Source organism: Felis catus, chromosome D4 (genome assembly GCF_018350175.1).
Source record: "Felis catus isolate Fca126 chromosome D4, F.catus_Fca126_mat1.0, whole genome shotgun sequence".
Classification (NCBI taxonomy): Eukaryota; Metazoa; Chordata; class Mammalia; order Carnivora; family Felidae; genus Felis; species Felis catus.
Window position 1 is genome coordinate 3,392,640 of NC_058380.1, and position 70,875 is coordinate 3,463,514.

A 70,875-nucleotide genomic window follows, 5' to 3' on the forward strand; every position below is an offset into this window, starting at 1 on the left:
GGAGAGACGGCCACGTGAGGACACGGCAAGGGTGGGGGATGGTGTCTACACCCCACGGAGAGCGGCCTGAGGGAAAGCCGGCCCTGCCCTCGCCTGCGTCTCGACCTCCAGCCTCCAGCACTGGGAGGAAATACGTTTGTGTTGTCGAAGTGCCGATCTGTGGCGTTTGCTCTGGTCGTCCGAGCAGACTAGTACGGGTGGACCGGTCCCTCCGTTGGGGGCAGGGCCGACAGGTCAGAGGAGGAGCGGGAAGTCCCGCCCAGCCCGAGCCTCCCACACGGGCCACTGGGACCCTCGGAGCTCGCTTCCTGCCGAGATTCGGGCCACGTCTTCACATCCCCTTTCCGCTGTGCACGTCTGTCTCTGGGTCCGAGTCTCGCCTTCTGGTGAGGACGCTGGTCATACTGGGTGACCAGTGACCTCATTTTACCTTAATGACCTTGGTCAGGGCCCCATGTCTAAATAAGGCCACGTTTCGAGGCACGAGGGGTCAGGACTCCAACATATCTTGTTTTGGGGAGACACAATTCCACCCGAAACAGTTCCCTTGGGTCACTTCGGAGGCTGGGCCTGGGTGCGGGACTAGCCCTGCGGGCGAGCCAGGCAGGTTCCCGCCCCCCCCCCCCCCGGGGCGCCACGGTGCGAGCCCTCCAGCCCCTGCTCCTTGGAGGATGGACACAATTGTGGCACCTGAGAGGTGTTCACACCTCCCTGAGCAGAGGCCTGGCTCTAAAAGCCCAGAGCAGGCTGTGCGTGGTGTTTGAACATTCGAGCAAGAGAGGCCAGCCCAGGGCTCAGCCGTCCAGGAGGTCAGGGTGCCAACGTTTCAGGACTCTCGGGGGGTCGGCGGGCTGAGAAGGAGGGGGCGGCGAGGCCCTGCTGAAAGCTGGGGGCCGGTGTCTCCGGGGGGTGGGGCGGACCCGAGTGGACGCGCTGTTCCCAGGCCGTGCTGGGGCCGGCTGCCTCCTGTCCCGATGCGGTAACAGCTCGAGGACCCCGGGAAGAGACTGTCCCGCCAGCAGCCTGCCCCCTGGCTTTCCCTGAGCTGGATCACGGTCACCCCCGACCCCTTCCCCAGGACAGGGCTGAGTGCCGATGACAGCTCGAAACTGACGCTGCTGGAGGGCACCTCCAAGGTCAACACGCACCTTTGGGCCGGAATCTGTGGGTTTCCGGGGCCTAAACGGAAGCCCTCGGTGATGCCGATGAGGGGGAAAGACCACGATCTTCCGGACGGGGGAGAAGGGTGGCTCGTGACGGGCTGGTTTTCCAGAGTTGGGACTGGATCCGGTGGAAGCTTCAGAACCAGTGTCCATGTTTGGAAAGGATTTTACGATCGGGTGGGAGTCACCAGATTGGCGTCTGTCTCGACGGGGGCTGTGTGCTCCTGTCCACAGACCTGTGTCTGTTTGTGCCTGTTCCGGGGGGGGGGACTTGGGCGTGATCCCACACGGCAGCTTGGGGACCCGGGACGTGACTTCTCACGTTCTTTTAATACCCTGGAATTCTGCGATTAGAAGGCATCGGTGGGAGTGGCCGCCTGAGATGGAGCAGCCACAAACCCGGCCAGAATTGGAGATGTCCAGCTGGAGGGAGCCCTTTCCCCCGAGCCGGCACCCGAACATCTACATTCGGGCTGGTGCCCGCGGGCTTGCGTTTCGGATGTGCTGCTGACACGGGGCAGGGCCGAGTGCACCTGACGGCTGACTGCTTCCTGGGGAAGCTGGCAGCCTGGCGCTGCCATCCCCGGGCGTTCGGGCCACGCGGGCCTCTTTATCGCCTCTTTATCGTGAGAGATCTCCCATGAGAGACACAGTACAGAGGGGCTGATGTCGGCTTCCGCTGACAAAAGCACTTTGCCGTGAATTCTTCTGACTGTGCGGACAGCACAGTCACCCCTGCGAGATCTCTCTTCTCTAAAGTCTACGTTGGGCTGTGAAGAATTCAGAAGCGAGGCTTCCCCACCAGAGTTTGCCTTTCAGACTTGTGTGTCTACAACTGTATTATTAGGTTGGGAGGTCAGTGGAGCGTGACCCGCGTTTTTTTACAAAGCGAGATAGGATGGAGGGGCGCCTGGGGGGCTCAGTTGGTTAAGCACTCGCATTGGGCTCAGGTCACGATCTCACGGTTCGTGGGTTCGAGCCCCGCGTCGGGCTGTGTGCCGACAGCTCAGAGCCCGGAGTCTGCTTCCGATTTTGTGTCTCCCTCTCTCTCTGCCCCTCCTCTGCTCACTCTCTCTCTGCCTCTCACATAAACGTTTAAAAAAACCCAAAAAAAGTGAAATAGGAGGGAATAGAAAATACCAGCGTGCACTAAACCCTCTTTCCCCCCACCCAACACCCCCCACTCAACATAAAACCCAAGATACCGTGATGCTCAGGTTGTGCCCACTCGCCTGCTGTGAACGAGCCCTTGGCCCCCCGCCCCCGCCCCCCCCCAGCCCTGTCCTTGCTCTGTCTCCCACGCAGGGGATTTCCTCCATGTTGCAAGTGGCCACCGCCTTCACTCACGTCGGTGCCCAGATGTCACCTCTTCTGAGAAGTCGCTCCTGACCCTGTTCCTTTCATTTTCACCCTTAACTCTCCTTCGTTTTTGAGATACTCATCACCACCTGCTGTGCTGTGACAGCCATGTGCCTCTTGCTGTGGGCTGTCTCTGTCCTCAGGCTATCAGCTGTGCCTGGGAAGGGCCATCGTCTTTTTTGCCGTCTGCTCTGCGGCTAGCACGATGTTTGGCACACGGCAGATCTCAACAAATATTTGTTATTCTGCAAGGATGAAATGCCATCCTGCTGTCACTGAGCTGTGGGGGGGGGGGGGGATCATCTACAATAATCCAAGCCCAAAGCCCAGAATAAAGCATTGAGGAAATACTGGGCATTCTACTGCTTTAACTTGTCTGAACTCAGGGTGGGCGCATTCGTTATTTAAAAAAATTACAAATATGTCTTCCTGGGAAAGAAAGATATCCTGTGGTCCCCAACGAGATGGAGATTGGGGGATGGAATTATGTACTTTTAATTTTTTTAGAGTTAAAAAAATTTTTTTATGTTTATTTATTTTTGAGAGACGGAGAGAGACAGAGGGGCAGAGAGAGAGGGAGACACAGAATCTGAAACGGGCTCCAGGCTCTGAGCTGTCAGCACAGAGCCCGACGCGGGGCTCGAACTCACGGACCGTGAGAGCATGACCTGAGCCGAAGTCGGACGCTTAACCGGCTGAGCCACTCGGGCGCCCCTAGAGCCTTGTATTTCTGAGGCAAAAGGTATTTCCAGAACGCGCTGAATATTTTCAAATCCACAAATTCCTTGGGGTCTCCGTGGCTCATTTTCAAAGTGCAGCGAAGGGGCGCCTGGGTGGCGCAGTCGGTTAAGCGTCCGACTTCAGCCAGGTCACGATCTCGCGGTCCGTGAGTTCGAGCCCCGCGTCGGGCTCTGGGCTGATGGCTCAGAGCCTGGAGCCTGCTTCCGATTCTGTGTCTCCCTCTCTCTCTGCCCCTCCCCCGTTCATGCTCTGTCTCTCTCTGTCCCAAAAATAAACGTTAAAAAAAAAAAATGTCAAAGTGCAGCGAATTCCCTATTTGGAGGGATGTGGGGGGAAGGCGTCCCTGGACCAGGAGCTGCTACACGTCCCCGCAGAAATATTCATCTGTCTTGCGTCTGCTTAATACTCACACTCACACGTTCACACCGAATTTAACTGCGTGGTCACGACCTGGTCTGGGAAGATGCGTTTGACCTGGGAAGGAGCCAGGGTAGGAAGGAAGGTACCCGGAGAACGCACCGGAAGGCGCCCCGGCACACTCCTGGCGGAACGTCTGGTCTCACTCATCGCCCGGCCAGACCGCATCTCAGATGAGCTTACGTGCGGTTCTCAGAGCTAAGGGGCAGCCAACCCCAGAGGCCCGGACGGAAGCGCGTTCTCACGTTGGTCTCTGAGGTGAGTGTGGGTAGAGTTGGCGGCCGGCAGAGAACCAGGGAACAGCAAGGGTGCGTCTGCATCCTGCTGCGGGGACGAGCTACGTGTGTGCGAGCGTCGGCCTGGGGGACAAAAGGCTGCCCTGGCTTCCACTTTGTCCTGCTCAAACATTGCGGGAAAAACATCCCTAAGCCCTTAGAAGAACACCCTTCCCTTTCCTTCCCTGAACTCTTCACTATTTTCTTGCTGTTGTTGCCCCCTGGTCCGTTCCGCAGGGCACCCGTGCTGAGCGCTTGTGTTCATTATTCCTGTTAACTCTGTCAGGCTCTCCGGGAGGCCGGTGTTACTGCGTTCGTCTCACAGGTGTGAACAGCGAGCCTTCTCCGCGGTTCCGTGGCCAGGAGGGATGTGGTCCCTGGCACTGGAGGCCTGGAGCCTCTTCTGAGAAGCCCGGAGCCTGCAGGACCTTCTAGGGAGGCAGGTGGCAGTTCCCGCGAGGACCCAGACAGCCCGGGCCACACGTGCATCCCGCTTCCAGGAAGCTGAATGTTGACAGCACCCCGGGGAACCACTTCTTCCGCCCCCTTTTGTCTCTCGGGTTGGAGAGCGTGTCCGAAGGCTCCGGGGAAGCTCGGCTGGGGAGACGTTATGTCGCGATTGCACCTTGGGGAACCGTGGGCTGCCGGGGGCTACTCGTGGGAATTGATTTACATCTGGGCGTCTGTGCCAGTGGGCAGACCCGTGGGGCGGACTTTGGTGCCGCGGTGAGGTGCCCGGGTGCCCAAGAAATGAAGGGACACCCCCGGCAGCCCTGAGCCCACCCGGGACCACTCAAACCTAACACGGCGGGGGTTCAGGGAGAGAGGAGCAGAGAATTCCAACAACAGGTCCTGTGGGCAGAAGCCCCTGAAGGTCACCAGGCACAGCTGGGGGAAGCCCTCTCCCACAGAAGGGGAGGGTCACCTGCTGTGCTCTCGCCGGGACACGAGTACCGTCAGCCCGACGCACGCCGGAGTCACCTCCGGGGCACAGGACTTCCGTTGGATCTCCCAGGGAGTCTCCTGGGGCTTGTCCTCACCACAGCTTCAGTCCACACACAGGCTCACCTGCTCACCCAGCGGGACTGATGGGCCCGACCGTGTGCCGTGCAGAGCTGTGGCTGTGAGCAGATGACCGAGGTCCTTGCCAGGGGGGGCGGACCTTCACGGTAGGGCTGGCCCACGTTTTCTATAGACATTTTAGGCTTTGGGGTCCCAGCGGTTTTGGCTACTCAGCCTCACGAAAGCACGAACTTCAAGACACGACACGAACCTGGGTGTGGCCATGTTCCGGGACGGCTTCCTCTGGGAGACGGCGGCCGGCCCGTCTGAGGATTAGGCTCAGGCCGTGGGTTGCTGATCCTGCTCCGGTGAACAAGATGGGAAGAGACTTTCCACGTTCAAGTTGCACCAACTTTATTTTTCTAACGCCTTTGCGGGACAGCTCCGTGCCTGGGGCTGATCTTAGAGCACCCGGCCCCAGTCCTTGACCCCTTGTCACCTTGCAGGAAGAGGTCGGGACAGCAGTGGGTGTCCCAAGACACCCACTTGCAAGACATGGTCTGTCGTGGGCTGAGTTGTCGCGTCCGTGTGTTGAAGGCCTAACTGGCAGCACGTCAGAACGTGACCGCGCTTGGAGACAGGGCCCTGAAGGAAGCGATTACGGTACAGGAGGTCACCGGGGTGGGTGCTAATCCCGCATGACTGGGTCCTTATGAGCAGAGATCAGGACATAGACACTCACGGAGGGATGGCCACGTGAGGACACAGGAGGACGATGGCGTCTACACGGCAGGAGGGAGGCCTTCAGGGAAGCCAGCCGTGCCCATGCCTGCATCTGGGACTCCCGGCCTCCAAGACGGGGACAGAACAGTCTCCGTGGCCTCGAGCACCCCGTCCGTGGTGTCTCCTAAGGTCACCAAGCAAGCTTATAAACCCATCATGTCCCAAGTGTAAGAGACTCCCAAAGGTCAGAGCAGAGGAAGGGGCAGCCCTCCTCCCCCGGCCGATCCTACAAGTGCCGGGAAGGCTCCCGGCTCCTTCTCTCTTCGGCAACATCCCCAGAAGGGCAGCGGCCCTGCCGGCCTCTCAGCCCCTCTGGGGAAGGTACCCATTTAGACGGACAGAGAGCGTGTGTAGAGTTGAGGCTGAGAGCCCTTCCCAGGCTGCACGAGGTGGAAAATATGCCTCGGACCAGTACACCAGTGTGTGAGCGGGAGGGCCGTCGTGGCCCCAGCCGTCCCCGACCCCAGGAAGGGCCCGGCCTCTGGCGGCAGACGGCCTGCGGCAGAAACACTCGAGCCGGGTCCTGGCGTCAGAGGAGGTGGTGGCCCAAACTCCAGAGTCATTAGGAAAGCAAACAGCCAGCCGCTGAGGTTTCTGTCGTGTGGGCGTCCAGCCCAGGCTGTTCATGAGAGCAGCCGGGCCGGTTCAAGAATAAATAATCCAATCAGTAGCTTCTAGGGTTTACGAAGGTTGAGAATCAGACTTCTAAGCTGTTGGGTTTTTTTGGTAACTAAAATTTCATTTCCAACCGTTGCGGTAACAAAATACCCGCGGTAATCCTGCAGGGAACGTGGCAACCTTTTAAGTAAACGGGGAAGAAAATTCATGTTCCAATGGTAACTTGGGCCTGGGGAGGTTTTTATAAGGGGAGGATTCCTGCAGGGGCGCCTGGGTGGCTCAGTCGGTTGAGCGTCTGACTTTGGCTCAGGTCATGATCTCGCGGTCTGTGAGTTCGAGCCCTGCGTTGGGCTCTGGGCTGATGGCTCAGAGCCCGGAGCCTCCTTCTGATTCTGTGTCTCCCTCTCTCTCTCTGCCCCTCCCGTGATCACGCTCTGTCTCTGTCTCTCTCTCAAAAATAAATAAACATTAAAAAAAATTTTAAAAAAAGAGTCTTTCTTTCTGGGGCACCTGGGGTGCCTGGCTGGCTCAGTCAGTGAAGTCTGACATGGGCTCAGGTCATGATCTCACAGTTGATGGGTTCGAGCCCCGTGTTGGGCTCTGTGCTGACAGCTGGGAGCCTGGAGCCTGCTTCTGATTCTGTGTCTCCCTCTCTCTCTGCCCCTCCCCCAATTTGTCTCTCTCAAAAGTAAATAAACATTTAAAAAATGTTTAAAAAAGGGAGAGGATTCTTACAATCAGTCCTGAAATATAAACTGTCTTATAAGCTGAGAGTCAAGGGTACTCAAGAGGTCCCGTTTCAATGCCTGGGAACCCCTCTGGGCGTCTGCTTCTGGGGCCACCACCCCGAGGGTGGGACCCTGCCAGCCATGGCTCTGCCCCTCCCGACGGCCTGACCCCTGCACAGGCCCCGGCTGAGTTGCTGGCCACGTCCCTGCAGGAAGGCGCTTCCCCTCCCGGCTGACTCTGGGATGCGGGGGGCATGTTGGCCGTCCTCGATCGCCACCCTTGCTCCACTCGAGTGCTGCCTGTGTCCGATGCCTTGAGGCTACAGGCTTCAGACTCTAAACCCGCTGCCTGCGCGCCCGGGTGTCTGGGCACCCGTGGGTCAGCGGCTCCAGGAATGGCGGGGCAGTGAACGCGGCACGCACAGCTGTCTTAGGAAGCGCCATCCGCCGTCTCTGAGGTCCGTTCCAGGCTTGGTGGTTGTGAAGGAAGGGGTAACTGGCAGACGCCTTGGCCCTTTAAAAATACTCTTAGGTATTACGCCCCTGCGGGGCCGGGGAGGGTGGGGGTCTGCAGCCGGGCTGGCCAGGAGGAGGCCGGCGTGGCCTCGGGAGGCTTGGGGGAGGCTGGGCTGTGTCCCGCCAGCTCGAGGGAGGGCCGGGGACAAGGCCGTGTGGGGATTTGAGGGCCACGGTGACCTTCGCAGAGGGCCTGAGGCTGTGGAGGGCGTGTGTGCCCGGACCCGAGGGCCCAACATTTCTGTCACGTTCTGGCTCTTGGCGAAAAGTAAACTCAGGAGTCCCCGGGCCACCGAGGCTTTGGACGGGTGTGTGGCAAAGGGAGGCTCAGGAGCTCGAGGACCAGGACGCCAGGGGCTGCCTGCGTGCGTGTCCCGCTGTCCCCCCAAGGCCCCGCTGGCCGTCAGACTCCGCCTGCCTCACGGTACCTGGCTCAGAGGCGTGCACGGGGAAACCGAGGCCACAGCACGTGTTTCTTCAGCCTTTCCCTTCAGGCTTTTGCAGAAATAGCTTTCTACACACAGGCCTGGCCAGGGACACAGGCGTGCCCTGTGTGGAAACAATGGCTGCATTTTCCCCGGGAAACAGCGTCGGGTTACCAGGGAGCTCTGCTCGGCAAGACCTCCTGTGCGCCCGGCTGCACCCCGCGGCTGCCTCTCCAGCCCCTGGTCCGTCCGGGGAGAGCGGCCCCGGCATGGGAAGCAGGCCCCTGCCCCTGCGGTCCCGGCTTGTCCGTGCCCCGGCCCCTGACACCCCCGGAGGATGTCCTCGGAGCCCAGGAGCCAGGCAGGACGCAGCGCCCCCGCTGAGCTGGGCCCTAAGTCTCAGCCTCTCCCTGCAGGTGGAAACCCCGAGGACCAACCCGAAGCAGCCCCCCGGGGAGGGGGAGAGGGAGGGGCTTGGGAACAGAGGGGATGTCGAGGCAGCCGCAGCGCCCGAGGCGCTTACCAGCTTGCGTCTGTTTGCGCTCCCCAGACTCTCTGCTAACTTCTCGCTTTTTCTGGTTCTGCCCGAGGGATGCCCGCAGCTCCGCCTGAATGCGTCTGGGAAAGCGTCTGCTGCTGTCCCCCGACAGCCCCGCCTCTACGGGACGGTCTCGGCTACCTCCCCTTGCTTCACTGTGTGTGGCACCGTCGTCCCCGTGCGATCGTGCGGAGGCTTCTCCTGGTTTCATTCCTGACCCCTGTCTCCCCTGCGAGGCCCACATCCCAGGGGCGCGAGTTCCCGTGCGCCCCGCGCCTTGATGCCTTTGTGTCCTTGTCAGTGTTGTTTTGCGTCTTGGTGCTCGTCTCCAGCCCCCGTGGAATGCGGGTGTGGACGCTTGTCCTCTCGCTTTGCAGGTGACCGGGGTCTTCCTCTGCTCCGCACGCGTGGCTGGCCGCTTCGAACCGCTTTTGAACTGTGCCTTTCTAACCCGCCCAGCGCGATGCTGCAGAGGCTTGGTCATAAAAGCCCTGGGGCGTGTCCCCACGCGGGCTCGCCGGCGACGCCTAGATCTCCCCAGAAGTGCAGTTCCGGGCTCCTCGGCGATTAGCATGCCCGGCTTTACCAACCGACGCCCGGTGGCTTCCGGCAGGCTTGTGCGAGTGCAAGCGTGGGCCTCGCCCAGGAGCGTGATGGTTGCTCGGTCCCCAGACTCTCGCGGTTTGCCAGTCTGCGGGTTTCTGGTGGCCCGACTTGTGCGAGACACAGAGCGGCCCCTCATTGCCGTTGCGGCTCGCGGGTCTCTGAACAACAGCGACTTCTATTCATCGAACCGTGAGGCCACATAGTTCTGAAGCTACGTCATTACACGCCTACGTACTCAATTCTTTTCCGTTCCATTTTTAGACGGTTGCAGAGGGACTTGTGCCGTTGTGAGAAGACGGACCCCATAGACCCTTCAGTCGGTTTCCCCTAAGAGTAACATAACGACAGTGCGGAACCACAGCGGGAGGTTTAGAATAGAAGCGTCCGTGGACTTCACTCACACGCGGTTGTTTCTTCGTGTAGCTGTGTGCGCAGGCACGTTTAGTTCCGTGCAGTTTTATCACATACCTGGATTCCCGTGACCACCGACAGTCCCGAGGCAGGACCGAACCATCCCTGCAAGGGTCTCGCGTGCTCCGTTTCACGGGGACCGCCAGGTGTCTCCCCTGCCACCTCCCACCCGGACCACACTCATCCGCCTTCCACTCTGTAATTTGTCAGCTCAAGAGCGCCGCGGAGACGGAAGTAGAGAGTGTGCAAGCTTCTCAGAGCGGCTTTCTCACTCGGCAGTTTTCTTGAGACCCACCCGGACTGCTCTTACCCATATTCCCATCTATTGCTCATCAGCATGCATTGTGCGGATGGACCTCCGCTCACCACCGACGGGCGTCGGGTTGTTTCCACCTGTGGCCGTGAAAGCCTCCATGCCTTGTGTGTGGGCGTCAGTGTCAATGTAATTTTCCATTCTTCCGGGATAAACGTCCCGGAGCATCACTGCTGGGCCGAGTGCTAAGTGCGTGTTCAGCTTTATGAGAAGTCGCCGTGGCCCCTTCCCAGAGCGGCCGACCCAATTCACCTTCCCGCCAGCCGTGATCCCGTTTCGCCACACGCTCAGCAACGTTTGGGGTGATCGCGGTTTCCAAACTTCACCAGTTCTGGTAGAGGCGGAGAGCTGGGTCCCCGCGGTTGTAACTGGCCGCTTGTCTACGACGGGCGCTCTGTCCTCACACACCAGGCCGCCACCCCCCTCTGAATCTCCAGGACTCTGTCACGGCTTCCGCTGTGTCTCCAAACACAGTGCCCTGAAAACCTGGGGTTCCAAGCTGTACTTGAAGAGCTTTGAAGAACAATGTCTCAAAAGGAAGGGCCTTCTCCGTGTGGGCTGTTTGGACCACGGCTAGCCACACTGGCCCCGGGGTCTGCGGCTGGGCCGGAGCCTTCGCTCTGCAGAACACCTCTCCAAAGGCCACCCGGAGCTGTGGTGGGGGTGCCTCGCCAGCACGAACGTGAGTACGTTCTCGAGGGGAGGTCGAGGGTGGACGGAAGAGAAGTGATGTGGTCACATCCGGACTCCCATACGTCCACTCACCTCCCTCCTTCCCGGAGTGCCTTTGAGTTTGCCTTCTCTGGAGGATCAGCACCGAGGAGCAGGGGGAAGGTGAAGCCTTTCCTCTGTTCCCCGATCTACAGCGTGCTTCACCAGCACGGGCCCCCGGCTCCGGAGAGCACGTGTGCTGTCCTTGGAGGCCCAGAGCGTGGGCTTTCCAGGGCCCGGACTCCCGCGAAGCCTGAGCACACGGTCACGGAGGCCTGATGTGTGATCACATCTTCCCCCGTCAGCGGTGGCCGGTTCGTCCCCGGCCCGCGGGGCAAGGCGGCCAGCGAACCTGTAGCTGATCTAAGTTTGGACCAGGAAACCTCAGACTGTGGCAGTGGCTTCTTCGCACACGGACGAGCATGGGTGCTAATGAGATGCACTGATGTAAAAACCGTGAGAAAGCCTTGGACCTTCTCATGTTCCCCGTTCAACCAAAATTTCATGATCTCAGGCTCTGTGTTAGACCCTGGGAAACAGAGAATGGGGTTTACTTTCCAGGGAAGGGGGGCCGGCCCGTGCCACCAAAGGCCACTAGGAAGGTGATGGTTTCAGACAGTGAGCGATACGCGCGCAGGAGGAATAAAAGTGGACCACGTGGGCGAGAAGGGTGCCCAGCTGGGGCTTGGTTACTTGTCCACGGAAGTGACCAGAAAAGCCTCTTTGAGGAAACCACGTGTGTGTTCTGAGCTTCGCAGGGCGAGGAGGGACTGGCCATAAATATTCGAGAGGGAAACATTCCCGTGGTGGAAAAAGCCAGCACCAGGTTTCTGGACTGTGATCGGCCTCGGTCTGTCTGAGGAATAGAGAGGGATCGTCGTGTTTGGAACTCGGGAAGCGAAAAAGGCGAATGAGAGACGCGATCTGGGCCGCGGGCCGCAAATCTGTGTAGGAGAGAGCCCCCCGTTTCCCCGTGCGTGACGCAAATCCCCTGGGAGGACGGGACCACGTTTTTGTGCTGCGTGGACTCAAAGGTCGCTCAGGGTTATGTGCAATACAGACTGCAAGGGATCGGTTAGGGGGTGAGCGGTCTGGCGGGCGAGAGGCGGTGTCGGCCGGGACTCTGGCAGCAGGACGGAAGGGATGGGTCCGGGGCATATCTGGGGGCCGCGGCTGACGAGACGCTCCACCAGTGAATGACCTGGGTGCCGCCAGCGTTGAGGGAGGAGCCGGCTGAACGGTGTTATTATCTCCTGAGACGGTGGAAGCCAAGGAGGTCACAGACTCGGTGGGTGGAGATCCACACTTTACTTCCGCTACAACTGGCCTGTCTCTTGGGCCCGAGCTGGAAGGGGGGGCGGATGGTCAGGGGAGAACGGCCTCAGTGAGGGAAGTGCAGGGGTTCGGGGGCCAGCATGACCACAGGGCGGGGGAGAGAGCACGCAGGGGCCCCGGACGGAGGACTGGTGTGCGGCTGGACTTGGGGTCGGCGTGGAAGTGGTGGCTGGAGGTGAGGACAAGAGAGGACAGAGCTGACGGACGTTTTAGGGTGTCAGCTTCCAGGGCGGTGTTGTGGGGGGTAAGAGGCAGGAGGCAGAGGGGGTGGAAGGAGAATCACCCGAAGGGGAAGGAACTGAAGGTGGCCATGTATGGGGGCTCGGCTTTGGACAAGGTGGGTTCAAAGTATGCCTGGGGTGCCTGGGGGTCTCAGCGTCCAACTGTCGGTTTTGGCCCAAGTCACGACCTCACGGTTCATGGGTTCAAGCCCTGCGTGGGACTCCACGCTGAGCAGGGAGCCCGCTTGGGATTCTCTCTCTCTTCCTCTCTCTCTGCCCCCCTCCCACTTGTGCCTTCTCTCTCTCTCTCTCTCTCTCTCTCTCTCTGTCTCAAGATAAATAAATAAACCTAAGAAAAAGGATGCCTCCTGGCACTCTCCAGATCGTACATTGATTGTGGGACCAAGCCCCAGCTTAGCGTGAGGTCTCATTTCCACCGAGTTTAATACGTCTTTGTCTCTCTTAGAAAACGGCAGTTTGGGGCGCCTGGGTGGCGCAGTCGGTTAAGCGCCCGACTTCAGCCAGGTCACGATCTCGCGGTCCATGAGTTCGAGCCCCGCGTCGGGCTCTGGGCTGATGACTCAGAGCCTGGAGCCTGTTTCCGATTCTGTGTCTCCCTCTCTCTCTCTGCCCCTCCCCCGTTCATGCTCTGTCTCTCTCTGTCCCAAAAATAAAATAAACGTTGAAAAAAAAAATTAAAAAAAAAAACGGCAGTTATTATTATTTTTTGATGCTAGAAGAAATACATATTTTTTTTTAAATTTGTTTTTTCAACATTTATTTATTTTTTTTGGGACAGAGAGAGACAGAGCATGAACGGGGGAGGGGCAGAGAGAGAGGGAGACACAGAATCGGAAACAGGCTCCAGGCTCTGAGCCATCAGCCCAGAGCCCGACGCGGGGCTCGAACTCCCGGACCGTGAGATCGTGACCTGGCTGAAGTCGGACGCTTAACCGACTGCGCCACCCAGGCGCCCCGAAATACATATTTTTTGTAAATATTTGAAAAATTAAAAAAATAATATCTCAAAATCTGACTACCCAGAAATGATAAATAATTAAAATACTGGATATCTTACAAACACATGCACATCGTGTGACATATTTGTTTACTTATTTATTATTTTTTTAATGTTTATTTTTGAGAGAGAGAGCGAGCGAATGAGTACAAGCGGGGGAGGGGCAGAGAGAGAGGGAGGCACAGAATCCGAAGCAGCTCCAGGCTCCGAGCCATCAGCACAGAGCCCGACGGGGGGTTGGAACCCACGAACTGCGAGATCGTGACCCGTGCCCAAGTCAGAGGCTTAACTGACTGAGCCACCCAGGAGCCCCTGCAGCGGGCCTCTCAAAAATAAATAAACATTAAAAGAAAAATTAAAAGCAGATAAAAATGAGAATTCTTATCCCTTCCGTTCTTTAGGAAGCAGAAACACAGAGCCGTGCTCCCACGTCTGCTGCTGCTCCGTGCTGCTCCTGATCCCTAACATATTTTATGAACTGTGGTGACATTTCCCACCTGGGAAGGATGTGGTTTTCCTGAAGCATCGAGGTCCCGCGGCCAAAGTCGCCATTCAAGGGAACTGACAGCCTGAGAAAATTTTCTTGGAAATCGGCAAGGATGGTGGGAGGGTCACGTTCACCAGTCTGTCTGCTCCTCTTGATGTTTCCAACTCCTACTTGAGGCTTTCACTCTTGATGTGTTCACAGCCTTGCAAACAAACGGGAGAAAGACAAGTCAGCACAGAAGAAAAACCGGTGGTGCCCAGAGAGCATCAGCCTGGTCCAGCGGTTCCTGGGCAGGATCCTTGGTAAAGCAAGGCTGACTTTTATGTTTCTCCTGCCCGCCTGGGGCCGCAGAGCTCTGGTAGGATTCCAGCGGACAAAGTGCAGGGGGGAGGAGGGCGGTCCGGAAAGGATGGCCGGAGCCCAGGAGGGCGGCTCCACCCCGCTCCCTGATGTTTTTGCACATCGGGTGGACCCTTCGACGTTCGAAGTCTGCCCGCTTCACGGCAGGCTGGCGAAGGACACGGGCGTTTCCACGGCTGTTGTGAATATGAGCGTGTCCCCCGCGCCCAGTGTGAGCGAGGTCGCACCACACGGGAGGGAGACGGGCAGAGCTTTGCGATGTAAGGTGCTGCATTTTGTCATTAGTGATATATGATTTTATTAGGTGGGTTTGGACAGGGAACCAGAACTCCTTAGCATAACACGGATTAAGATGGGTATGTGTGTGTGTGGGTGGGTGGGTGGCTGGGGGCTGGCCTGAAGTCACTGCAGGTCTGTTCTAAGAACAGCTGCACACACGATGGGCGAGGACAAGACACAGTAGAGCCCGTGAGGAGACACTTGGGGGTTCCTAAGAACAAGCTGGGACCCACGCGGAGGAAGGGGACACCCAGGCCTCTCTTTCTGCATCCGACCCGGGTCCTGCCGAGGAAGCCGAAGTGCTCTGCCCTGAGCCTGTCCGCTTGCCTAGCTCGGCACTCGGAGAAACGTTAGGGGAAATTGGCAAAAAGTGTTCCTCACTATAATTTAATTTGGGTGGTAATGGGGAGCGTTGCAGGTTTATGAGCAAAGTAGAGGCACGATGAGGGACATTTCAGGGGACAGTTTTGCCTCCTCCTGCAGGATTGATTAATCTGCAGTGTTCGGATGGACTGATATTCTGGGAATAAGGAAGAACTGAACCCTTCTGGCAGTGCGACTGGGGGACAGTCAACGCCGACGAGGTCCCGTGAGGTTCATCGCCCTGAACCTCGAGGGGGGGGGGTCCCTTGGCATCCAGACAGAAAAACAAAGTCACCTGCAAGTGGGAAAGTGAGTGATTGCAGATTTCGTGAGAAAACGCACAGAGCGGAAAGTGTAGCTCGAATCCGGCCCCCGCCGGTAGGTCACCGGGTGAGGGTGCCGTGGGGTCCTCCAACGTGCCAGCGCACATGGAAAGCGTGCGGAAGATCTGTTAGAAAGCATCATTCGAATGGAGAACCGAGTCTGGAGCTTAATCCAAGGACCCAACATGGCAGTGGTCATTTGCATGAGGGGACGGCAGTGAGGTTGGCACAGACAGTCACCGGACTGTGTGTGGGGGGTCGGCCACGCCATCAAGGCCGTGCAGGTGGGTGGGGTGCAACACCGGGCGATGCTCCAGAATCGGGAGATTAGGGATGCAGGGGAGGGGCGTGGGCTGGGACAGGAAGCGAGCGGCTCAACACTACATCTTGTGTAGACGTTACAGAGCAAGAAAGAGTTCTCAGGAGATTACTTGAAGTCGTAAATGTGGGGCGCCTGGGTGGCGCAGTCGGTTAAGCGTCCGACTTCAGCCAGGTCACGATCTCGCGGTCCGGGAGTTCGAGCCCCGCGTCAGGCTCTGGGCTGATGGCTCAGAGCCTGGAGCCTGTTTCCGATTCTGTGTCTCCCTCTCTCTCTGCCCCTCCCCCGTTCATGCTCTGTCTCTCTCTGTCCCAAAAATAAAAAATAAAAATGTTGGAAATGTTGAAGTCGTAAATGTGACCACAGGCAAGAATAAAACTACGTCTGGCACTTAAACACACGGGCACACACGCAGACGTGGGACGATGTCCGATTATGTCTCACCCAGATTTCTGGGGAAGTACCAAAATGTGGTTGAAGAAGAAATGCGTGTAGCCTTTGAATATCCGAAGACACTCGGATCTACATTTACAGTGGAGCAACTGGAAATCAAAGACACGCTATAGTGTGTGTGTGTGTGTGTGTGGTGGGGGGGGTGACTCAGGGCAACGATTTTGGAAAAGCATCCTTCGGTAGCTACCAAATGTAAGGACACGTGCCACTTGGTTCCCACAGATTCCACGAGTTTAAATAGGCTGGAGCTAGATCTGACTCGTGCAGACCTTCGCCCTCCTCAAATCACGTGATTCAGCGCGGCCGTGCTCCCCTCCATCACCGTTCGAAAAATTAAAATCCTGAGAACCATAAAAAACGTTCGCCTCTATGGGACAGATGTAACAAGCTGTTCTATCCGTAAGATGAACAGTGGACCACTTTTATTTTTTTTTTTAAATTTTTTTTTTCAACGTTTATTTATTTTTTGCGACAGAGAGAGACAGAGCATGAACGGGGGAGGGGCAGAGAGAGAGGGAGACACAGAATCGGAAATAGGCTCCAGGCTCCGAGCCATCAGCCCAGAGCCCGATGCGGGGCTTGAACTCACGGACCGCGAGATCGTGACCTGGCTGAAGTCGGACGCTTAACCGACTGCGCCACCCAGGCGCCCCTGGACCACTTTTAAAAAAGAGGAGTGTGGATCCGTTTGCACTGATATTGATGATATTCTATTAATTGTCACAGAAAGTCAAAGAGTATGGGTTGTATAGACACATAATCATTAAATTGTGTAAAGGGTGTGCAGTGCGTATGTCAGATTTTGCATGAACACGCATTTCATAAGAAGACACGAGAAAATGTTAGTGGGGAATTGTATCTCTCTTCCACCTTTTTTTTTTTTTTTCAACGTTTATTTATTTTTGGGACAGAGAGAGACAGAGCATGAACGGGGGAGGGGCAGAGAGAGAGGGAGACACAGAATCGGAAGCAGGCTCCAGGCTCTGAGCCATCAGCCCAGAGCCTGACGCGGGGCTCGAACTCCCGGACCGCGAGATCGTGACCTGGCTGAAGTCGGACACTTAACCGACTGCGCCACCCAGGCGCCCCTCTCTTCCACCTTTTGACGTTGTGACCGCTGGAATTTACTACGTTTTTTTCTGTTTGGTTTTGCTTTTTATTTAATCTTTCCCCTCCGTTTTAAAACGAACGGCAGGATACTTGACACGCGATATTACATCAGTATCAGGGGCACAACGTAGTGATTCAAGCCCCTGCGTTCCTCACGCCGTGCTCACAGGGGAGCTGCTCTCTGTCGCCGTACAACCTGATTTCGGTGCCGATGCTACACTCCCTATACTGTGCCTTTCTCCTTGTGACCTGTTCATTCCGCGACCGGGAGCCTGTGTCTCCCACGGCCCTTCACCCATCGTGCCCATCCCCCCACCTCCTGCCCTTTAGCCGTCAGTCTCTTCTCTGTATTTACAGGACTGATTCTGTTTTTCATTTGCTTATTCATTCCTTTTGGTTTTTAGACTCCACCTGTGAGTGGAATCACATAGTATGTCTTTCTCTTGACTTATTTCACTTAGCATCATACACCCTAGGTCCGTCTGTGTTATTGCAAATGGCAAGATCTTTTTCTTTTTTGGCTGTGTAATATTCCATATCTATCTATCATCTATCTATCTATCTACCTCGTATCTATCATATATCTATCATCTATCCCCAAGTGAAATACGACCGATGCTGTTCTACAGACCTCTTGTATCAAAGAACGCTAACCTTGAATATCTTTCAAGCACATCTGTCTCATCCCTTTCAACATCTGCCTGGGATTTCCAATATGTGGTAGCAAGATGCATTCTTGGAAAATAGGAAAACCTTGAAAGACTGGGGACCAGTGACTTTGGACTTGCTTCCCGGTGCAAAGACGGGCTGGGAGCTGGTGCTCTGCACTGCTGGGGTCCCGGGTGAGGGTTCCGGCGAGTGGTTCCTGGGGGTTTCTCTTCCTTGTCTCCCCAAGCACCGTGTGTGTGCGCGTGGGTTTGAAGTAACTGTTAACCAAGTGATAGGAAAGCCTTTCTCTGAGTCTGCCTGCCCCGGGGGTAATTGGACAGGAGGAGACCATCTCTGTAGCCACTGAGGTTGTTGCTTTGAGAACAAGCTTGAGCTGCTCTGTCACCTGCGTCGGCTCTTACAGCCCACGGCACGGAGCCCACAGCCCACATGCTCATTCCTCCTCGCAGCCTGTGACTGTCAGAGATCTGACCCCACCGCAGGGCCGAGACATCTGAGAGGAGCCCTACGGGTCCCACGTCCAGCAATCCTGCCCTGTTCCAGGAGGTCTCACCCAGACACCTGGGGTCCTGGCCATGGGACAGCTCTTCCCCGGGGCACAGGGTCCTGCTCCCCCTCAGTGACCGGGGGTCAGCTGTGGGCTGGGTCACTGTGCAGCAGGCCACAGCAGGTCACAGCTGCTGGTGGGGTCAGCCGGGCACTCTTACCGGTTCCTGCTTTTATTTTTTATCTTTGCCTTATCCAGCTCTGGAAATAAGGGCTCATTTCACATTCTGCCGGGAGGGAAGAGAGAGAGAGAGCCGTGGCTGGGAGGCAGGAGGACCCCAGGGCCCGGGAGACGAGGCTTCAGCTCCTCTGACTCGACGCCCTCCATGCAGATGGAGAGAAGAGAAGGGGTAAACTCGCCTGCGGGGCTCCACACCCTTGCAGGGGGCTTCCTGTGCATGCTGGGGGAGCATGACCCCCCAGCTCGTTTGCTGCCCCGAGGGGCTTGCGCACAAGGAGGGGGCTCCAGGGTAACTGTGCTGTTTGCTTGTTTCTTAATCGCTGGTGTTCATGCTGATCCTTCTGCGTTTGGTGGTGATTTTTCGTGCTCTGTCTCCTGTTTCCCCTGAAGGTTCCTGAACCTCAATCTGGTCCATCTGCCACCACACACTTTCCTTGTCTAGAGGCTGGTGGCCACCTGGTTGCCAAGGAGCCTGGGGCCACGCCTCACCCGGAGAGGCTGAGTTCGCCTTTGGATCTTTCCAGAATCCTTTCTGTGCTCACACTGGAGCCCCACCTCCGCTGGTCACGTGGCAAGTATGTATTTGGATAAAGCCAGTGGGTTCTGACAACACCAGTGAATTCCTCAAAGAAAATGCTGGGCACGGAGGGACGTGGTGTAGTCTGGGGTGACAAGGGGGGGGGGGATCGGCTACGGTCTTGATGGGTCACTGCTGAGGAACGCCCCAGGGCCAGTGGTGGCCCCGAAAGTTTATCTCTCTCCACATAACCCTATGCTCTGCCTTCGCGAACACCTGCCTCCCAGGATGTGTGAGGGGAAGGGCAGGAGGTGTCTGTGCAGCGGCTCTCGAGGGGCTAGTCCTAAAAGCATCACACTCACATTCCAGAATGCAAGGGAGCCCGGGACCACGGTCTAATTATGTGCAGGAGAAGGAATAGGCCCAATACGGATCAGGAGATGTGGGCGTAAAGTCTGGCTCAGCCCGATCTCTTCACGTCTCCAGTCCTATTTCTTGGGCTGCCGAGTGTGGAGGACGGGGCGGGAGAGCGTAGGGCCCCTCCTGGCTCCTATGGCCACAAGCACGTATTCTCGTGGGTTAGAACTGCTAATTTTCCATGCCCGGATGACACTCCCCAGTCCAGCTTGGCTCTCAGGCTGAGCCCGAATGTGCTGAGGCAGGTAAGGACCATTTCAGAAGAGCGACTTGTCCCTACTGGTGAAGCTTCTGGAAAGGGCTGTTTGTCAGATTGTCTGAGCAGCACCTGGGGACTTGCGTGGTCTCTTACAGCCCTCGGGGTGACCAGGGCGGTGTCAGCAGAGCATATGCAGGGGGGAGCCTGAGCAAAGGTGGTGAATGGGTGAGGACACCTGCCCGCCATCACCTTCAGCCCCTTACAAACTGGCTGGTGTTTGCAGGTACCAGTTGGTCATGTGACAGTGGTGTCCCCCGATGTCCTCTGCTCACCAGCACTAGAAGGACCAGCAGGCACTCTCTCCAATGTGAATACGATTCTTCGGTTCAGGTTTATACACAGACACATACTGCTTTCTTTTCCCAACATATAATATATTTTCAGTGTAGAAATGGCTTATAAGCACATGTAAGTACAAGGAAGAAAAACCAGTTATTACAATCCAACCCCCTGATTTTCTGTGTGCACGTATAGATGACTGCTTTTGTCCAGGACGTAGCTCCTTTTATAGTTTAAGTGACAAAATAATAGCATAAATGGTAGAGGTGTAGAAGGGAACATTCATGAATTTTAATCATCTCCCTCCAGCTCGGTTTTATTTAAAATTTTTTTTAACGTTTATTTATTTTTGAGAGACAGAGAGAGACAGAGCATAAGCAGGGGAGGGGGAGAGAGAGAGAGAGAGAGAGAGAGACAGAATCCAAAGCAGGCTCCAGGCTCTGAGCTGTTTGTCAGCACAGAGCCCGATGTGGGGCTCAAACTCACGAACTGTGAGACCATGACCTGAGCTGAAGTCGGACTCTCAACCGACTGAGCCACCCAGGCGCCCCTCTCCAGCTCTGTTTTAAATGGCTGAGAGTGCAAAGTCAACAGGTTGCTGGGAACCTCCCCTACGTTTTCCCTTCTTACCCCAGAGAAAGTGTTTCTACCTCTCCACACACTTTGGACGTAGACTGGGGGAGAGAGAGCCTTTTACTAGTTCACAAAAATTGAGGCATGTCATATATCTTGTTCTGAGATTTCTTTCCACCAAAAGTGCACCGTGAAACTTTCCAATTCAATGCCTCAGAGCTCTCCTTTCTCTTTCAACTGGTCAGTCATCTGTCACAACACAGATGGTCACGATTCATTCAACCATCGTCCCGTCGATGGTCGTTTGGGTGCTGACTGGATCTTCCTACTGATGGCATCAGTGTGGTGCCCAAGCCTACTCACATCTTGTAAGCAGCCGCTTGTGTTTCTAGAGAGCTGACTTAGAAGTAGGAGTACAGGGTCCGAGGAGTCTAGCACATCTCGCCCATTTCCATCCTGGGAAGTTGCAAGAACTGATCTTCCCGCTCATGGTGCACAAGCCGTTTTCCTCCCTTCCGACCAACAGAGGTGGTTACGCTCATTGAAAAGTTTTGCCAGTCTGACTGATGAAAGATGACCCCTCGTTATTTTAACGGGAGCCTCCACGAAACTGGCAAGGTTCATCATTCTGCCACCTGATGATTGATGTCGTGAAGGGATCGTTTTGCACAGCACGGGCCTGCGAATTTGCACACCTCTCTCCCTCGCCTGCTTTTTCCTACTAATTTGTCAGAGGGTGTGGGTTATACCGCCAACGTTTCTCTTTCTCTCTGAGTGAGAAGAAGTTTTCGGTCCGGCTTTTTAAAAAAACATTTTGCTTATTGCGTTTTCGGTGTCAGAATTATGAGAAGTTCAGACGATTTTAGTTATTTAAATTTACAAACATTTAAATTGAAAAGACTGTGAATTTGTTGCCCACGAGGTCGCAGGAAGGCCCTTTTACCGTTTATTTCTAAAACGTAGCTTGTCATGCCTGTTAGCTGCCCACCCCGCTGCCTGGTTTCTTGGTGACATCTGTGTGGCTGACACACGGAGAGTTGGCTCCCGAGGGGCGTGCAAGGGTGTGACCTCACTCCTTTTGAATTTTCTCTCTGCCAGATCCCATCCCCGGGTGCGGCCACGCCTTTCCCCCTCCATTCTTCTAGGCTTTGCAGAAAGAAAAGAATTCAGGGAATGAGTTCCTGTTTGGAAAATTCATGGGCTTTTTGGGGGGGGAAAGTGTTCTGCTTTTTTTTTTTTCTCGATAAGGGGAGAAAAGCCAGGATGGTTAATCCAGGTGGAATTAATTCTTCCAAATTTCTCTTTTGTTCGGCTGAAGTGTGGGCCTGGTGAGAACGAGCCTTGGCCCCTGCAGACTTCCTGCCACACGTGGCCGGGCTCCCGAGGGGTTGGCCGTGGCCTTCCCCCTGCAGTCACCATGGGGCGGAACTTGTCCCCACATCAGTGGCACCGCTCCCATCTGCGAAGGTGACTTTGTCAGGTTTTATCAGTGCTTTCCTTTTAGGGTAAAATGCACAGAGGTAGGAAACCTTCATTCGTCTCCACTACTTTCGGCTTGGGAAAGAAGGTGACATTGCTAACACATGGGCCCTTAGCGGTGACCCCACAAGGGGCAGCGTTCCCACAGACGGCCCCACGGCGGCCCCCACGCGTGGTGAGTGATAGTGCTTATGTCGGTCGCCATCGACTGCCCTGAACATCCATTATGTCACGGTTTCTTTATTTGCTCTTTTCCCCCCAAACTGTATTTCGTGTTAACCGTGGAAGAAGAAGTCAACGTAGGGTATCTAACACAGGGCGCCCGGACCCCGCACCCCGGGGAGGCTGGCCACCCCCAGCTGGCCGCACCCCCCCCTCCCCACCGTGCTGGCGTCCTCCAGTGCCTCGGTTTCTCCAAGGTGGCAGCTGCCCTGCCCGCAGGTCCTTCCCGTGGGGATGCTCCTCCCGTGTGTCTTGACGGCTGGCTTCTTCCCCGTGCATAGTGCTGCTTCTCAGAAGCCTTTCCTTTTTTTTTTTTTTTTTAAAATTTTTTTTTTCAACGTTTATTTATTTTTGGGACAGAGAGAGACAGAGCATGAACGGGGGAGGGGCAGAGAGAGAGGAAGACACAGAATCGGAAACAGGCTCCAGGCTCTGAGCCATCAGCCCAGAGCCCGACGCGGGGCTTGAACTCACCGACCGCGAGATCGTGACCTGGCTGAAGTCGGACGCTTAACCGACTGCGCCACCCAGGCGCCCCTCAGAAGCCTTTCCTGATGGACGGTCTTGCAGAAAGCTGCGGGGTCAGCTCACAACCGTGACACCCGTGTGCCGGGTCCCTCCTGCCTCGTGGGCCAGCGTGCGCCCTGATCCTGGCGCCCGGCGCGCGGCCAACACATCCTGCGGGACCGCAGGGTGGGCACGGTGCCTGCCTCCCAGGAGGGTGGGCTTCACGGGTGCCTCCGGGGAGGCGTCCACACCACCTGCATGTGGGTGGTGGGGGAGGTGGCCACGGAGGCCCCCAGTAGCTCACGTCCAGACTCTACACTGGAGTTCCACACCCAGCGTTCTGTCCCTTTGCAGACGTTTTTGTGGACCGGTCCTTCGGGACAGCTGACATGCGCAGAGGCCCCTCCCGAGAAATGCACCTGTCTTGGGGATGGTGGCGGCTTCTGGCAGCCGGGCTAACCAGGGCACGGCTGGAGAAGATTCCACCTGGGTCTTTGTAAGACGGAATTCGATTTCATTTCCAAGGCTTGGGATACGTGTGAACAGCAAGCTCAACACGTCTATGCATTAGGATAGGGTAAACAGGTTTCAAAACGGGGCGGTCAGCCACATCCCAGAGGGCGTGCACCCCACACACCCTAGTGCTCACGCTCAGAAGCGTGCAGAGGTCAACAGTACAGGTTTTCAAGGACGCCTACGTATGTGACAGAAGTCAGAAAAGCAGAGCGGAGGGCCCGATGTCAACAACGAACATTCGGGAAATAAAATGGAGAGAGAAGCGGCCAAGGGCAGGTGGCGGCGGGTTGACTGTGGGGGCCGTCCGCTGGCGGGAAACGCTCTGCTGTCTTGCGGCGCAGGACCCCTGGTGCGACCGCCTGAGATCACAGAGTCAGGAAGCAGCGGGTCTGGGGTTGGTCTGGCTCCCAAGCTCACGGTTTCCTGTGGGCACCAGGGACCAGCCGTCAGTAGAGCCACTCTTAGGGATGAGCTCAGAGGGCACAGTGGATAGTGACAGGAGAGGAGGACACGGGGGAGGGAGGGACAGCACGGGACGGGAGCTGAAGAGAGGCAGCAGGGAGACCCCAGGGGTGCAATCTCAGTGGAGTTGGTCTCATGGGATGGGGTTAATAGTGACACCCTAGGACCTCGCGACGCCTGAATCGTGGCCCCCAGAAGCTGTAACCCCCCAGTGTGAAGGGTTTCCTGATGGACAGTCCTGGAGACTGGAGAGCCCACGTGCTGAAGAACAGAGAATCCCCACGTCAGAAAGAGCAGATCCATCAGGGATCGAAAACACAGGATTAAGACAACAGCATCCACTCTGGACCCTCAGCTCTTCCCCCACTCTGACTGCCCGGAGAAGTGCAGCCAGGCCCATCCAGCCTCCCCGGGGAGGAAGCCAGTCATCCCCGGAGAGCATCACCAGGTACTGGCCTCGGGAGGTTTCTTGGCGGAGAGAAACACATTGCATCAGTCTGCAAGCCGCCCCCCGCCCCACCTGCCCCAATTCTACCCAGCACTCGAACGCCTCGGTCAGGACAGCCAGGATCACAGACGTCGGAGAGAAAGGCTCTACAGCAAAGACGGACGCAAAGGGGCAAAACCAGAAAACAGAAACCGGCGTGCGGGAGAAGAAATAACAATACCAAGAGAAACAGAAACGATAACCAAGGTGCTAAAAAGAACAGAAAAATAAGAGTTAATATCACAGAGACTGAAGAAGGCATGGCACCCATAGACAAAGATTCTGTGGACAGAGATTTACTGACTTTGGTCAAGAAGGAAGGTGGAATGTAGATAGTTTCAGACATGAAAGCAAGACCTATCTGCTTATCCATCCGTCCATCCGTCCATCCTTCCGTCCATCTGTCCATCTGTCCATCTGTCCATCCGTCCATCCTTCCGTCCATCCGTCCATCTGTCCATCCATTCATTATCTACTGATCAATCTGTTCATTCATCCATTATCTACTCATATCTATCAATTAATCTATCATCTATCTATCTATCTATCATCTACCTCTTTTCCCCTGAACTCTTTCTTTGAAGACCACTGGATAATTAATTTTAATAAAGTAAGGACAAAAATTAGATAAGATGGAAATCTGGGAAAAGAGGCCCCGCAGAGGGGAGAGAAGAGAAAGGAAGAAGAGCTTTTGGAAGGCTTGGGAAAGTTCGGAGGTATTTAACAGATGTGTTGCACCTTTCAGAAATGCTACTGAGAGGGGCCCGAGGCACTGAGCAAATAAGAACACAGGGCGGTTTGTAACTTCCGGGAGAGCCCGTCAAGGCTGTGTGAGAATGGGGACTGTCCGTCCATGCAGCGGGGAACAACGTGTACCCCATGTGGCTGAGGCACACTGCGGCTCGCTGGGAGGGTAGGAGGCAGGGGGCGGGGCGATGGGAGAGACGGACTCTCTCCTTCTTTAACAGAAGGTCGATACGATACTCTAAAAGGTTGACTGATCAAGAGATAGCAGGATGGCGTGTTCCACAAATATACAGAAATAAATGCCAGAAGGAAATCTTCCTAGAGATTGAAAACGTGTTCCTCTAGGAAGTAGGGAAGGTTTGGGCACGGAGCCCAGTGCTTTTTAAATATGAGCTACTTAGACCTCTCTGATTTCACTATGTGGACGTACTTGGCTAGAAATAGAAACCTAACGCTATAGCAGAAGGGCGCGTAGAGGAATGCATACACACAGCTCCCGGAGGCCTAAAAACCGGGAAAGGTCTGCCGATAGGGTTCGTGTTGCCTTTTTACTAGGGGGCCTGGCCAGTGGGGTTTACACTTCTGCCGTGGGAGCCGGGAGGAAGCCCTTCTTGTCCTCGGGGCCGTACAGCCTGTGACCCTGTCTCTGAAATGCTTCTGTGATGGGATGCTTACAGCGCTAAGAGTCGCCCTGCTCATCCCTGCGGTGAGGACAGACTCCTCCTGCGCGGGGCGGGCGTCTAGAAGGCCCTGGGAGCCCCGTCAGCGGAGGGAAGGGAACGTCGGTCCCCTGTTGTTTGGGTAAAGCTGCCACTGTCAACCCAGGTACTTAACTGGCCGTGCACAGTGGGCTTTTACCAGTTGACAGCCTCACACCCGCCCCCCCATGTCCCCATCTGCTGCTCCAAACCCCATCTTACACTCGCTGCTCCGGCCTGTGGGATGGCTCACCTCCAGTCCTCTCTCGGTATCCTCGGTCGTGATCTCCTCTCACCGTCCTCCCCATGGGGGGAGACGCAATGTGGGTCGTCGGGAGGGACCCCAGCCCACCAACTGCCCCCTCCCAAACTTGTCTTCAGAAGTAGGGTGACTGGTGACACACAGAGGAGTCGTTTGGGGGCAAGAGAGCACACGGAACATGAAGGTCAGTGCTGGTGGGTCAGAGACGAGACCGGAGGCGCGGGCCCAGGAGGGGGGTTCACGCAGGGCGAGGGCAGAGTTTGTGGCTGACGGGGGGAGGGGCCAGGAAGGGGTCCCGACTCCCCTGATACCAGCAATGAGTGCATTGCATGTGGTTTGTGTTCTGGCCCCTTCGGGGACCGGGACCCCTGGATCCTGGCCACTTCTCGCTCTCAGACACGACCAAAAGTCTGTCCTGTTCTTATCTGGGCGACAGCAGCATGTGACCAGGGGGAAGAGGAAGTGGTGGGGCCTTAGAATGACTTTGAATAAAGTGACATTTAGACGCTTGTGTAAACACCACGTCATATCAAATGAAGTGAAAGCCCAAACCTTTGGAACCCTCAACTTTCTTTTTTTAAATCCAAGCCTATTTTGAGGTATTAATACTGCAAAACATTTTCTATTTTTCATATTTGTAAATTTTATTTATGTATTTTGAGAGAAAGAGAGAGCACAATCAGGGCAGGCACAGAGAAAGGGAGCGAGCGAGAGAGAGAGAGAGAGAGAGAGAATCCCAAGCAGGCTCCACACTATTAGCAAACCCTGAGATCATGACCCGAGGTGAAATCGAGCTGGATGCTCAGCCGACTGAGCCACCCAGGCGTCCCCAGCAAAACATTTTTTGAAGAACGCAGGAGACCAGGGAGGCTGGCTGCCCCAGCAAGTTGAAGCAGGTGCACAGAGCATGGGGTCCCAGGAGGAGAGCTGGCAGAAGGTGCGGGCAGGACTCCAGACACACAGTCCAGGAGCTTTGGGGGTGGACAGTGTTGTGGGCAGCTCTGTGCCCACGCTCCTGCCTGGGACCTTTGTCTTGGGTGAAGTGAAGACATCTCTGGGCCAACGCTAGTCAGCAGCCTTTGAGCAGAGACTTGGCGACCTCCAAGTACGGGCCTCAGGACCTCCAGACCAAGCAGAGCCAAAGAGCAGGGAGGCACCACTGCAAAGAGCCTGAGGTCTGGGGAGCCCGCTCTCGGAGTGAGTGGAACAGAGTGAGCGTGGAAACTGTGGAGTACGGCCACCATGGAGGGCAGTTTCCAGATCATCCAAATGACCCCAGATGTCCCCTCCTGCTCCCTCCAGTGACAGGTGGGAGTCTTTATCAACAGTGTGCAATCTACAAAGCCAAGCCCCATGCATATCGTGACGAAAGGTGCTCAGAGACCTGGCGGTGACACGGGGAAGGGGGAACCGTGCAGGAAGGGTGCTCAGGGAGCTGGGGAAGATCGGGAAACGGAGAGTCAGGACATCACCAATCTGCCCTCTCACACACTGGCCTAGGTGGCCACGGCAGAGCTCACAGGAGTCATGGGCATGTCTGCGACGGGGGCTGGCAGGCAGGAGGCTCCGGCTTCCTCCATGCAGCTGCCCTGGTTGGACAGTGGCTGCCTGTGGGCGCCTGTGGTCTTCTGCACAACAGAAGAAGGGAAGGACCGTCGGCATCTGTCCACCCGAGACGCACGCTGTCTCCGGCTCCCCAGACTCAGGCCAGCGTCTGCTGGTGGCCAGCTCGATCCCCAGACTGTACGGGCAAGGGCAGTGGGGGACACCAGACTCGAGCTTGACGGAGCTGAGCGTGGAGAAATGCGGCCTCAGGGCACTCAGGACGTGGGCGGGGCCCGTACGCACCTTCCTTCACGGCCACGGTCTTCCCCCCAACGCCACCAACCCACACTGGAGTCCACGGCAGGTCCCGCTTGAATACACGGCAGAGGCTAAGTTTGAGTTCGAGCTTCTTGGCCTTTGTCCTGTCCCGTGTCACCTGTCGTTCCTGATTGTCCAGTTGGGCCGTCCCTCGAGAGAGTGACATGAAGGTGCCAGGCGCTCTTCTCCCCTGGGTGTCCTCCTCTGCCAGAGAGCACCCACTCTGTGTAGACGCTTCTGGGGAGGCTGACATTACAGTGACTGTTGCACCGCGGGGTCACCAGAGCGGGACTCAGAGGCTCTGAAAAATGTCCTCCAAAGGCAAACTCCACCAGAAGAGAAAGGTACCCCCGTGCCAGGTACTGACCGGTGGGGACGTTTCCCAACCTTATTCACTCGAGGGTAAGGGTCCCTGCAAGGCGGGGCCGGCTGCAGAACGTGGGTCTGGGAGGCTGGGGCAGGGCGGGGGTCCTTGTGGCTGGGGAGGCGGCCGGGAAGAGGAGTAGGGATTGCTGTACCCTTACGGTTAGGGCGATCCCTTACACTGGCGAGGTCCACGGACGAGCTGTGATCACCAGCAAAGCCTCCGAGATCGTGGTCTACAAACGCGAAGGTTCAAGACGTCCGGGTGACCAATGCCAGCGGGGGTCAAGCAGAGCAGGGGAGGGGAAGGCGGGAGGGTTGCTTCAGCACCGACGTCCCTGCCCAGCCTTTCCGTGGTCTGTGACTCCCGCGTGCCCCCCTCTGAGACACACACGCGATCTTGGAGCTCCGTGACGAGCTTGCAACGCTTACTTGACTCATGGCGATGTTAATTCATTTGCCAAGATCGTGAGCGGTTTTCTGTCATCCTCGGGGGAGAAAAGAGCCGGGTGGGGGCCTGGGGGCAGGTGATGCTACCTCCTGCCACAAGCCCTGGTTCCCAGAGTGGAGAAAACTTGACGCCGGAGGAAGAGGATGGGGCCAGCCATCCCCGCCTGGTCACACACGTGCAGCCGGGGAAATGCCTGCCGTTCTTCCCCCCTGCTTCCTGTCCCTGCACTCACCGCCCCGTGACTTCGCCTTCCTGCCCGTGTCTGCGACGCCGCTGAGCGCGAAGGGCGCTCGAGGATGCCGGGCGGCCGGTCACCTTTGGAAGTCACGACACAGACCTGGTGTCACGTGTCTCCAGCCAGGGTTCCTCTGCATCTTGGGAGCCAGCAGCGATTCTGAGACCGCTTCTATTTCGGTCCCTCTCTAAGGCCCTGGCTTTACGGAGGTGTGTGTTGTGTGGCCTTCCGTACACAGAGGCCCGAGGGATAGGGTCCGGTTGGGCAGGCTCTGCAGGTCCGGCCGTAGCGGGGCCCTGACCTACTGTGATGCCTTGTGGCGGTTCATTCATTCGTTCACCTACTCAGTTAAAGTTTCTTGCGTGGCTGATGTACATCAGGGGCGTTCCTGGGGGAAAAGCCCGGTCCCTGCCCTCACAGCGTCAGGGCCGCTGGCCGGTGAGCCCGGCAGGTGTAACCCCGCAGAATGAGCATGGCAGGTGTAACCCCGCAGAATGAGGCGGGTGGGGTGGAGAGCAAGCCGGGGAGGGCATGGGTGGGCTGCAGGGAACAGAAGGAAGGGGGTCTATGCCGGGCAGAGGGGTGGCCTCTCGGAGGTCCACGGTGAGGGCCGAGGAGCCCTGTGTGGCTGAGCAGCAAGTATGAAGGGGTGTCTGGGGGAGGAGGTGCCGGAAAAGACACAGAGGCCGTCACGACTGGCCACGTAAAGCCGGTGAGGCTCCGGCTAAGGGCCGAGGGAGCCACTGAGGTGTTTAATGCTCTACTCATCTGGGAAGATTCTACTCATCTGGGTGCCCGGTGGAGAGTGGACTCCGGATGTTGTGCAGCAAGGCAGCCCGTGGGCAGGGTCTCCCGGCCTCTGTGCCGGGATGGAGGCCCCAGGGGGCAGGGGAGGTGGGGAGGGGAGCGGCAGAAGGCGGGGGCAGTCAGCGGAGCGTGTTTATTGTCTGACACCAGGTTCTCCAACCTCGGGGTCTGGGGGGCCACTGGGGGGGGCTCGGCAGCTGCACAGGCCCCAAGAGTCTTCCCCGACTTGTCCGTGAGGGAACGAGAGGGTCACCCGAGGACCCGGCTCCGAGCAGCGAGGGGCTGCAGTTAGGGGTGTGGGTCGCGTCCCCAGGGCCCGGAACCCCAGACAGCAAGACCTCGCGTGTGGCCGCTCCTGGAATCGAGATGTGGTTCTCTCCACGGAGGGAGCAGCACAGATTGCATTAAGCGGTAATTCTTGGAAGCCAGACGCGAAAGAGCACAGACCGTATGATTCTGTTTGCACAAAATACCGGGTGGGCAAAGCTAATGCATGCTGTTCGACGTCAGGAGGGCTGTTATCCCGGGCTTGGGGCCTGGAAGGGCGCTCGGAAGGTTCCAGAGGCTGTGAGTGTTGTTTCTTCGTGTGGTGCTGGCTTCATGGGTCCGTTCAGTTTGCGAAGAGTCATCAGGTCGTGATTTTACGCACACACACGCACACACACACACACACACACACACACACCTTCAATGAAAATGTCTTCAAAGGATGAACCTGGGGCTCCCCAGAAATGCAGCTTGGTGTCTCTAGGTATGTAGGCCGAACTGCTGAACGTGGATCCTTAGGAACAACAGAGCTGAGCCTGCAGCTGTGGACCGGGGGACAGAGGTGACCAGGTGTGAGCTGGGGGCCGGAGGCCCCACACCGGCCTCCTTCCCCCCTGCATCCCCAGGATGCTTTTCGGAGAGGCCCTTGTTGACTCAGAAGCTACAGGCTTAAGCCTCGTGCCGAGAGGTTTAGCCGGGGCTGTTGCTGATGTCTAAACGGCAAAGGAAGTCTGTCTTTCCGAAACGACAGGATTCCGGGCTGGGTCTCCTTCTCTACAGTCTCACCCACAGAGGTTCTCGGGGAATCCAGCAATGGGAGGCTCTCCAGCTGCCAATGGTGGTGACTTCATTTAAATACAACTTAAAAACGTGTCTTCGGAGGGAAGGATGGTTGACCTTGGCCACACAAAGGTCTGACCTCCCCAGCCCAAGCCGCCCTTCCCTGGCAAAGTGTGTTCTCAGGAAACTGTTCACTGTCACCAGCTGTCCCAGCAGCGACGCCCCGTCCACTAGAGTGCCGGCCAGGTGGGGGTGCCAGGCACAGCGCTGGGGGACGGCACCCTCCCGGGACACCTGCACTTACACCCAGGAGCTGGGACTTGACTCTAGGCCCCGGCAGGTCATGTCACCGCCGCCCTCAGAGCAGACCTCAGATCCCCCACTTCTGGTCTCAGAGCTGACACTCGGGCCAGATGGGACTTCATGACTCAGTCCCCACTCCTGGGCACCCGCTGTGCCATGGGGGGGCAGACGGTGAGCCCCATCAGCATCCCAGGAGTAGAGCAGCAGTAAAGACCCCTCAGGACTCCCTCCGACTCCCCTGGTGACTAACAGGCATGTTCCGGATTGTGGCTTCTCTGTCCACTGTGACCCGGGGCACGAGGACGCACACAGACAGGACAGCAAATTACCTTGCCATCTCAGGGGACTGTCCACGCAGCCCGGGCCACCCCCACTCACACCACACCTTCCTCCGGACCTCCGACCACTGCCGGGGTTCTCCCAGCCCCTCTGGACTCCCTCCCAGCCCCCTTTTCCCCAAGACCTGCCCTGTTCCCTCTCACACGTGGAATGACATCCTCAAGCCTCCCTGACCTTCTTCCAGCCATAGACTCATTTGTGCCCGGCCCTCACACAGGAGCACCCTTCCCAGGGCTTTCTGGAAGGTTCTCCCAATGCTGTGTCCTCTGAGAGGACCTACCTGCTGTGTCTTCACTCTTTCCACCGCCTGCCCTTCAGCGATGGCGTTCTATCCTTCACCGTCTTCTGCACGAACACTTTCTGCATCCACACCAACGTGTGTGGGTACGTCGGGGTCTCCCCACACCGCCAAGCAGTTCTCTGACGCCAGCTGGGTGTCCGAGAATCCAGCTCGCGTCCGACACGGTCTCCCTGGAGACGGCGTCAGATCCCACACACCAAGGCTCAGTCCTACAAGATGACTCTCCTCACTCCAGATGCCAGCTGTTAACTTAGCTTCTGACTGGGGAAGGCGGGGAGCTACAGACCGGAGGTTCCCATGGCCACCTCTTGGGCTTCTCCAGTGGCTAGAGAGGCTCACAGAACTCGGGGAAACATGCTGCTTACTAGATCACTGATTGATTATAACATGACAGAACTCAGGAGCCGCTGGATGAAGAGACGCACGGGGGGTGGCATGGGGAAGGGGTGCTAGGCTGCCATGCCCCCTCTGGGTACTGCCACTCTCCCCGGATCTCCCCGACCGCACTATCCTGGAAGCTAAGTGAACTGGTCCTTTTGGGTTTTTACGGAGGCTCCATTATGTAGGCATAGTGATTAGATCACTGACCACTGTGAGTGATTCAGCCCCCAGCCCCCCACCCCTTCCCAGAAGTCATGAGTGGGACTGAAATTTCCAACCTTCTAATCACGTGGTTGGCTCCTTTGGTGGCCAGCCCCCCCCTCCTTGCAGGAGGGGGGTGGTGCTCAAAGCCACCTCGTTAACGTAACAGGACAGCTCCGTGGCTCTCACCATGTGGGAAAGTCCAAGGGTTTCGGGAGCTCTGTCCCACGAGTGGGGACAAAAACCAAGTAAGTATTTCTTACTGCAAATCACAGCATCACAGCGGCTGTCCTGTTTGCCGCTCTGTCCAGCGCTGCAAGCAAGGGCAGTGCACGGTCTGCCTGTCCCCAGAAGTCTGCTCAAGGGGCAGCGAGTCCCTGTGGTCCTGGGACCCGCAGGGAAAGCCCCTGGTGCACAGCGGGCCACTGCTTTGCAGAACGTGCAGCTGCGATGGGTGGTCCAGGCTGGTACCGTCATGGTGCCTGTTGTCTCAGCTGAGCTGGGAACTCCACAGAGGCGATGCGGCCCAGAGGTCACACGCATGTGGATGAGGAGAGGGACAAGGACGGCCCTTGTGTTGGTAGCCCCTCTTCCCATTCCATAGGGAAGACACGAGGGCTGGAAGGAGGTAGGATGTCCCCGGCCCCACAGATGGTGCCCTAAGGAGCTGGTGTGGGCGGTCAGCCCGCTCACCTTCGCCCGTCACCCCTGGGAGCCCCTGTGCCGGCTCCCGGGGCAGGAAAACCAAGGGTGCGTCTGGCAAGATTCGCAAACGGGCTCAGGTTTACACTCAGCCACCTTCCATCTCCAGCTGTCCCATCCAACTGAGATACCGACCTACCGCTGACAACGTCACTTAGATCCTGTCATTACTTCTTCCTCCCTCACCCCCATCACTGCCAACTCCAGTATGCACTTTCTGGCCACATTGTCCCCACGTCCTGTAGGCTTGTACCACTCTTCCCGCTAGGGCCATCTTGGGTTGACACTCACTTCCCTTCACTCGCCCTCTGTTGTGACTTCCCTGTGTGGCCCGATTAGAGTCCATGGGTTCTCTTTTCAGTAACACATTTGCTAATACCCTGAGCTCCCTTGACCTGCTTTTTATCAAACCCGATAGGCAGGACACCTCCATCCTGGGCGAACCCAAATATTGACTTGCTGTGTTTGTGCAGCCACGAAATGAAGACAGTTGCAGAAAACCAAAAACAAAGTAGGTTGATAGCACTGCAGACTGGTGATCAACAACCCCAAAGAACATCCTGATTGCACCCTGCCACATGTTTGAAAAGGGATCATATCCAGGACAAAGAACTTGAACCTTTCAACAAGCGAATGACAAAAAAAATCCAGTTGTAAAACAGACAAGACTGAGACATTCACCCAGGAAGCTATCCCCATGGACAATAAACACATGGACAGGTGCTCAACACCACTGTGCACCAGGGAGAGGCAAACGAAATCATAATGGCCGCCATTGCACGTACGAGAATGGCCGACCTACAAAAGGCTGGAGGTCCAAGTGCTGGTGAGGAGGGAAACCACCAGATCTCACATCCCGAGACAATGAAAACACTAGATCCGCTTGGGAAAACTCTTTGGAAGTTTCTAATAAAATTAAGCATGTTGCGTATCCTGTGAGCTGGGAACTGACCCCCCAGGTGTATACTTAAGAGAAAATAATGGGTACCTCCACAAAAACTTGTCCATCGATATGAGATAGACTCATGGATGATGAGATGGATGAGAAGCTGTACTCATTGTAACCCAAACCCCAAAACAACTCACATATCCATCAACAGGATAAACCGATCCACTCAGTGGACCTCAACACGAAAGTAAGAAGAAAAAAGAACACCTGATAACACACAGCTTCAGCATGGGTGAATGTCAAAAGCAGCGGTTAAGCGAAGGAGGCCAAATACAGAAAAGCGTGTGCTGTATATGATTCCATCCCGCAAACTTATCCATGCGTGGAGCGCTCAGAATGATGGCTACCGCCGGAGGGGGTGATTGAACGTTGTCTCGGGGGAGACTTAAGAGAACTTTCTGGGGAGAGGGAAATGTCCTGCAGCTCGATCGGGGTGGTGGTTACATGGGTGTATATGACTGTCGAAATTCATGAAACTGTATTCCTGAGCTTTGTGCATTTTATTCCACATAAATTACATCTCAATGAAAAATAAAGCCTGCCCAGCGATACCGTAGTCCCGTGGTTATCTTCTACCGGCAGCGAACGACAGTTGTATCGTTCAACATCTTCACACGCATTTCACTTTCAGGTGTGTTTTGTTTTGGTTTGTTCTGTTTTTAGATTTTAACCATTTTCATAGGTATCACAGCTGGCTTCTCTCCCAGAACAATCTATCCAAGGGGTCGAGGCAGAGGTTTAGACCTTTATGACCTAGATTCAGAAATCAACTTGTGCAACTTTCTGTTGGTCACATGGGTCAGCCCTGATTCTTTGTGGGAGGGACCCATGTCCATGACTGTGAAGACCAGGAGGTAAGGATCAGTGAGGGTCATCTGGAGGTTGGCTACCACGTTCACATGGGTGAGTTTTTTTTTTAGATTTGGCAAATGTGCTGTATCAGAATGAACTATGGCATTTCTCCCAATTGCGTCCGAGTTTATCGGGGGTGCGCGTTGGGCAGCTGACACGTTGACGGTCTTCCTGATGAGGTAAGAACCAAGACTTGCCTGGGACTCACTTCCTCAGGCAACCCCATGTCCAACAAAACTAAATGCGGGCTTCTGGGACATGCAGAATGGTTGCAGAAATACGGGTTATTGTTCTGGGGGCTGGTAACCGGCTTGCTAAATCTGGTGAGTGTGAGGCCAGATCCTTGATCATCCTGTGTGTCCCATAAGTCCTTCGTCTTTTCCACAAGGAGCCACGTCATGGGTTTGGCACTGGGGAATTCAAATTCTGAGGTCTGCAAGGTTCTACATCAATTCCAGTGAGAGACAGCCCCGATTTCAAGCACATGAAACCGGCCCCTAGATCCATGTACTGATAGCAAGCAGAATAGGTACTGAGGGGGACTTTAGTTTCTTTGCACTTTTCATTGACGAGGACAAGGTGATCTGGTTTTGGTCTTTACTTCCTTTGGTCTTTGGGTTTGAAATTGTCAGAGAATTGAATTTCTCCTGAAGAACATGCCGATGGGAGGAAATGTTCCCTTAAAATGGGATATTTCTAGAGTTCTTCAAATTATTTGGGGAGCATTTAAATTTTCTATTTCGTATTATTGAGGACTCTTGGTGAACTATTTGAAGGCAGACATAACCGGTACAATGGCTCCGTCTTGGGCACAGAGTGACCTTGGCGCTAACCTAGATAATGTCTTCTGAGTTGTTTCAGAGCTTTGGGGCCAAACTTTTCCTGTTTCTGCCATTTATTGAGCACTTCCTGTCCGTTCGGATGACTACAGGCCACCTCGTCTGCCTCAACTATCTTGGCGTGGGCTCCCCCTGCCAGCACATCACTGCTTCCCTAAGTCAACTGAGTCCTGGTTGAGAATCAGCCAGCCCGCCTGACTGCAGACACACACCGCGTCGTCAAGGTCGGCCTCATCAGCCACGCGTGTGCTGTTTTGGCCACAGATGCTGGTTCCTCTGACTGATTTGCCAGACGGCTCAGAACTCACGGTGAGAAATGGTGATGACGTCTATTGGGAGCCCAGGCGAGGAACCCACCAGTGTCAGTGGGTTCTCTTCTGATGTTCTCCTATCCCCCTTGGTAGAGAAAGACAGAAGCCACCAGACGGTAAATCGTTTATGCCCTCAACATCCAGCGCACCTGCCCCCAGGCAGAGTCACACGACCTGCCTCCTCCCCTTGTTATCCAGAGATGAGCCGCCCTCCTAGAAAGCCACTCAGCGCCTCCCTCCGCCCAATACCACCCAGCATTGGGGTCCCTTGTCCCCTCACATCCTCAGCTGGGTTCTTGCAGGAAAACGCAAGGCAGCCTCAAGCGTCTCTTACGAAACAGAAACAGGAGCAAAATGACAAAAACTCTACAGGCGCCATCTCTCAACTTTGCATTTCCAGGGATTTCTCACAAGACTCGTCTGCACTTTTAATTCTCCTCTTTTTACCCCCAGGCGCTGGTCACCCTCCCTAGTCTGGCATCTGCCCTCACCACTGGGACGTAGCCGTGCCTCTGCGGGGATGGCTATGGGGAACCATCTTCCTGAATCTTGATTGGAGGGCCCTGGAGGAGCGGACCTCTTCTCTTTCGGCTGCTGAACTGAGATGGGAAGGCGGCTCGATTCCGGCCATCCTGTGCCCTACGCATCCTGCACACCCGGCCGAGATGTTGAGAACGTAGAGCAGAGAGATAGAAAGATGGGCTATTTGGGTCATGGTGGGATTGCCAACCCCCTAGCCGTTCTGCCCTCCGTGTGTGAGCCAACAGTCACCTCCATTGTCCACATCGCCTCAGGTCGAGGTTTCAGCGACTTGCAGACCTTTGTGTTCTCTTGGCTTCAACTATCGTTGACTTGCAGACTGTGCGCACGTTGGCACCGTGCCGGACTAATCCTCAGAGTCTGGAACGCGCAAAGCTTCAATACCTAGTTGGGTCAAAGACTCCTTTAGCGCAGGAAGCCTGAAGACCACACTGCGATCTGTCCCCTTACACCTGTTACCCTCCCACATTCCGCACCGGACCGTGTGCTGCCCACACCCATCCTGCTATGCAAGTAGAGACCTGGACGCCCTCCCCGGTACCCCCTTCTCCCTCACCCTTCCTAGCCAAACCTCCAGCCTAGAAAGTCTCTCTCATGCTGCTTCTCCTCTTGTCCTCATCGCCTGTCCCCCAGGACACGCCATCACCCCTGTCTTCCGGCCCCGGACTCCCCGATCGCGTGTCTGCTATCAACCCTCCCCTGTCTCCCTACATGGTCATCGCATGACCCCCCGACCAGGCCTGTTTTCATTCGCCATCACGTCTCCAGAGCCCAGCACTGTGATGTCACCTAGAACGTGCCAGTAAAGACTTGGTGCTCCCGGAGCGGGTCCCTTCCAGAGCGTATGCACCCCCGGGGGCGGGGAGGCGCCTACGCACACAGTGCCGGAGGGTGGCCTAATTTCTCAGGCCTCGTTGTTCCGCAGCCGGAAAGACTGACATTGGTGCAGGCAGTGTCTTGTCTGATCACGTCCCCCTTGGGTACCGGCTAGGTAACAGGCCCTCTGGGCAGATAGAGAGGACGAGGCCCACAGGGCCTGCATCAGGGGCACAGACAGGCCGAGGGAAGCGCCCCTTCACACAGCTGGGTCTCGTAGCAGCTTCACCTAAAAGGGAGGTGGAGACAGAGCACAGAAAGTCATGGTGTCTTCTCCCTGAACAGATATGACTTAAGGAGCCGGCCAGCGGCTCTGTCATCATGACGGCCATACGGCGTCCCTCCACTGTAGGTGCCGAAGTCACCGTGTGTCATGCTGAGCGGCCCCACCGGCAGGTGCGTTTCTGAGTCAACCTGTGCGGTGAGCCTGGCCTTAGTGGGTGAGGAAGAAAGGGGGCATGGGAATCACAGCCTTGCCCAGGGGCTGGAGGTTGGTTCCCCATCTGCCAGCAACAGCAAAGCACCTGCAGAGAACCATTGGCCCCTCGGTCCAAGGTAAGGGCAGGAGGGAGACGATTCGCAGCCACGGCAAGAGGGGGGCTGGGGAGGCGGCGTCCTCGGGGAGCGGCGCACTCAGGAAAAGGAAGGAGGGAGAAAGTTCACAGGAGAGAAGTGGCTGAGTCTGTGAGGTCTTTGCGGGAGACTGGGAAAGGACCGTTTGGAAGGGGCTTGGACCCCGAGCGGTCCCAAGTGGGGGCATTTGGTTCCACTGTCACGCTTGGCAGAGCTATGACAATTTTGAGTTGAGGCCACCCCACGTTTCTAGGGAAGCGGCACCAACAGAGGCGGGGGCCTTGCCCTCTGACCCGACTGTCCCCAGCACGAGTGAGCGGACTGAGCTGACCCCCGTCACGTGCCGAGACAGAATGTTTCTGTTTTAGTCACTCCGTGGGTCATCGACCACAAATGCACGCACACGTGGGGGCTGGGAGGGATCTGCCCCCTCCCTGTTACTAGAGCACTGGGCCCACCCCCTCCTGTTTTAACTGTCCAAACATGAAAAGACGTTAGTACCTGGAGAATCTTCTCTCTGAGACTGAAGTTCGTTTCCTGACTGCCGACTGGCGTCCGAGCAAGGAGAAACACCTCCAAAGGGACGTCACGCGAGGGAGAAACGTCTTTTCCCTGTAAAGCCTGTTGTGAACGTCACCTTCTTGCCTGGCCCGGTGGGCTGACTGGCCCTGGGTTCTGCTCCCGCTGGCGGCGACCCGTTCGTAGACACACGGGGGGCGGTGATGCGTCTCCGATGTCAGGGGTCCACCTCAGGCACACAAATGTAGAATCTGTCATCCCCGGGAGACTGGTGGGGGGGAAGCCTGAGATAATCTGGGAGAATCTTCCAGGCAGCATCTGGTCGGAGGAGACGCTCTGGGTCACGAGCCACACCCTCCGGGAGCGTTCCTCTCCTGCCGACTATGCGTTAGCCGCCGAATCCTACCACCCACCCGTCTCCCCGGCTCTGGGCTGTTTTTACTCTAAACTCAGATGCCTTTGGATCTCTTGCTCTAGTGGCCGTCCGCGTCGTAGGGGAGCCCTAATTCCCTGAGCGTGCAAGAGACAGGCAGCATCTGAAGGGAGGTGGGGGAGGGAGAGACAGGGGAGGGAGAGCCACGCCAACACCAGCTTGGCCACTGAGTCACATTTCCTGAAGGAGGCGCGGGAAAGTCACCTTGCAAACCCCAGACTCAAGGTCCTGTCACCAACCCATCCTTCGGTGGGATTAGGACCCACAAACCTGCCACAAACTTGCACTCTGACTTCACCACCCTGCTCTTCAGGGAGCCGTTCGCAAGCAGGTGCACAGCCTGCCCTGGCCCCAGCTGCCCTTGGGGCCACCATGGCCCCACTGGACCCCACTAGACCCCACTGGACCCCACTGGACCCCACTGGACAGAGAGAGGCATTCGCTTTTCTTCTGTGCCGTCACACTGGCTGGAATCCAGTTGCTCGGAAATAAATACGCACCGTGCGTGATCCCACCTGGCGGGGAGCCACGTGCTTTGACCAATGGCAGCTGCCGGGCGCGGCAAACGATTCGCTGCGGAGGGCGAGGGGCCCGTGGGGTTCAAGTGAGATGTGCCTCGGCAAGGGGCCCTGGCCGGACAACGACCCACTTTCCACGTCTGCTCCCACCCCCAACGACCGGCTACAATCTGCAGGAGCAGCTGTTTAAACGGACCCTTTCTTGGATGCTGCTTCTCCTCTGGTCCTTCGCGAAGATGTTCGGGGACGCTGGAGACCGGAGCTGGTGCCGCTCGGGCGGGCCTCACCGTGTCAGGGCAGGCCCCCCGGGGACCTCGCTGAGCGCCTCTTACACGAAGTCTGTTGCTGGAAACGGAGCAGGTCAGAGCCGAGGGCCAGAGCCGGGAGGAGCGACGTGCCCGCCGCAGGGACCGGTGTGGCCTGGGCAGCCAGGAGGGACACGCACTAACAGGGCTGGACGCCGGACGCCGGCCCCGCTGGCCCGAGATCTCACGACGGCCAAGCTCCGCTCTTCCGAAGCCGGGGGGAGCTTCCGCACGGCCCGCGTTTGTGCGGCGCCTTGTCGTTTGCGAGCGCGTTCACCCAGTCACCTCACTGGACTTCAGAATCACGAGAACCGGTGAGGTATGAGTCTTGCCCCCGTCACGGCGTCTTGTGCTCGCGGCTCATCGGTCTTCCTCTTCCTCGTCGCTGGAGCGGCTGAGGTGCTGTGAGGGGTCTCCATTTCAGAGTGGGGACGGGCCCCTCAGATGTCCTGGCGGACGGGAGCGTTCTGTTTCCCTAACACTTGCCTCCCCGGGGGCCAGCGTTACAGACGGTCCTGCCGTATCAGGACACGCGATGCCTGAAGTGATGATGTGTGTCCTGGGGCCGAAGACCCGAGCTCGCCTCCGTCCCCGGGCGTGCCAAACCCCACACCGCTCGCCGTCCTCTGGGACGGTGCCCGCCGTGAGCATCGAGAGGCGCCGCCCACGGAAGGCAACCGTCCCCACCGACTGCCTGCCACCCAGCAGGAGGCGTCCTTTGTTCCTGCACCTTTGGTTGTGTGTGGCCTGTTGGCCGAGGGGCCGCGCAGGGTGGGACTGACTCCTCATCAGCCCGAGGCTGAAATGACCTCCCGCTTCACAGCTGGAGGAAGGCAGCTACTCTGACCGAAAGAAGAAATGAAAATAGAAGGTAGTGATCACAAAATAGGCAGAACCATAGAAAGATCCCTCGGGGCTCCCAGGAGAGCAGGTGGCCTGGGTCCAGAGGGGTGTAGCGGGGGGGGATGGGAGCCAGAATGCACCTGCCGGGCAGAGGGAGCACCGGCCGTTCTCCCTGCCCCTCCTGTACCTGCAGCAAAGGCCGCCCTCCAGCCCGGACCGAGTAACTCGGGCCATGAGGGGACGCGGCGGGTGGCTCTGTCCGATCTGGGGTGACCGTCTGTGGGAGGAAGCTACGTCATAGGAACCCCTGTGGGGGCCTGAACGATCCAGTATTGCACATGACTGAGGACGCTGGAGAAGGGTGTCGTCCGCGGTCGACCTCCCAGAAGGGTGGGCTTGTTGGGGCTGCGGGTGAGGGAAGGGGTCTACGCTTCTCCTGTGAACGTCTGTCAGTCACCCTGACTCGTGAGTGGGGGACGTCAGTGTGCTGCCCCACGTGGCCTCCCTGTTCTCTCTCTGCCCCTCCCCTGCTCATGCTCTGTCTCTCTCTCTGTCGCAAAAATAAATAAAAATATTTAAAAAAATAAAAAAAAAATGAAGACAGGGTGAAGCCAGCCGCTTTCCCAAGGCGCGGGCAGCACATCTCGGCGCGGTGATGGGCCTGTGAGTTACAGACGGTTCAGCAGGAGCACAGAGGGCAGGGCTGAGGGCCTCACAAAGGGGGAGAGGTCTGTCGCAGATGAAGCAGATACCACATGGGGCCCGATCATACGGGGTAAAAGAATACAACTTTTATCTTGATGTCAGTGGGTGAGCCACCGGAGATTTGGGGCCATGCTTCCCTGACTGGTGTCAACATCCATTTGCCTGTGAAACAAGCCCTTGCCGATCAACTGAGGGGAGACAGAACTGAGTTACAACTCCGGCAGCTTCTATTTAAGGCCTTGTGACTCACCCCGTGGCGGTGCAGAGATTGCTAAGGCCTGTGCCCTCCTGTAAACACCTGTCACTTCCCCGCTCTGCAGAAACGCTGGGGCGGATGAGGTCACGCGCGTGGAATGTACGGGAGCTTCTCGGAGAAAGGAACCAGATACGTTCGGGACGTTACTATCGTCACCCCAGCCGTCTGGGAGTCCGCTTTCTAGCAAACGCAAGGGCCCAGAAGCCAGAAGCTACAAAATAAGGAAAAATAAAGGAAGGTGCCCGGCCCCAGAGAAAGCAGGAAGTAGACCAGGAAATGGCTGTAAGGTCAGAGATAACACGAAGCAGGATACGCCCGGTCGTGAGGGAAGCTTCGTGGCCCCTGGAGGGGATGACGGCAGTGGCCGGCCGCCCCACTGTGCACAGACCTCCCAGAAGTGAGTGATGCGGGGGGTGGGGGGGTGGGGGTGGGGTGGAGGATGAGCAGGATATAAAGGGAAGACAGCAGACGGGCAGGAAGTGGCAGAGACCAGAGGGTCCCGGAGGGCAGCAAGAGATGGGGGTGGGCAGCTGGGCTGCCCCCGGGGGGCGTGGAAGGTGGGGAGGAGGGTTTGCACCAGTTTGGGGGCGGCGGCCAGCCTCTCCCAGGCTCGGCAGCCCCACCGTTTTGCCGACTGTCCCACGGATCGGGGGCGGGGCTTCCTCTTGGACAGCGTGGATGCAGCCGTGGAAGGAACAAAACAGAGGTTCTAGGGGAGCCGGTGGTGTGGCTGCGCGGGCGTAGCCCAGTGTGCAGGCCCGAGGGGCCCAGGGGACAGGTTGGGAGCAGTGAGAGGAGGCCGCGTGAGAGTAAAGAACGAGCGAGCGCCTGCCATCACATCATGGTCCCCGCCAGCTGCTGGAGGCACAGCGCCCTTCCCCGGGTCCTCCGGAAGCCGGCTGCCCTTCTTTACAGCACGCCCCCCACCCCCCACCGGTGCTCACCGCCTCCCTCCAGCTCACGCTGCACTGCCCACACTTGGCTGCGTGTTGAAGTCATCTGGGGGCTCCTGCCTCACCCCCTCCAGCTGTGTCGGGACCCCCGGGCGAGCGCCCTGGGCAGGGCTGCACCCCCTCCCCCTCCCCCTCCCCGGGATCTGCTCTGATACCCCTTGCCCTTTCCTGGCCGGTGGCCCGGCCGGTCCTGGCGGTGGGCCTGCCTCCCCCACCCGAGCCGAGGCTCCCCTGCAGCCCCCCCCCCCCCCCCCCGCTGTTAAAGGAGAATATACCTCCCGCTCCTAGAACTCGTCCTCTTTGTCACTTTACGTTTGTTTGTGTCAGTTCCTTGACAAGCTGACGGTTTCCCCGATGGTCCGTAAGCCACTGGGTGGGTGTTTGATCAGCCTTGCGTCCATTGGTGCCCGTCCGCGTGCCTGGCACATAAATACAGGGTGAGAGAGCAGGAGAAGGAAGAAACAAGCCTTTTCTGTGACAGCTTTGCCTCCCCCAGACATTCCCGCGCACCTTCCAGGCCTTAGCCTCATGGGCGGGCGGAGAGAGGCGGCCGCCGCTTTGTCCGCTTTCGAGAGAGTTCTGGGTCACCCTTTGGGAATATGACATTTGCAGACTCAGCAAAGCAAAGGGTTTTTAAAGTGTTTCTTTTCTAACCCTTAACCTACATTTACTGTTTGGCCTTTGACGCCAATGGGCACCCGTTTTATCTACTTTTTATCTGCGCATCAGGGTTCCACACACGGAAGGACTGAAATACCTCAAATGCACTCTTACTTGTTACGTCTTTTAACCACGTTGGACAGCATGATTCTCCTTCTGATTTTAATTCCTCTTTCTTGATAAATCATGTATGTTCAGAAATAACATGAAGGGCGCCCGGGCGGCTCAGGGGGTTAAGCGTCCGACTCCTGACTTCGGCTCAAGTCACGGTCTCACGGTTCGTGAGTTCGAGCCCCACGTCGGGCTCTGCGTTGACAGTCGGGTGAAGCCTGCACGGCTGGAGTGATTGACGGAGACGCGAGAGAGCCGGGCCCCGATCCTGGGCAGCTCGGCCTCACGGGGCCTGCCAGGAGCGCTGCCCGGCCCTGCTCCACGGCCGGTGGCTGGCCCCCTTGCCCCCTCTTTACCAGCAGCTGGTGGTGGCTGCCTCCGGCCTCTTCTGTGAGAATGAAGTGACACGACAGACAGCCACGGCCGTGGAGCACGCACAGTAGGCCTTCAGCTCCCGGGAGCCCGGCAGTCACGCGGGACACGCGGGAACTCTGGTACCCTCCTTCCTCTTCCTAACCACATGGGGCGGCGTCTCCTTGAGGAATGTCCCGCCCATTTGCTTGGACGACCACCCGAGGCCCAGAGCCTGGCCTCTACATTTGTTTGGGAAGGTAGACCGGTCCCAGGAGCAGGGACAGCAACATAGAGGACACTTCACAGAGGGTCAGCCCCGAAAACCTAAAACGCGGCGTCTGTGTCCCGAGGCCCAGAGTAAACGGGCCTCTATTTCCCGTGGAAACAAACCCGACATTAGCGAGGCCGCGCTCGTCCCGCTGCTGGAGGCTGACGTGGGCGCGAAAAGCCTCCACACAGAGGATGGTGTCCAGTGGGACACCAAGGACAGAGAGAAAGGAAATTCTTGTAAATCGCTGCACATGATGAGACTGGTTTGGGGAGGCACAGACAGAGCCGGGAGTGGCCGCCTGGCACTTGGCTTGGAACCCGGCCCTGACGCCCCTCTGAGCGGCTTTCCCGTTACTTCCGTGGGAACGTGCACACCCGCGTACCCCAGCCTGTGCTAAGACGTTGCTTTCGTTATGAGTTCCGCTGCTCCAGTCTCCTTCTGGACGGTTCCCCGGCCAGAAGCAACTGCACAGGTTGCAAAAGGGTGCTAACAGTTCCCCCAGCTGGGTTCAGATCCACCTTGCCGCCCAGAAAGCAAAGCACCGCTTCTCTCTCTCTCTCTCTCTCTCTCTCTCTTGCTCGCTCCATGAGCTCTGAATCTATTCCAACACCGCGTCAACATTCGAGCAGGAAGGAGAGGGTGTGAACTTCGGTAACCTCCATCCCTTGCTGCCGTTCCCAGACATCTGCATCACGTCCCCGGAGCGCCAGGGCAGAGGCGAGTTGCATACGCAGGGGCTGAGCTGCGTGCGCTCTGGGCCGTCTATGCTCCGCCCACGTCATAGAGCGTTTTTATGATCGTCCAAAAACACTTTTGTGTTTAATGCGAAGCAGATTTTTTGTGTAACAAAGACGGAAAGGATGTCCCTCGACAGTAGCTCTTGGCTCCATGGACGACGGCGGGATGGGACGGGGCGCGCCTGAGTCTGTTGTAACCGTGCGAGGTCGGTCCGCCGCGGGAGGCATGTGCTTACCTGGGCGCCGCTCCAGGCCCTGACAAATTCTGACTCATTACGTACAAGGACATTTCCACTCGTTGTTGGACGTGAGGTCAAATTAATCCTCAAAGAAAGTGTTCTCGAAGAAACTTCACATCGCATAAAGCTGTCATCGTTTGAAACGGGGCCTGAGGGGCAGGGACCCATCAGCCTTTGGGATTCCCTAACGGCATCTGCGGTGGCCGCCAGCCTCCCCCCTACACCGTGCAGGCCGGGCTGAATGCAGACGCTTCTCCGGGCCAGGGGCGGCAGGGGCGGGGACCGTCTGCAGGAAAGGAACAACAGCTTGCGTGTCCCCCCTAGGCCACCGTTTGTCCCCTGTGCTTGTGAGTACTTTGGATCAGGGTGTTCTAAGTTAATACGTACCTGATTCCTCTGAGCATCTTGTTACAACGCAGCGTCTCACCCCCTGGGTCCGGGGCACGGCCTGAAATCCTGCATTTCGGACAAGCTCCGGGATCTGTGGATCACGCTTAGCTCATGTGATCCTCATAACAGAACTAGGGATTCAATACTATTACCTTTTGTTTGCAAAGTGTTTTTATTTATTTTGGGGGGAGAGAGAGAGAGAGAGAGCGTGAGCAGGGGAGAGGCGGAGACGGAGGGAGACAGAATGGGAAGCAGGCTCCAGGCTCCGAGCTGTCAGCACAGAGCCCGAAGCAGGGCTTGAACCCATTAACCGTGAAGTCATGACCTGAGCCGAAGTCAGACGCTTAACCGACTGAGCCCTCCCCCAGGCGCCCCACTATTACCCTCTTTATAGGTGTGGCTCCCAGGGTTGCCTTCCAAACCAGGCGGTCTCCCAGAGGGAGCAACCCTCTCTGCCCACAGGGGCACGGGGGAGCCAGAACAAGCAGGAGGGAGGTGGGATGGGCGGGTGGCATTGTCACTCTGCTCCCTCCCATGCATACTGCTTACCCTTTACTTTCTCTGGAAGGAGGTCAGCAGGGCGGGGAGGGAGCCGGATTCTCTCCCTAACCGTGTGCAAGAAGGCTCAGAGGGTCACCGTAAATACTGCACCCCAACGGGGTCTGCCTTCCACAGAGAGAAGGCTAGCAAAGATCCAGAGTCCCTTAGGACCCCACAGGTCCAGGATGCCGCGGGAAGTCACTCGTCACCCCAAGAACAAGGAAAACCGGAACTTGAACGAGAAGCAACCACCTGCAGACATGGGCGCTGAGGTGACGTGGAGATTGGAGTCGTCTGACGAGGACCCTAAAGCAGCCGTTCTAAAACTGGTGGGACGGGCAGCTCGGAATTCTCTTGAAGCCACTTCAAGTGCCAGCAAAGAAATCAGTAATAGAAAAATGCCTCATGTGAAAATTACAGAACAATCTACAATCACAAAATTACCCCCAAAGCTGCTGCATGGGCCTGGAGGAAGGAGGGAATGAAGGTGACAGAGTCCGTGAACTTGAGTTCAGAGCCTTAACTTACCCACGCTAACGGCAGAGAGAAGACAGACGCGTGGAGGAAAATGACGGACACGCTCCAGGCACCTGTGGAACAAGGACAAGATCCTCCATGGGCGTCATCGGAGTTCGGCAAAGGGGGAGAGATTGAGCCTGGAAAAAACGTTGAAGAAGTGTAATGGCTGGAAACTTTCCAAATTTGGCAAATAGGTGAAACCCAGAGACATTCGCGCCAGGACTCCACCTCATTAAACACGTGATGTCAGGTCCCAGAGTGTGGCGCCATCGTGGGCTGAGCGTGGGGCGTCCAGGAGAGCCGTGTGACAGAGAGGAGTGCCACCGGGCACGAACCCAGCTCCTGGGGGCACCTACTGAGTCCTCGCTTTCAGGGCAGGTCCTGGGCTGCAAGAAGGGATGGGGACGTGCTTGCCCAGGGAGGTCACAGGCTAGCTGGGGAGGGGGACGCGTTGGCAATCCACCAAAGTGACTACGGGATGATTGTTCCGCTCCCCGCTGCTCCCCTGGGGCCTTCCGGTGACCTTAAGTCCTCCACCCTACACGTTTGTAAAGTGGGTGTCCAGACTCCTGTGCTCGATGTCTAGAACACCATTGTGCAAAACACGTGTGTAAAACAAAACAATGTTTTATTTATTAAAAATTTTTTAACCCAATTTATTGTCAAGGTAGCTAACAGAGTGTCTACGGTTGCTCTTTGTTTGGGGAGTAGATTCCCATGATTCCTCACTTACATACGACGCCCAGTGCTCATCCCAACAAGTGCCCTCCTCAATGCCCAGCACCCGTTTTCCCCTCCCCCGTCCCCTCCCCCCACCATCAACCCTCAGTTTGTTCTCTGTATTTAAGAGTCTCTTATGCTTAATATTTTACAGAATCGAAGGCAAGTTCTCCCTGGTTTTGTGAAGCGGGGCCCTTCTGACTGCCGACTCGGGCAAGGATGTGCTTAGCTGAGTCGTCCCGTCTCTCCTGGCAAAAGGGCTCCGTGCTGTGAATGCAAGAGGTGGTCGGAGAACATGATTCTCCTTCCTACGGCTTAATACAAGGAGGCAGGCGAGGCGCCTCGCGTGTGGGAGGAGTTTCTCACCACGTCTGGGTGAGGGATCTCGCGAAATTACCCACTGAAAGTGATTTTCTTTTCCCTATAAGTTCTCTAGAATAATGGCTTGACAAACTCAGAATTTCATGGGCTCTGTAAATCAGTTCTGCCCTTGAACACTTTCTTGTACACCCGCGGGCAACTCATGAATCCTTTCCCAAAAAAGGTAGAGTCAGTAGAAAGGTGCACTGCCGCGTTTTGACATCCCTGTATGAGCCGTATGAGGGCCACGCACTCATTCACATCTGCTCGCTGCTCATCTGATCTCACCCGTGAGAAAAAGGAGGCGGTGGGCCGGGAAGGTAGGGGTGGGGAGCCCAGCGGGTTCTTGGGGGAGGTGGGGACTGGCGGGAGCAGCCGTCAGGGGCATCGGAGTGGCCCCAGCAGAGACTGGGTGGGGACTGGGGGCCTCGCAAGGAGCCTGGGCGTGCCGCCGTGGTGCAGGACGGAAGGGGACCCGCACCTGCTCCAACGACCCTGAGGGCCACCCTGGACTGTTTTCCTGGTCCCGATTGGATTACTTAGTACCTTTCCTCCCCTCAAGCCCTTCTCCCTCCTCACCTGTGCTGGACTTGCAGCCGGTGAATTAATCTCACCCCCACCTCGTCATCACAGGGTCATCAACGCTTGATTCTTCTGCACACACCTCCTTCTCCTTTCCTGGGGCAACTCCTTTCCTTCCTCAGCGTGCGTCCTGGGTCCTGTCTCTTTTTTTTACTTTCTCTCTTGTTTCTGGTCTTCTGTCTCCATGGGATCACTCCCCACGCCCTACAAATATTTCCCACCGCTACAAATAACAATGTTCCCGGAGGGGTGGCTGCTCAGCTTCTCTACCCCAGCTCCGGCGCCCGTCACATGGGCCACTTTCTTTGGGCACTCACAGACGTGCTAGACCTGGGCACTAGGTCTCAGTGAGAGGATCTGGAGAAGAGCTTCTTCTGACGGGGACTGGTCTCTGTGTCTTGCGGGAGCCCCGCCAATGGGGCCAATCTGACCTTGGCTCTTGGAAAGCGGTAATCATCTAGACCTTTCCGATCTTCAGCAGCCCTTCTTCTACTGACCAGGCTCTTTGCAACCATAACAGAGTACAGTGGGGAGATTCCATCTGTCGAAGTCGGAGATTGAAGATTTTAGGTGCTCTGCTGGAATTATCTTTCGGGGTGCAGGCTAACTGATGAATTAGGAGGGCAAGATTGGGGTGGACCTGGTTTCCCATCTAGGCAAGTTGTCTTGGCTAACAGGGACAGATTACGTGTAAACCATTTACCAACATTGAGTTAAAGGCCACCCTGGTGGACTCAACGTCTACAGGGAGACCAGAATTTTCTTTAAAAACAATTTGCAGTCTGTGGTGGTAATCGTGAACACGTTTGGCAGACTTCTGTGTGCATGTCTGAGTTTCGTTCCAGACTCCTGGTTTATGAAAAGCCTTTGGGATGGCGGGGGGCAGCCTTGTGTGAATGGCCCGAGCCTGGTCATGTGAAGGAGTTGGTGGTTGGTTTAACTCGAGATTCTGAAGATTGTTCAGGGCTTTGATCCAGTGCTGAGCTTGACCTCCAACAAGTGTGCGGACCAACGGATAAAGACCGAGAAGCCAACTCAGTTAAGTGTAAATTACAATGTGTAATTCTTCGGCAAATCTATGAGGGTCCCCACTTCCCTAGAGGAAGCCTTTTACCACAGCTCTAAGTTCAGCGTTGGTCCATGGGTTTTGAGCGACTCGTGGTTTTGCGAGATCCTCAGAAGGCCTGATTCTAGAAGGGGGAGTTTCACGAGGCCCGGTTGGTGAAGTTTCAGCACCAGAGAAAAGGGGAGTTCGGGTGAAGGAGGGAAGGCAGAAAAAGGGAAAATGTGGGTGTGGAGGATGCAGAGAAATGTGGCTAGCGGCGGTCCAGATGGGGAAGACGCCTCTGACACTTTTACCCCCTTCCGATTGTCTATTGGCTTCAGTTAACTTAAAAATAGGGTTTTGTAAAGAGGCACTGTAGAACCCCCAGTACTTTTAGAAGCCTCTAGGTAGCCGCTGAAATAGCTCTGACATTCAGATTGTTTGGCTCTATTGCTGGAACCTCCCAATCCCTTCTGGAGGAAAAGGTTCTGAGAGGTCTGAGAGGTTTGAGAGGTTGTAAATTCCCGTAACCCGTCACCCCCCATCCCACTCCTGAACGCCAAGGAATGCCCGTCTAAATAAAAAGGTAAACCGCGGCCAGATCGAACTTGTCAAAAAGATGAGATTACTTGGGAATACCAGAGGGACTGCCATTCAGACGCTTCAGTGGCGGGGGGCTCCGGGCCAGGGTTTGGGGCAGGCTGTGTTTCTGGGCAGGGGATGTGAGGCTCGAGGAGCTCAGCGAGACTGCGTTAAAATAAAATGCAACAAGAGACCAGTTTGGAAACCTCCCGCAGCAGAGAAAACCAGCCCATCCCACAAACAAAGGTCCAGTCAGCATATTTTGAGAGACCAGCCCGACCTGGGTCACTCCTCCCTCGGGCTTCTGGAAAACCATAGATAAAACTTCCCCAGGCTAGTATGAGGCAACTTCCCAACCAACTGCCCTACCCTGCCAGAAATTTCCAATATTATCAGGCTTCGCCCTACCCTGCCAGAAACTTCCGATATTATCAGCCTTCCGTAAGCCGGGCACTTGCGGGAAATCGGTCTCTCGTGCCTAAGTGTTGACTTCCTGCGAGCACACGTGTGAGGTTCCCCGTGTTACATCCCGTGGCTCCGCTGCACGCTGAGATGTTTTCACAGCCGCTCACCCCGATCTGGAGCCCTTGTGCCAGTGTCCCCTCTACACCTGCCCTGACCCTCCTGTGATGCCTGGGAGACCCCGGACCCGCCTCCGCTAGGGAGACTTGCCTGCATTCGCTCCGCGGACACGTCCTTCCTCTGCCCTTCGCACGGATGCGCAGCTGTGACATCTTGTGGAGGGAAGGCCACCCAAAGCCAACTGCATTACACCCTTGACTGGTGTTTATCCGAAACCATGCAGCAGAAAGAGGTTTGGTGTTTTGCCGGATGCTGAGTGGGCGATCCGGTGAGGAGCAGGGAGCACACACCTTTCCTTCCCTTTGTCTGGGATCCGAATGTGCCCTGGGTCATTTACCCCCGAGACACGCTAGAGTTCCTTAACGTGCTGGCCACGGCTGAGGTCACGTACGAATGAACTGTGTGTGAGAAAAGTAAAGTTGTCAGCACAAATCTGACACGGATGTTGTGAGTCCTCCATGACTGTCCTCGGCGAGCAGCCTGGCTTCGGGGATAAGCCACCCACGTCACAGGGCTCGATGCCGCGCAAGCACTGCTCACTCAGGGCACGGGGACGCCTGCACCTGGAGATTTCAGGGGTGGGCCTGGGAAGTGGGGCAAGCCACTTCTGCTCTGGCCCCACTGTCCAGAGCTCAGTCGCTGCAACTCGCGTGACTCCGAGGGAAGCCGCGAGACGCCCTACGGTGTGTCCTGGGGAGAGAGGTGAGCGCGGACATAGGCGAGAATAAACGGCTTCTGCCGCGTCAGCCCTGTCCCCCGAGTCCAGAAGGGACTCAGATGTGCCCATAAACAGATGCGGAAACAAAGGCTTCCCGAGATAATCTATACCAGCCAGGATCTGTCCTGACCACAGTCCCAAGCCGACGGTCAGCCCGGCCGCAGACCCACAGCTGCTCGCCATTGCCAGCGGGGACTGCCGCCCCCCGCAAGGCACTGAGTCACGTTGCCTGAGTCAGGTCCATCTGCGCGGGGCACCGCCACGGAACCAGGCCCTCCGTGTAGGGGACAGGTGCCAAGCCAAAGAGGGCCGGTCGGGAAGTCCCAGCCCGGGCATCTGCCGTTTCACGAAGTCCTCTGGGTTGGGCCCACGGCCCAGGCAGGCCTCCCCTCCTGTTTTCCTCAACAATAGAAGAAAAGATGCTTCCAGACACTTCTGGCCGCCAGAGCCTCCCCTGTTTCTCTCTGAGGGCCTTGGACACCCCTGAGGCCAAGTTGGGGGCCGAATGCATGGCTTCCCGAAGCTCTGCTGAGACTCTCTGGGCAAAAGCCATGGTTTCCAAGGGGACAACGTGGCTTGCAAAAGAAGCGTCCAGATGATGCCCAGAGAAGCCTGGGCCGTGCCCAGGGGAAGCCAGCTCAGGGCGAACGGCAGCCTCGCACAGGAGGCAGAAGCCCGGCGAAGGAAAACGAGAAGCCGGCTGGCGTGGCTCCAGACGCGCGACGGGGAGCCGCGGTGGCGATCCCGAGGCTGGCTGGCTGGGCTGGAACCCCCCGCGCCACGTGCACGGGCTGTGTGGCCCCGGGGGGAGGGTCCGGTCTCCCTCCGCTTCTGTGTCCTCGCCCGCAAAATGCACGCGATCACCCGTAGCGTCGTCAGGAGGACCCAGTGAGTCGCGTAAGATGCCTGGACAGACCTCACGCCTCAGCGGGCGCTCACGGATGCCATCGGCTGTCGGTATTTCCTGGACAAGCCCTGGCCCCGGAGGAGCCGAGCCCGCATGCCCTGGCGCCCCCTCCCCGAGGTATAGGCCCAGAAGCATCTACACCTGCGCCCGCTAACACCACAGTCACCGGCCACGTGAGGCCACCGTCACTGACATCGGAAGTCTTTGAAATGAACCGAATCCCTCCATGTGTGATAGACACACGTGGCTAGCGGCCCCTACCTCCGGTGCCCCCGATACGGAACATTTCCACCGTCACACGCAGCCCCTGAGCAGCACCGACCCAGACAGAAGCACGTGGACCGGGAGGTGTTGCGTACCCGCCTGCCCGCCCGAGTCAGGTGGGAGCGTTTCCGGGACCCCGCGGGGCGCCGTGGTGAACAGTGGTCACGGGTGTGGTGCGCGGGCAAACCCAGACAAGTCGGAGACAGACCTGCGACTGCAGGGAGCGTGGGGAGTCCGGGAGGCACAGAGGGGACCCAGCCGACACCCCGTGGCGTGCGGTGTTGGAGGAACAGAATCGGCCTGGCAGGTAGATTCTCAGACCCAGAACAAGCCAATCCCCCGAACAGCTGAGACTGCGGGAAGAAACCCCCAGAACGGCGTGTAATAACAGGAAAAGCAGGTCATAATACGAAGCGTGTGGAGTGTGCCAGGCACATTGAAAGATTTGTTTAATGTTTATTTATTTTTGAGAGAGAGAGACAGAACGTGAGTGGGGGAGGGGCGGAGAAAGAGCGAGACCCAGAATCCGAAGCGGGCTCCAGGCTCCGAGCCGTCAGCACAGAGCCTGACGCGGGGCTCCAACTCACGGACCGCGAGATCGTGACCTGAGCCGAAGTCGGCTGCTCAACCGACTGAGCCACCCAGGCGCCCCTCCAGGCACATTTTTAAGTAATAGGTGTCTACTGATGCATTCTAACCGGACAGTATTCTGCGGAGAAGGTATGACAGTTCTCTTCATTTTGTGGACGAGGACACTGACCCGGGCAGGTTTGGCTCCTTGCTCAAGGTCACAGAACTGTGGAAAAGCTGGACGGGGTTTGAACCCGGGCATTTGGGCTCTGGAACGCTCACACTTGTCAGTCCCTCCGGCGCCCGAACTGCACTCTGTGCTTTCAGACTCTCCGCTCCGGAGTCCCGTCTCTGCCACGTCTGGTGACCCGCGTGTGCCCTTCTCTGGATAAGCTTCTCTAGATATTCGTATGCTTTCTCTGATTGCATGTTTTTATCAGAAGTCACAAGCAGGCACCCTGCAGCCTTTTCTTTTTTTCTTTTTCTTTCCGATTTTTTTTTTTTTTTGGCCTGACGTGCCTCGGGAAAAATACAATATACATATTACTTCCAGCTTTTCTTCAAAACTAGGACGCTCTAGCAATGCTCTGCCCACTGTCCATGGCAGCTCCCCTCCTCCCCTACCCCCAGCCACCCACACATTTCTCCTGCCGGCACTTTTTTTTTTTTTACAGCTTTAGAGAGATATAACTGACCTACAAATAACCACGCAGACTTAAAGTATACAATATGGTGAGTTTGGATATGTTTATACAACTCTGGCACCGTTACCACCATCAAGATAATGAACACATCCATCACCCCAAAGTTTTCCTGTGGCCCCTTTTTATTCCTTACCCCCAGGCCGTCACCGGTCTGCTTCCTGGCATTGTAGGTTGGGTTGCCTGTCCTAGACTTGTGTCTACATGAAATCCTACCATACTCTCTTTTATCTGGCTTCCTTGGCTCAGCGTGGCTGTGTCGGGATTTATCTGTTTTATTCTTTGTGCCAGTGATATATTCCTTCTCACTCCTTCTGACTGCGGAGCCACGTTCCATTGCGCGGTGTCGCCACTGTCTGTTTACCCACCCCGCTGTGGCTGAGTTCCTTCCGGTCAGGCACCTGCTGATATTAGAATTTGTCACCCACGGTGTGTCTGGCAGCTGTTGGGACAGAGCTGAGGGCACAGAGCTGCAGGGGCGAATGCAGAGGGAAGAGGTTTTGCTCTCACGTGTCATGCTATGATATTACAACTACGTGGGACACGGTGCTATTCCAAGCTCTTCCGCGTCCATTACTTTGTGCAATCTGAAATCCCAGTTGGAACTGGGTCGAGTTTCGTGAGGATGAGCCCCATCCTCGCAGAGGCTGGACAGGTAGCAGATTAACACCCCTCCGTGGGTCCATCAGACCACAGCGTGCAGACGTGCAGCCACGCCTGAATCCTGTTCTCTGGAAGAGAAGGTGGTATTTCCTAGAAACCGGGTGGTGGTATCCTTCTTACTCAGTACAGACCGTGGGTGTGTTTAAAATGTGCGGACGGATGGACACATATCCGGGTTACAGGTGTGGGAAGCGGAGTAAAGAGTAGGCAGCCGGTGGGGGTGGGGGGCTGTGAGGAAGGGGCCAGGAGAAGGATATTACCGCTGAATGGTTACCAGGGTTTCTGTTTGGGGTGATGGAAAAGTTTGGAAGCAGATAGAGATCACGCTTGTGCAATCTTGCCAGTGTGACGAATGCTACGGAATTGTACACTTAACATGGTCAAAATGGCAGATTTGAGTTTCGATCGATTTCATCACAATTTACAAAATATAATTTAATACAGCCCAAACCACGGAATGTTGCACTTTAAGTGGATGAGTTGCATAGTAAGTGAATCATAGCTCAATAAAGAAAGCTATTTAAAAAAATTATTGATCGAACCTGGCCGCCCTCAATTATCTCAGATTTCACCACTTCCGTCCAGGGGCGCTAGGCAGAAACGGTCATCCCTGGGGGCACCTGGGTGGCTCAGTGGGTTAAGCATCCAACTTCTTGGCTCAGGTCATGATCTCGTGGTTTGCGGGTTCGAGCCCCGTGTCGGGCTCTGGGCTGACAGCTCGGAGCCCGGAGCCTGCTTCGGATTCTGTGTCTCCTTCTCTTTCTGCCCCTTCCTTGTTTGCATTCTCTCTCTCTCTCTCTCTCTCTCTCTCCCTCCCTCTCAAAAATAAATGTTAAAAAATAAATAAAGCATTAGAACAGACCCAAAGTGAAAAAGCCAGTCACAAAAGCCACTCATTGTGTGATTCTGTTTACTTGAATATCCAGAACAGGCGAACTCAACAGAGACAGAAAACAGATCCCTGGTTGCCAGGGGACGGGAGGAGGCGCAGGTGGGGAATTAGAGGGAGGGGTCTAATGGGAACAAGGTTTCTTTTTGGGATGATGACAGTGTTCTAAAATTAGATCCTGGTGATGGTTTTGCACAGCTTTGTAAATATACTAAAAACCATTGAACTGTATACTCTAAATGGGTGGCCTTTATGGTATATCAATTCTATATCAATAAAACCATTTGAGAAAGAGAGGGAGAGAGGGAGGGAATTAAGCCTCATTACTCTGTGTTCTCTGCCTTGCACTTCTCCCCAGACACCTACTGGGATTTAATCTGTCTGTCTGTCTCTCTCACACACGCATTATGATCGTTTTCTCTTCTCTTCATCTTCCCAGAATATCAGTCAGATGGAAATCCTGTCCCCAGGACAGGGAGACAATGCCCGTCTTGTTGAAAACTCAAGTGGACTGGACAGGCAAAGGAACTTGACTTGCGCAAGCAGTTCCCAGAGGGGTATGCCTAGTGGTAAACGCTTACAATAAGAAACAAGAAAGAATTCAAACACAGGACCCAACTTTACACCTCAAGAAACTAGAAAAAGAAGAGAAAACAAAGCCCAAAGTTTAGTAAGAGGAGGAGGGAAATAACAAAAGAAAAAAATCAGAGAACAAGAAAATGGAAGAGAGACTTAAAAAATAAAGGTTATGAAAACAAGAGCTTTTCTTCCCCAAAAGATAAACAAAATAGGCAATTCTTAGGGAGACTTAGCTACAAAAAGAGAGACTCAACTAAGTAAAATCAGAAATGGAAGATGATACATCATAACCAATGCCACAGAAATACAAAGACTTGTGAGAGACCACGACGAATGAATGTAAGACCTGAAAATATAAAACTCCTAGAAGAAAACAACAGTAGTCACTGCATGAAATTGAACTTGGCAAAGATTTCGGGGATTTGTCACCAAAAGAAGCAAAATCCTCTCCCCAAAGATAAACAAGTGGGACCATATCAAACTAAAAAGCTTCTGTGCAGCAACAGAAGCCATCAACAAAACAAAAAGGCAACCTACAGAATGGGAAGAAATTGAAAATCCTATACGTGATGAGGGATTAATATCCAAACTATATAAAGAACTACTAAAACTCAACAGTAAAAAAAACCCCAAAACCAAAACCAAAAACAGATAACTCAATTTACAAATGGGCAGAGGACCCAAATAGACATTTTCCCAAAGAAGAAATCCAGATGGCCAACAGGTACCTGAAGAGGTGCCCAACGTCACTCGTCATCAGAGAAACACAAACTTCGACCCCGACGAGGTATCACCTCACACGGGTTAGGTAGGGATTCAAAAGGACAAGAGGTCCTCAGTGTTGGTGGGGATGTGAGAAAAGGGAGCCTGTGTGCACTGTTGGTGGGAATTTAAACTGGTGCAGCCGCTCTGGAAAACAGTATGGAGGTTCCTCAAAAAATTAGAAAACGGAAGTCCCCAAGGGTCCAGAGATTTCATTTCTGAGCACATGTCTGAGGGAAACAAAATCACTCTCTTGAAGAGGGATCAACACTCCCATGTTTACTGCGGCATTATTTACAATAACCAAGACTTGAAAACAGCCTACATGTCCACTGACAGATGGGTGGGTGAAGAAAATGCAGTGTATGTATACACAACAGAATGTTATTCAACTGTTGGAAAGAAATCTTGCCACGCGGAACAACATGGACGGACCCTACGGGCATTATGCTAAGTCAGACAAAGAGGCGAATAATGCCTGATACTCCTAATATGTGGACTCTAAAAAAAATAAAACTCATAGGAACAGAGAACAGATTGGTGGTTGCCAGAGGTGGGGGTTGGGGGTGGAGGGAATGGGTGAAGGTGGTTAAAATGAACAAACTTCCAGTTATAAATAAGTAAGTTCTGGGGATGTAACCCACCTGATGACTGTACTTAACAATACTGTATTGTATACTTGAAAGTTGCTCATAAAGTAGATGTCAAATTTTCTCATTAGAAGGGAAAAAAAACCCATGTGAGTGTTGGATGTTAGCTCATTGTCGTGATCATGTCACAATACAGGCAACTCGTGAACAATGTGGGGTTAGGGGCGCAGACCCCCGCACAGTCAAAAACCCACATGGAACTTCTGACCCCCCATACACTTACCTACTAACAGCCTACGGTTCACCAGAAGCCATATTAATAGCATAAATAGTCGATTAACATATGTATATGTATTATCCATGGTATTCTTACAATGTAGTGAGCTAGAGAAAAGAAAATGTTAAGAAAATCATAAGGAAAAGAAAAAATATATTCACAGGACTCTACTGAATTTATAAAAGAATTCTGCATGTAAGTGGACCCACACAGTTCAAACCCGTGTTGGTCAAGGATCGACTGTACATACATATATGGAGTCTTTATGCTTAAATTAATACAGCGTTACATGTCAGTTCTATCTCGATGGAACTGGAAGCTTGCACTCAATCGTGATGATGATGATACTTTGGATTTCATAGATGAGATATTTTGGAGAAAATCAAATACAGTCAGTCTTGACAGCAGACAAAATCAAACACATTTCTAGAAAAATATAAATTCTCAATATCGATTTAATGAGAGACACGTACCTGAGTAGATCTAAATATCTAGGAATAAAGGCATTACCTACAATGACTTTCATGTTTTCTAATGATGGAAGCAATTGATGACACAAAGTTCAAGGCTCCAAAATTTTTTATTCGTCTAAATTGTACAAATCATCTTTTCTTTTTTTTTAATGTTTATTTATTTTTGAGAGACAGAGACAGAGCATGAGTGGGGGAGGGGCAGAGAGAGGGAGACACAGAACCCGAAGCAGTCTCCAGGATCTGAGCCATCAGCACAGAGCCTGATGCAGGGCTCGAACTCATGAACCGCGAGATCATGACCTGAGCCGAAGTCGGACGCTCAACCGACAGAGCCACCCAGGCGCCCCACAAATTGTTCTTTTCTGATGGTCCAAGAAAATCAAGTTTCTGCCAAATTTGTATTTTTTCCACCAAATTCTCCCATTTTTGCACTTCTTATGTCAAGCAGCACTTACTTTATATTACTAGATTTCTGAAACGACCTCCGTAACCATATGTACAGAAGCGTGCCTCCTTCCCTAGCCTGCTTGCTTGGTACCTGTGATTCTGGAGCACGTGCCAGGCTCCTCAGCGTACGTGATTTCAGCTTTTTCTCTTTTTCACGCAGCGACTGATGCCACCACATACTTTCGGACGACCACAGGGCCCTGGAGATTAAGAGCATCCCCAGTACACACTGTCGACAGTGACACCCTCCAATGAACAAGAGGGACACCTGCCCGTAGAGGAATCCTCTCTAATCGTGGGGTTGTGCTGCCCAGGAGGCGCCCACAGCTGTGGGCTTGACACTGGAGCTCTGTGCAGGCCAGCGACAGCCTGGGTGCCAACTATGGAGAGCAGTTGAACAGGAGAATCCAAGCATCCGGTGCTGAGTGAAGACACAAGCGTGTAAACTGCTCTGGGGGCTTCCTGTGCCCACCGTCCACTTGTTCTAGGGATTCTGCCTTTGGGGTAACGTTCCCAGGGGGGAATGAGGTTCGTTCTCTCACTGCGATGGCAGATTAAGTGTCTGTGCAACTCATGTGCTCCCGCGGTGTTGCATTCTCACCAGGAAATGAGGCAAAACCAGCGTCGATCAGAATTCCCATTCAGAATGGGGACTGATGCCCATGGGCCTCTTGCAGGGGAAGCGTCCCTGTCTGTTTACTGGAAGGTCCAATGATATGTGGCCCTTTTGGGCCAAGGAATCCCGTTCAGAATTGGGAGATGCTCCTGTTGTGAAAAATTAATTTTGAGGAGCTCAGTTAGGGGGTGAAAGGATCATATTCGAAACTGACATTTTTGCTGTCTATGGGTTTCCTACCATCCCATGGGGTCTGCGGCTTCATTGAGTACTTAAAAAAAATTTTGTCGTTGTTCTTTTAAGTTTATTTATTTATTTTGAGAGAGACAGAGACAGCACAAGTAGGGGAAGGGCAGAGAGAGAGGGAGAGAGACGGAATCCCAAGCACGCTGCCTACCATCATAGCAGAGCCCAACGCGGGGCTCGAACTCATGACACCGTAAGATCATGACCTGAGCTGAAACCAAGAGTCAGACGCTCGACTGACTGAGCCTCCAGCCGCCCCGAGGACTTTATTTTTCAATAAGAACACCATGTATCTGATCTATAAAGACACTGGGAGGGGGAACCCAGCACTTCCCGCGAGCCCTGTCCAGATTTCCCCCCTCTCATCCTGCACAGAAGGCTTCGTGGTAAGAGTCAACTCAGCCTGCCACTTCCTTTTACAACTCTGGAAATCTTCCTTATTGCAACAGTGATGTAAACAAGTAGGAATCACTTCAACAATGTAGAGGGCTGTAGAGAAAAAGCGGTTTCCCCCACCTCTCTGCAATCTCATTGCAGACTGTAGGTGCCCCACCGATGTGCGTCGTCATTACGATCGGCTTACGTGTGTTGATAAAAATGACACGTAGAACTGGCATAAGCGGGTTTGGCAAAAACGCAGCTGACCCCTGGTCAGCCCAGCAGGAGGGCTCCTTGGGTGTCCGTGTGGAGGTGAAGCCAGACTGTGAACTTTCCTGCATTAGCCCCCCACCGTTGGAAGCTTTTTGCCCTCAGACCTGCTCTCCATTCAGGTGGGTGTTCTCTGTACCCCAACCAGGTGCATGAAAGACAGGTGACACGCCCGGGAGAGTATCATCCAAGGGCTCGTGGGGCTTTTGGTGGGACTTTGGCCTCCCTGCCGACTCGTCTGGGGTCCTCAGCTGGCAGGAGGTCCTAGCTGTGACCTCGGCTCTCCCTGGCGCCCATCACACCTCTGTAGTGATAGCCCTCACGCTAAGCAAACTGTTCGGCTGCTTACATTCATGTGAGCGTGAGCCCACAATGTGGGGACGTGTCGGCACCCGAGCTGGTTGGAGCACGAGCGTGTGGGCACCTTGGGGAACCAGTGAAGCAATGGCAAATGTTGGTGCAGTGGAGGCACTTAGGAGCATGTCTGCTGGAACTCGTGCTCATTTCTTGCTTTGCATTATACCAGTAACACATGACTGCTGTACGATAAATTCAGATAATAATATGGAAAAGCATAAAGACAAGGGGCACCTGGGTGGCTCAGTCAGTTGAGCATCCGACTTCGGCTCAGGTCATGATCTCATGGTTCGTCAGTTTGAGCTCCGTGTCAGGCTCTGTGCTGACAGCTCGGAGCCCGGAGCCTGCTTCGGATTCTGTGTCTCCCTCTATCTCTGCCCCTCCCCTGCTCGTACTCTGCCTCTCTCTCTCAAAAATAAATAATAAACACTAAAAAATTTTAAAAAAAGGACTCTAAAGGCCAGAAAAGGCAAGAAAGACAAGGAGACACAATGTTGTGTGTTCAATTCCTTCTGTAACTGGTTCATCTTTTTTTTTAAATTTTTTTTTTCAACGTTTATTTATTTTTGGGACAGAGAGAGACAGAGCATGAACGGGGGAGGGGCAGAGAGAGAGGGAGACACAGAATCGGAAACAGGCTCCAGGCTCCGAGCCATCAGCCCAGAGCCTGACGCGGGGCTCGAACTCACGGACCGCGAGATCGTGACCTGGCTGAAGTCGGACGCTGAACCGACTGCGCCACCCAGGCGCCCCTAACTGGTTCATCTTTTAACATCAAGCCTGCTGCCTTTTACGATGGGTATTTGCTCTTTGACCGACCTGTGGTCTTCTGCAGATCTTAAACTGTGCTAATTGCAGAAGTGCTAATTAAGAGACCAGTTGAGGATGCATTATTCTTTCCCCAAAGATGCAGTCCCCTCGTGGAGTGTAAATTCTGCCCCAGCGTGAGGCTGGAGGCTCAGGGACCTGAGATGGGAAGGGAGCCAAGTCACCAAAAGGGCACGTAAGTCATTTACTCGATCTCCCGGAACTGTTGAGTTCTGTGCTTTTGAAGCCGTCTAAAATAAATCAGAGGGCTTCAGGACCCCATTTCCTGTGCTTGCGTTGACCTTCTGTGGCTGGGCTCCCTCCCTTTGCAGGGGGAGAGCAATTCTCCTACTCAAGGCAGGTCCTGGCACCCGGCCTCCGAATTTCCAGCTTTCCGCGAGACTGTCACCGGGTCCGTACCTTCCCGGCCGAACAGAGCCACCTCTCTGGAAGAGCCAGAAGTCCGCCTGTGAATGCAAGTCCCTGCAGAGGTAACAGCGGAGTTCCCTCTCCTCGTGTGAGACCATTTTTCAGAGGCAGCCTGCTAGCTTTGCTCTCCTCCCTCATTTTTGGTCTTTATTTCTAGCCGTCTGATACGAGGCCTCTGTCCCCGCCACTCCGCTGAAACCAGAAGGCTGGACTCTAGAAGTTCTCCGAAGGCTTAAGATGTTTTCGGCTAAATGCACACAGACACACGCTTGCACACGTTCCCTTTACTCAGTTCATCGCTGCTGTCTCCGAATCAGAAACTCCAAACCATACCTCCATTCTGAGCCCTCACCCGGTATCCAATTTCTTGGTGGATGTGGGCAGGCCGGTTTAAACAAGTCTAAGGCTTCCCCCGTTATGTGCTCTCTCCCGGTTGCTTGCATCAGGCTCGTGCCCTCCGGAATCCACGCTGCACAGTAGGGCCACATCCCACCCACGGCTCACCCAGGTGCTACCTGTCACCACCTCCCAATTCCATCGGCCAAACGTCAAGCTCTCTCAGTATCCCCACCTTAGTTCAGGGTCCACCATGTCCACTTACATTTAAAAGGCACGTGTAACAATCGCTAGACACAACACACGAGGAAATAACGTAAACATCGAGTACGCAGTATATCAAAAATCAGCCAGGTCGCAGCCGCGTAGCCAGTACGCGGGTCAAGGGGAAGAATGTCCTAGCATTCCAGAAGCTCCTGAGTTGTCTCTTTGGGCGGAATCCCCGTCCTCCTCCCAAGGGCAGCCACAAGGCTCGTGTTAGGGGGCTCACTTCCTTGCTCTTATCCTAGTTTGTCACCGACACCTGCATCTCCAAGCGGTGGGGTTGGGGCTTGCCCGTTAGTGATCAGCGTGTGTCCGCCTACTCCTTGGTTTTTATTTTATTTTACTTTGTAATTTACCAGCGCGAGGTTGGGATTCATCCATGTTCTTGATCGTCCGCGCTGGGTAGTGTTTTGCGACATGAATATAGCATGCTTTTCCCGCTGTTCACGTAGTGGACCCCGGGGGTCCTTCCTATACGAGCACAGACACACTCAGCATGGCCCCCTTGGTGTGCGAGCCCGGGGGTCCCAGGGAGCGTTCCCTGGGGTCAGGTGGGCACCAGCCCCAATCACCTGGCCCACCATTACCTGACGTAGAAGGGCAACATGAATTTGAAGTAACTTTTGCCATAGCTGATTAACTCCTCACTCTCGCCAAATACTCCTTCCTTCCACATCACAGGGGCGGCTGTCCACGAAGCAGATCTGATGACGTCCGTCTTCTGTCAGGACCTTTTCCACAGCGCCCCTTGGCCTTTGACACCATCTGGATTCCATCACAGTGGTGCCGGGGCCTCTGTGGTCAGACCCACCTCTCCAGGCTCTGACTCTGCCCTCTTGCCCACCTCAACCTTCCTCATCACCTACACAGACAGGCTTGCACCTACGGAGACACAACAGGTTTTCGTCAACATCCTGCCCCCGACACGTAATTTTCCACTCCAATCAAGTCCTCTAGGAGAGTATCCTCCCCCTCCCAGCCCAGGTTCAGTACGGGTTTCTGCAGCTCTGAAAGTACTCTTGTGGGAAGCGTCTGTTTACATCTTATTTATTTATATCGTGCTTTCCTATACAAAGGTTGTATAGATCAAATACAGTAACAATGGAGCCTTAGGAGAAGGGAAAAAGCAGCACACAGTAAGGGGTCGCTAGCCTACGTGACGAAGAAGGGGGCATTGGCCGTTAGATCCGCAGACTTCCATGTGATCGTTCAAATCGGGTCCCAGGTTGACCCCGAGAATCAGGGACCGCAGAGCAGGCGAGTGACTTCTCCACTCACAGCGAGGGTGGGGGCCACGGATTGTGTTTCCTGTCCCGGCTCCCAGGGCCTGGGACCTCCTTAAGACAATAGGAGCAGGTGAAAGTTGGAGTGGACTCTCAAGGGGACAGTCACCTGCCTTGGGCAATGGCAGCCTCTTTGATGTCCTGCGAATTGAAAATGGCTCCTGTGAGTTGTCTGGGAGGACGAGCGTCGTCTGCAAGCTGCCTGCTAACTCAGCCGTCTACAGGGACGGTCTGTCGGCAGAGAGCAGTAAAACTGACGAGGGCAGGACACACAGGCACCAGCAGGCCCCTGGTGACAAGGGGAGCCCATGCCCTGGGGGAGATGGGGAGCACATGCTTGTCAACCTATGCAGCTTTCCAAAAGGGCACGAGTGCTTGGATGATTTAAGTGTGAGACATTTTTAGGGTTTTTAAAAGTTGGCGATTAATTCTGCAGTTCTTGTATTTTCAAAACACTGTAGAGATCTTCACCGAGTGGGTGAAACAGACCTCAGCAGTCCGGGTGCTTCCTGGACTTGCCTGGCCGTGGAAACCACGAAGAGGTTCTTTGATAGCAGATAACCATGATGGGGGCTGGGAGCCCCACAATAGCTTGGGGCTAAAATGGGGGGCGGGTCTCCCAAAAGACCAAGACCCAGTTAGAAGGTCGGAAATTTTAGGCCTTCCCCCAATCTCTCTGCTGGGAGCAGGAAAGAGCTGGAAATTGAGTTGCTCACCAACGCCAATGACTTAATCAATCATGTCTGCTTCATAGAACCCCCAGTAAAAGCCTCAAACGATGGGGTTCTGGGGCTCCTGGGTCGGTGAATGCTTAGAGGTGCTGGGAGGTGGGGCATCCGGAGAAGATGTGGAACCCCCTCTCTCTTTCCCTCACACCTTGCCCTACGCATCCTTCATCTGGGTGGGAGGTAATCTATTTTCCTGAGTTGTGTGAGCCACCCTAACAAATCACCAAATCACAAGGGAGGTGGCGGTGGGGACCGCAGATGCGATAGCCAAACTGGACAGAAGTGCAGGTACCCTGGGCACCCAGTACTGTGCCTGGCATCTTGTAAGGCTGAGCCCTTACACTTGTGGGTCTGTGCTGAGTAGTTAGCGACAGAATTGAACTGAACTGGGGTCACCTGGGTGGCTCAGCCTGTCAGCACAGAGGCTACAGATCCTGCCCCCCTTTCTCTTCCTCTCCCCTGCTTGCACTCTCCCAAAAGGTGAATAAATATTAAAAGAAAAAAAAAACCAGAATTTAAAGGAAAAAAAAGGGATGCCTGGGTGGCCCAGTCAGTTAAATGTCCAGCTTCAGCTCATGTCATGACCTCACAGTTGGTGGGTTCGAGCCCTGCCTCGGGCTCTGTGCCGACAGCTCGGAGCCCGGAGCCTGCTTCAGATTCTGTGTCTCCTCCTCTCTCTGCCCCTCCCCTGCTCATGATCTGTCTCTCTGTCTCTCAAAAATAAATGAACATTAAGAAGGGATTGAACTGAATTGTAGGACACCCAGTTGGTGGCTGGAGATTTGGATAAATGGTTGTTAGGGGAGAAACCCCTACATATTTGGTGCCAAACGTGTTGCGAGTCTGCACGTACCACTGATGTGTTGGAAACTGCCCATTATGAGTGTTCTCGGAGGCCCAGGAGGGCCAGCAGGCTGGAGATGATTCGCTCTGAGGCCAGCATGGGGTCCGGATTTCACTTGCCAGAAGCTGTGCCCCCTTCCTAGAGACTACCCGCCCAGGCAGTTAATATGGAGCAACAGAACATATCCTGACATGTATTGTCCCTTTAAACTTGAGGTGGGGACTCGGGGCGGGGGGGGGGTGTTTACTTCTGGCCAGTAGCGCCCCCCACGGGGGTTTCTATCGCCAGCCCACTGTGCCTCCCCTCCCTTCCCCTGCTCCACCCAGACTGGCCTCTTCAAGGTCACTGGCCACGCTGGCAAGAGAAGACGGTGACGGATACTTTCCCGAGTGTCTCGGGTCATCAACAGCACTTTCCTGTCAGCTGTCTCTGAGGTCTGGATTGTTCAGAAGACGGACTGATGGAGTCCCCGCCCCTGCTACCTTTGCATCCCCGACATTGGAGCTGCAACACGGTGCCTTCGCACAGTACCATACACATCCCGCCTCCGGTGCCCCGGCTGGCAGTTGTCCACCTGGAGCCGAGGTAGGTGAAACCCCGGGCGTTATGGGCTCTCGTCCGCTCAAGTCCGGGCTTTGCCACAGCCCTGGAATGTGGCGGTGCTGAGGGGAATGACGGCTGCGCCCTGCACATTCCCGAGCAAAGTCAAAGTCACAGCGCCCTCCCTGAACATGGGCAGGAGGGGGGCACTCGCAAGAGCCACGCTCTGTCCTTCTCCCCCTCCTCGACTTTTCATGTCACACAACTACTGACAATCGTAGACCAGGGCAACACAAGATTTAAAACAAAACCTGCATTCTTATGTTAACCACACTTGGAAGTGAACTGGGGTGTTTCCAGTTCAGTTTCAGTTGGTGGAGATGCATGTCAGAGTGTAGAACCACCTGTCCTGGAAGGAAGGGTGTAGAAAGATCCAGAATCTTGTGTTTTTCCAAGTGTTCGTTTTCTGAGGAGTTGAAACAAAAAAGAACATAGACGTGAAGAAGTATGCATGTGAGATGTGTGTGTGTGCAGTGTGTGTATGTGCATGCGTGTGTCTGTGTACACGTGTGTGCACGTGCGTGTGTGTGGTGTGCATGCACATGTGTACCTGGTGTCTCTGTGTGTATATGTGTGTGCATGTGTGTGCACATGTGTGCATGTATATGGGTGTGGCATGTGTGGTGTGGCACATGTGTGTGCATGTGTGTATATGTATTGTGTACATGTGAGTGCCTGTGGTGTGTGTGTGTGTGTGTGTGTGTGGTGTATATGTATGTGCATGATGTGTATGTTTGTGAATGTGTGTATGTGCATGGTGTGGGCATGCACATGTGTGTGCATGTGTGTATATGCATGTGTGTACACGTGAGTGCATGCGTGTGTCTGTGTGTGGTGCATATGTGTGGTGTGTATATGCAGATGTGCACACAAATGTCTGTACATGTGTGTATGTGTGCACGTGTGTGTGCACGTGTGTGTGTATTGTGTGGTGTATGTGTATGTGTGCATGTGTATGTATGTGAAAGTATGTATGTGCACGATGTGGGCATGCATGTGTGTGTGGTACGTGCGTGTGCATATGTGTAATGCGTGTGTAGTGTGTGCACGCACATGTGTACATGTACGTGTGTACGTGTGTGGGGTGTATGTGTGGGGTGTGTGCAAGTCTATGTGTGTGTATGTGGTTTGCATGCATGCGCATCTGTGTGGGGTGTGCGTGGGGTGTGTGCACATGAATGTGTGTGGTTTGTATGCACGTGCAGGCGTGTGTGTGAGAGGAGGGGGTGGGGGGAGAAGGACGAGCAGGCAGGCGAGACCGAGTAGAAGAAGCATCACCTCTGGAGCCCGCTGGCCCGAGTTCGAGTCCTCACAGTGTAATCCTGGGCATGTGTGCAGCTTCTCGGAGCCTCCTCTGCGAGATGGAGGCCGGCACCCCCTGCAGGTTGTGGGATGTGACGGCGGCCATGCTGACCCCCCCGACTCTGTGCCCTCTGACCTCCGTGCTGGATGATGCAACAGCGCTTTCTGGCGTCGCTGGGTCTCCATGGGTGCTGAGGTAGGAGCAGGGTGAACCGTGTCACCTGCATGCTGGACATTTGATTTTTGACACCTCACGGAGCTCTTTGACCTTCCGTGGGCACCTGGAAGCTTGTGCATTGGTGGCTGTCCCATCCGCCGGCCTCTGAGCAGCACAGGTGGGCGGGGAGCCGTGGCTCCGAGTTGTCCCTGCCAGTGAGCTGGAGGTAAACCTCTCGCGGTCCAAGCACAGAGACTTTCAGCGGATCGTCACCGTGGCATGGCCGCGTCTCCGCCGTGCCGGCTGTGTTGACAGTCACCGAGGTCGGGCGCTTTAGGGGGTCACAAATGCCGATGCTGCTTTTGCTGTTGAATCAACCCTCCTCTGTGTTGGGAGAGTGTCGCCACCCTGCCCTTACACGGCCATCCACACTTACGTACCCTCCTCTCTTAAGTGTCTTGTGCACCCAGGCTCCCGTAAGGACAGAGAACAAAACCGTCTTTCCGATAGGAGCTAACAGTCAACACAAGTACTGTGGTTCCTTTTTAAAAATTTTTTAATGTTGGGGCACCTGGGTGGCGCAGTTGGTTAAGCGTCCGACTTCAGCCAGGTCACGATCTCGCGGTCCGTGAGTTCGAGCCCCGCGTCGGGCTCTGGGCTGACGGCTCGGAGCCTGGAGCCTGTTTCCGATTCTGTGTCTCCCTCTCTCTCTAGTCCTCCCCCGTTCATGCTCTGTCTCTCTCTGTCCCAAAAATAAATAAAAAAACGTTGAAAAAAAAATTTAAAAAAATTTTTAATGTTTATTTATTTTTGAGACAGAGAGAAACAGAGCACGAGCAGGGGAGGGGAAGAGAGAGAGGGAGACACAGAATCTGAAACAGGCTCCGGGCTCCGAGCTGTCAACACGCAGCCCGACGCGGGGCTTGAACTCACGGACCACGAGATCATGACCTGAGCCAGAGTCAGATACCTAACCGACTGAGCCACCCAGGCGCCCCACAGGTACTGTGGTTATTGACGGAAATGAGGAAAATTAAGCCCCTTGGTAAGCCCGGCACCGTATGAACTCAGATAAAATATGGTTGTGGGAAGACCCCTCCTTGTCCCTGTCCCTCTTCTGATGCCACTAACCTTGTAAGAAAGTAGCTCCAAATTCTGTGCTATCAACGTCACGGGACCCTCCTGGGTGGCTGGCATCGTGGCATCTCTTACCACGAAACCCACAAAGAGGGTGACAGGTGGGCTAAGGGGACTGGTTGCTGTGGCCAGCCACTCTGCACTGTGGACCCTTCTCCTGCTCCCTACACAGATCGCCAGTGTCACGTCTGCCCCTTCTGGGGCCCCCGTGGTCCTGGTGGAGAATGGCAAGCAGACAGGAACCACGTGGGCGTGCGTGTGCATCAGCTGCAGGGACGGAAGGGTCCCGCAGCCGCTGGCGGCCGGGAGAGTGGCCAGACGCCATCGCCAACGCCAACCACACGCTACTGTGTTCGCACCTGCCGGAACACGCGGCTCTGATCGGGCCACCTCCCGGCTCCAAAATGTCCCATGACCCCCCTACTTTCCCCCAGAATGTGGGCAAACTCCCTGTGTGAGCTGGCTTGAGGCATCACAGACTGGGTGGCGTAAGTAACGGAGCTTCATTGTCTCCTGGTTCTGGAAGCTTCAAGTTCAGGATCAAGGTGTCTGCAGAGCTGGTTCCCACCGAGGACGTGAGGGAGGATCCGCTCTAGGCTTCTCTGGCAGCTTCTGGTGGTTTGTTGGCAACTTGGGCGTCTTCCGGCTCGTAGAAGCCAGCCCCACGGGGACTCTGCCTTCAGCATCGCATGGGCTTCTGCATCTGTCTGTCTGTCTGTCTCTGCACCCCAGTTGACCTCATTATGATAAGGACAAGAGGCATGTTGGATTAGGACCTCCCCTAATGACCTCATCTTAACTTGACGACACCCCGCAAAAACCGTATTTCCAAAGAGGGTCACACTTTGAAGAGCTGCGGTTAAGGACCTCCGCACGTCTGTTTGGAGGGGACGCAGTTCAGCCCCTCATGCAACCCTGGCTGAGCAAAGTTGTTCACCCCCTTTTCCTGCACCCCAGACTCCTCTCTCCATCAGGACTAGCCTAGCCAGGATGCTGCCACGTTCCCCCCGAAGCCTCTCCATCCGTTAAGACCCCGTGAACCACGTTCACGGGGTTCCCCTGGTGATCTATGTGAGAGCGTTGGACTCGCTTTTTGAACATCCCACAGATCAGGCAACCACCCAGAGGCCTTCTCGTAATTCTTCCATCTTTCCGGACGAGACCTGGACAAGAGACACCTTGACGCTGGGTCCCCACGTGGTGAGCTGTCAGTGGAGCCAAGGGAACAGAATTGCCAGGAGACGGCGTCACCTTCCAGTCTGTTCTCCCAGCCCAGAACAGCCCTCACCCTGCTCCTGACTCCCCCCTGCGTCACCCTCCGGGAGTGGACGTCACCACCGAGCACCGGCGGGGGGGACAGTGCAAGGCGTGTGGGTGCAGAGCCCGTGCACGGGAGGCCCTTGAGGTGCCAGACCGAGCCAACCATGGACGGAGGAGGATCAGAACCTCCCACCAGGGCTGTGACTGGATCTTCCCGTGTCGACACCCCTGGGGACACAGAGAATTCTAAACGCCAGTCGGCCCTGCCAGGTCATTACGGAAATACACTCGCCAGGGTGGAGGGACAGAGCGTATTCTCTTTAGCAGTTTGTGAGCTTGATTCATGACCGTAACGTACTTAGCCCTGCTGTACTTGAGCGTCTGCGGGCACTTTGGCTCTGGGCCCAGCAGGGTGGGGGGCGGACTCATTTCTCGCTCCGTCCTGGGACCGCTGCAGTTGGAGACCTGTTTTTTCTAAGATGAACACACAGGGAGCTGGCTCTTCTGGGCCCCTCAGCACTCGCTCGAGACCCTCCCATTTAGTCCTCGTGACGTCACTCTTCTGCTCCCCTGTTCTGCGCCGAAGGCAATGAGACGTCTCCATGGGCGTATCCAGTCACCCCAATAAAAAGATGTAGAATGACATGGTGGGACGAGGACGATGGGTCCCAAGAGCAGTCTTTGAAGGCAGAACATCTCTTGCCAAAGCGGGAGGAAGGGTGGTTTCGGGTGCAGCCGCTAAAGGGCTGAGACCAATGGTGTCTCCCCGCGAGGAGGCCCTGATGTCCCCAGATGCACCTGCTCGTGCGTGGCTGGGAACGAATGTCCGTGCCCCTCACAGATGGCTCTCACCCGCCTGCAGATCTGATGGCGAAGGGGGTGGCAGGAGACCTCGCACGATTGCCACTCTTGAGTGAGCAGGAGAGAGGATGGCCCAGGGGTGAGACAGCACTGCCCTGAATCTCATTCAAAGGTGGATGAGACGCTGAAGTCAGTGCACTGACAAGAGTCGCTTGGTCAGATAGAAACACACCTGGATTCTTCTTTCCTGCACGTGGGAGGACACTGAGGCTCCTCCCGGCTCTTGCCCGGTGCTGCCCTGTCACCTGGGAAGACGGCACCCTCCTGGCGGCTCGCACCCCCTTCTGGTGCGTCCTCCACCTGCAGGATGGGTCCCCTGCGCCCTCCTGTCCTGCTCAGGGACATAATGAATGAGTCCCTATTTCTCTCTCCGGTGCATCTCTCAGAGCTAAAATAACTTCACCTCCAAAGGATCACTCGGGCAAAAAGCATCATTTGCAAGCTTCCCGCCTCTTTGAAATGCCGTCCAGATGCTTCGGCAAAACCTCTCCTCCTTTTCTGTCCCCGGTCTATTTATAATTCAAAATATCACTCCTGTCGCGGTTTACGTAGACCCCGGACACCCCCTCAAAGAACGTGAGCAATGGAAAACAAATTCTTCGGTACAAAATGTGTCTTGATCTCATGCTCCGTGGCTGGCTCTGCGCTAGGTAACTAACGACTTCATTTGATCGAAAAGAACATAGAGTCCTGGGGATATTTTAGACAAGTGGTTTGTCAGTCCCAATAGTCAATGGCTAAGTCAATGCTATGATTCTATTTTATAATCCACCCTAACTTACGGAGCTTTGAAATAAAAATACAAGTAAGGTAGTGAAGAACTACCCACCACTAAGTCAAGAGGTTTTAACCGGAGGCAAATAGACCTCCAGGTAGCTGAGAAATTGTGTGCAAAAATTCGAGGGGGAGGTACACATGTTAATCACCAATTACTTCATGTCGCAGAGACTGTAATCTGCCCATCCAGTACCCAAGTACCCACCTGCTTTTCTGCTGTGGACACAGAACCTTTATTTTATTGGGAATAGCAATGACTCCAGCTACAAAATCCAGCGTTCTCAGCCTCTATTGAAATAGGTGTGTCTGTGTCTGAATTCTGGCCACTTAGTTAAGCAGCAGGTGTTGGATGGGGCTTTCAGGAGGGAAGGACTGGCACACTCTCTCTTGCCCTCTCACCTTTATCCTTCTTCCTACGTGGAATGCAGACATGATGGCTGTGCTCCAGCAGTCATCTTGGACCAGGAGGTGGCCTCGCGGTTGGAAGCCACCTACCAAGGAAGGTGAAATAGAACTTTAAAAGGAGCCTGG

At 55.3% G+C, this 70,875-nt stretch overlaps 1 long non-coding RNA gene across 1 annotated transcript; it reads left to right on the forward strand.

The window, feature by feature from the left end:
- Positions 1-40,949: 40,949 nt before the first annotated feature.
- LOC109493673 lies at positions 40,950-47,257 on the forward strand. The gene is made up of 2 exons (XR_002147966.2): positions 40,950-41,604; positions 46,856-47,257. It is a non-coding gene; the product is annotated as an uncharacterized LOC109493673 (long non-coding RNA).
- Positions 47,258-70,875: the final 23,618 nt, after the last annotated feature.